The 72,089-nt window shown below is 43.1% G+C and overlaps 2 protein-coding genes across 4 annotated transcripts; both read right to left on the bottom strand.

Moving 5' to 3' along the window:
* Positions 1–21,277: 21,277 nt before the first annotated feature.
* LOC115161038 (neuroligin-4, X-linked-like) lies at positions 21,278–47,093 on the bottom strand. Of its 2 annotated transcripts, XR_003869166.1 has the most exons (10): positions 46,778–47,093; positions 43,555–44,207; positions 42,946–43,098; positions 36,007–36,192; positions 35,586–35,851; positions 28,500–28,661; positions 27,965–28,326; positions 27,695–27,841; positions 24,607–26,149; positions 21,278–21,295 (listed from the first exon to the last, which is right to left on the bottom strand). XR_003869166.1 is itself a non-coding variant. In XM_029711716.1 (9 exons), exons 2-9 carry the CDS (start codon positions 44,039–44,041, stop codon positions 25,330–25,332), a joined length of 2,583 nt encoding a protein of 860 aa, XP_029567576.1. In that variant the 5' UTR covers positions 44,042–44,207; positions 46,778–47,093; the 3' UTR covers positions 23,209–25,329. The 2 variants fall into 2 exon arrangements, 1 of the variants encoding a protein (XP_029567576.1); XM_029711716.1 differs by lacking the exon at positions 21,278–21,295 and having other exon boundaries at positions 23,209–26,149.
* Positions 47,094–56,470: 9,377 nt separating this feature from the next.
* On the bottom strand, positions 56,471–67,686 carry sona (SON DNA and RNA binding protein a). Of its 2 annotated transcripts, none has more exons than XM_029711714.1 (8): positions 67,572–67,686; positions 66,528–66,637; positions 63,439–63,646; positions 62,888–62,964; positions 59,611–62,802; positions 58,119–58,597; positions 57,358–57,465; positions 56,471–57,235 (listed from the first exon to the last, which is right to left on the bottom strand). In XM_029711714.1, exons 2-8 carry the CDS (start codon positions 66,553–66,555, stop codon positions 57,233–57,235), a joined length of 4,095 nt encoding a protein of 1,364 aa, XP_029567574.1. In that variant the 5' UTR covers positions 66,556–66,637; positions 67,572–67,686; the 3' UTR covers positions 56,471–57,232. The 2 variants fall into 2 exon arrangements, with proteins under 2 accessions (XP_029567574.1, XP_029567575.1); XM_029711715.1 differs by having other exon boundaries at positions 59,611–62,799.
* Positions 67,687–72,089: the final 4,403 nt, after the last annotated feature.

Raw genomic sequence — 72,089 nt, 5'->3', positions numbered from 1 at the left:
GAAGGGCCTTTCACTGTAAGCATTTCACTGTTAGTCCACCACACCTGTTGTTTACGAACCATGTGATGAATACAATTTGATTTGATTTGATATAATGTATACTTTATACACACTATATCAGTTCTGTTTCAGACTAGAGAGAGGAGAGGAGAGAGTAAGAGAAGAGGAGAGAGGGGTTGCGAGGGGACTCTACTTCAATCACCTCTAGATCTCTCCTTCTTTCCCTATCTTCTGACACAAGGCTAGCTGTTGATATGTGTATCCAGTTAATGTGGAAGCTTTAAAAATGGTGAGAAAACTACCGAACACTAAATGAAAGGCACAAAAAACAGAGACTGCAATAAAGATCAAGCACAAACGCTATGTGTACACACACACTTCATTTGATTCATTGTAATCTGATTGCAGTTTGCTAGGTCCTTTGTTAGACTTTTTCCTCTTTAATTTGGTCCATTCAAACTAATTACCCTGAACTACCTAAAGTGCAGTTTAGTTTTTGTAACCACTAATAGCATTTTACTTTGGTTACTACCACTAATAGCACATCATGATAGTGCTTTTTTCAACACAGAAGTGATAGGAAATCAGGCCTCAACTGCAGCTGTGTACTGTATGAATTACGTGACTAGAGTCACTTACATTCACAATACAGTTACAACACTCAAACATCAGTTGTAATAGCGTTCAGACAGACATGGCATTGGTTGCAATGGTGACAATAGTTATCTGTGGTATCAGGGGATGTAGACTAGTCTTGAGGATGGTAAAGTCATAAAGGCTTTGGCCTCCTCCCTGGGTTTCTACACTGTGATGGTTGCAGCCTATGAACAACTTCTGTGTGTGTTACTTCTTAATGGTTTTCTAATAGATTTCAGAATTGATTTTCAGATTTTTTTTTACGTGCAGTAAATCAAGTCATTTAATTTACTTTGCCAGTGAAAAGCAGGGAAACAGTGAGTGTGGTTACATGCACACAATAATACAATTATTATGGATAGTCAGATTTATTTAATAGTTTGATTTAAATCTCATCCAAGATGGCGTAGCAGTTCAGATGTCCTGTCGTGTCCCGTGTATATATATATTTACATATTTTTTTCTTCACTTATCTTTTTAAATTTTTTTATTCTAAATATTCAACCTCAAAGGACTCTCCTGCAACCCGCCTCACCAATTTAAAAAAGAAAGTATTATTTACCTCATCTGAATTCCACAACAGAAGCTAGCCAGAGGTTAGCCATTTTCACTGGCTAACGTTGAAGTTCAGCTAGCCACGGTTAGCTGTCCTCAGCTATCCATTAGCTCGAAAAGCTATCGGCAGTTTTTGTACAGCGCGACTCAGACCAGAGCATATCGGACCTATTCTCTCTCCTTTCCCCGATTTCTACCGCAGGCTCTGGACATTTACACCTGGATCTTGCAGCTAACTAGCTGCTACCTGAGTGACTATTGGCAACGTCGGTCACGGAATTAACACACATTATTACGGAGCTAGCCAGCTAGCCAGCTGAAGAGTTCCGTCAGCCACTCCTGGGCTATTCCTGAGCTAGCCAGCTGAAGTGTCTCCTGGGCTACAACTCACCTATCCTGACCCGTTTTACTGCCGATGCGGAGCCCCATCGGGTCTTCACGACTGGACCACCGACGTTATCTGCCCGAGGGAGTTATCCAACTGGCCCCTCCGTCGCGACGTAACCTGATCGCCCATCTGCGGCCGGCTAATCGTTAGCTGTCTTTTCGGCTGCGATCTGAATAGGTCTATCGGACACTTTTCTTGGGCCACTATAACTAACTATTTTGCCAACTTGGACAGGTCCCCCCTTCCACACGGAACCCCACTAACCCACAGACGGAAACGCACGAGGTGGCTAAAAACAGACCTCCCTCCCATCTTCCACCAGCTTGCTACCTATGGCCCGGCTAGCTGTCTGAATCTCACTGCACCCTTTGATCACTCGGCTAAGCATGCCTCTCCTTAATGTCAATATGCATTGTCCATTGCTGTTCTGGTTAGTGTTTATTGGCTTATTTCACTGTAGAGCCTCTAGCCCTGCTCATTATACCTTATCCAACCTCTCAGTTCCTCCACCCACACATGCTATGACATCTTCTGGTTTCAATGATGTTTCTAGAGACAATATCTCTCTCATAATCACTAAATGCCTAGGTTTACCTCCTCTGTACTCACATCCCACCATACCTTTGTCTGTACATTATACCTTGAAGCTATTTTATCGCCCCCAGAAACCTGCTCCTTTTTCTCTCTATTCTGGACGTCACGGACGACCAATTCTTATAGCCTTTAGGTGTACCCTCATACTTATTCTTCTCTGCTCCTCTGGGGATGTAGAGGTGAATCCAGGCCCTGCAGTGCCTGGCTCCACCCCTACTCCCCAGGCGCTCTCTTTTGATGACTTCTGTAACTGTAATAACCTTGGTTTCATGCATGTTAACATTAGAAGCCTCCTCCCTAAGTTTGTTTTATTCACTGCTTTAGCACACTCTGCCAACCCGGATGTCCTAGCTGTGTCTGAATCTTGGCTTAGGAAGTCCACCAAAAACTGTGAAATCTTCATCCCTAACTACAACGTTTTCAGACAAGATAGAACGACCAAAGGGGGCGGTGTTGCAATCTACTGCAGAGATAGCCTGCAGAGTTCTGTCCTGCTATCCAGGTCTGTACCCAAACAATTTGAACTTCTACTTTTAAAAATCCACCTCTCCAAAAACAAGTCTCTCACCGTTGCCGCCTGCTATAGACCCCCCTCGGCCCCTAGCTGTGCTCTGGACACCATATGTGAACTGATTGCCCCCCATCTATCTTCAGAGCTCGTGCTACTAGGTGACCTAAACTGGGACATGCTTAACACCCCAGCCATTCTACAATCCAAGCTTGATGCCCTCAATCTCACACAAATTATTAATGAACCCACCAGGTACAACCCCAAAGCCGCAAACACTGGCACCCTCATAGATATAATCCTAACCAACGTGCCCTCTAAATACACCTCTGCTGTTTTCAACCAAGATCTCAGCGATCACTGCCTCATTGCCTGCAACCGTAATGGGTCAGCAGTCAAACGACCTCCACTCATCACTGAGGATGCCTGGTTATTTTTTTTAAATGCCTTCCTCTCCATCTTAAATAAGCATGCCCCTTTCAAGAAATTTAGAACCAGGAACAGATATAGCCCTTGGTTCTCCCCAGACCTGACTGCCCTTAACCAACACAAAAATATCCTGTGGCGTTCTGCATTAGCATCGAACTGCCCCCGCGATATGCAACTTTTTAGGGAAGTTAGAAACCAATACACACAGGCAGTTAGAAACACCAAGGCTAGCTTTTTCAAACAGAAATTTGCTTCGTGCAACTCCAACTCTAAAAAGTTCTGGGACATTGTAAAGTCCATGGAGAATAAGAACACCTCCTCCCAACTGCCCACTGCACTGAGGATAGGAAACTCTGTCACCACCGATAAGCCCACTATAATTGAGAATTTCAATAAGCATTTTTCTACGGCTGGCCATGCTTTCCACCTAACTACCCCTACTGCATTCAACAGCACTGCACCCCCCACAGCTACTCGCCCAAGCCTCCCCCATTTCTCCTTCTCCCAAATCCATTCAGCTGATGTTCTGAAAGAGCTGCAAAATCTGGACCCCTACAAGTCAGCTGGGCTTGACAATCTGGACCCTTTCTTTCTAAAATTATCTGCCGAAATTATTGCAACCCCTATTACTAGCCTGTTCAACCTCTCTTTTGTGTCGTCTGAGATTCCCATAGAATGGAAAGCAGCTGCTGTCATCCCCCTCTTCAAAGGAGGTGACACTCTTGACCCAAATTGCTACAGACCTATATCCATCCTACCCTGCCTTTCTAAGGTCTTCGAAAGCCAAGTCAACAAACAGATTATCGACTATTTCGAATCCCACCGCACCCTCTCCGCTATGCAATCTGGTTTCAGAGCTGGTCATGGGTGCACCTCAGCCACGCTCAAGGTCCTAAACGACATTGTAACCGCCATCGATAAGAAACAATACTGTGCTGCCGTATTCATTGACCTGGCCAAAGCTTTTGACTCTGTTAATCACCACATCCTCATCGGCAGACTCAGTAGCCTTGGTTTCTCAAACGATTGCGTCGCCTGGTTCACCAACTACTTCTCTGACAGAGTTCAGTGTGTCAAATCGGAGGGCCTACAGTCTGGACCTCTGGCAGTCTCTATGGGGGTACCACAGGGTTCAATTCTTGGGCCAACTCTTTTCTCTGTATACATAAATGATGTCGCTCTTGCTGCTGGTGAATCTCTGATCCACCTCTACGCAGACGACACCATTCTGTATACTTCTGGCCCTTCTTTGGACACTGTGTTAACAACCCTCCAGACGAGCTTCAATGCCATTCAACTCTCCTTCCGTGGTCTCCAACTGCTCCTAAACACAAGTAAAACTAAATGCATGCTCTTCAACCGATCGCTGCCTGCACCTGCCCGCCCGTCCAGCATAACTTCTCTGGACGGTTCTAACTTAGAATTTGTGGACAACTACAAATACCTAGGTGTCTGGTTAGACTGTAAACTCTCCTTCCAGACTCACATCAATCATCTCCAATCCAAAGTGAAATCTAGAATTGGCTTCCTATTTCGCAACAAAGCATCCTTCACTCATGCTGCCAAACATACCCTCGTAAAACTGACCATCCTACCAATCCTCGACTTCGGCGATGTCATTTACAAAATAGCCTCCAATACCCTACTCAACAAGCTGGATGCAGTCTATCACAGTGCCATCTGTTTTGTCACCAAAGCCCCATATACTACCCACCACTGCGACCTGTACGCTCTCGTTGGCTGGCCTTCGCTTCATAATCGTCGCCAAACACATTGGCTCCAGGTCATCTACAAGACCCTGCTAGGTAAAGTCCCCCCTTATCTCCGCTCACTGGTCACCATAGCAGCACCCACCTGTAGCACGCGCTCCAGCAGGTATATCTCTCTGGTCACCCCTAAAGCCAACTCCTCCTTTGGTCGTCTCTCCTTCCAGTTCTCTGCTGCCAATGACTGGAACGAACTACAAAAATCTCTGAAACTGGAAACACTTATCTCCCTCACTAGCTTTAAGCACCAGCTGTCAGAGCAGCTCACAGATCACTGCACCTGTACATAGCCCATCTATAATTTAGCCCAAACTACTACCTCTTCCCCTACTGTATTTATTTATTTTATTTATTTTGCTCCTTTGCACCATATTATTTATATTTTAACTTCGAACTTTCTTCAAACTACAAATCTACCATTCCAGTGTTTTTCTTGCTATACTTTATTTACTTTGCCACCATGGCATTTTTTTGCCTTTACCTCCCTTATCTCACATCATTTGCTCACATTGTATATAGTCTTATTTTTTTCTACTGCATCATTGATTGTATGTTGTTTTACTCCATGTGTAACTCTATGTTGTTGTATGTTGCCGAACTGCTTTGCTTTATCTTGGCCAGGTCGCAATTGTAAATGAGAACTTGTTCTCAACTTGCCTACCTGGTTAAATAAAGGTTAAATAAAAAATCTACATATAAACTAAGCAAAAAAAGAAACGTCCTCTCACTGTCAACTGCGTTTATTTTCAGCAAACTTAACATGTGCAAATATGTGTATGAACATAACAAGATTCAACAACTGAGACATAAACGGAACAAGTTCCACAGACATGTGACTAACAGAAATTGAATAATGTGTCCCTGAACAAGGGGGAGGTCAAAATCAAAAGTAACAGTCAGTATCTGGTGTGGCCACCAGCTGCATTAAGTATTGCAGTGCATCTCCTCCTCATGGACTGCACCAGATTTGCCAGTTCTTGCTATGAGATGTTACCCCACTCTTCCACCAAGGCACCTGCAAGTTCCCGCATTTCTGGGGTGAATGGCCCTGGCCCTCACCCTAGCCCTCACCTACAGGAAGGGTACCACATGAGGGAGGAAGATGTCTTTCCTGTAAGGCACAGCGTTGAGATTGCCTGCAATGACCACAAGCTCAGTCCGATGATGCTATGACACAACGCCCCAGACCATGACTGACCAAATCGATCCCGCTCCAGAGTACAGGCCTCGGTGTAACACTCATTCCTTTCGACGATAAACCCAAATCGGACCATCACCCCTGGTGAGACAAAACCGTGACTCGTCAGTGAAAAGCCCTTTTTGCCAGTCCTGTCTGGTCAGCAACAGTGGGTTTGTGCCCATAGGCGACGTTGTTGCCAGTGATGTCTGGTGAGGACCTGCCTTACAACAGGTCTACAAGCCCTCAGTCCAGCCTCTCTCAGCCTATTGCGGACAGTCTGAGCACTGATGGAGGGATTGTACATTCCTGGTGTAACTCAGGCAGTTGTTGTTGCCATCCTGTACCTGTCCTGCAGGTGTGATGTTCGGATGTACCGATCCTGTGCAGGTGTTGTTACACGTGGTCTGCCACTGCGAGGATGATAAGCTGTCCGTCCTGTCTCCCTGTAGCGCTGTCTTAGGCGTCTCACAGTACGGACATTGCAATTTATTGCCCTGGCAACATCTGCAGTCCTCATGGCTCCTTGCAGCATGCCTAAGGAATGTTCATGCAGATGAGCAGGGACCCTGGGCATCTTTCTTTTGGTGTTTTTCATAGTCAGTAGAAAGGCCTCTTTAGTGTCCTAAGTTTTCATAACTGTGACCTTAATTGCCTACCGTCTGTAAGCTGTTAGTGTCTTAACGACTGTTCCACAGGTGCATGTTCATTAACTGTTTATGGTTCATTGAACAAGCATGGGAAACAGTGTTTAAACCCTTTACAATGAAGATCTGTGAAGTTATTTGGATTTTTACAAATAATCTTTGAAAGACAGGGTCCTGAAAAAGGGACGTTTCTTTTTTTGCTGAGTTTATATATATATAAAACAGGGTACCTGATGGAACTTTGATAAATGTTATTTTTGGGAAGCGTAGTTGATTCTGAGTTGGGGCATATAAAGTTTGTATGTGCAAACTATTTCTAAGATGCATGCTTTCAGTTTTTCTGAACTCACTTCACTTGCACATAAGAGGGAGGTTTGCCACATGCGCAGATCAAATATACCGCTTGAACTCTGATTAAGCTGTTTACATGTCTTAATAATTTGAAAGATTGCTCAGAAAACCGGGTGTTATAATCAGTGTATGCTTACTTGGATTATGACCTTAAACCGATTAAGATAAGAAGAGTAAGGTGTTTACATGACTAATGCCATACTCGGCCTACTCCCATAATCAGTTTAATATTGAACTATTAGTGTGCATGTAAACGTACTCTGTAGAAGCCACTGGAGGGGAAGAGAGGATAATGAATGAGGCCAGAGTTAATAAGAGGCAGAGGGTTATTAGCCTGTTAGTAAGGGGCTCTGCTTAACTGTAATTAAACTTAATCCCAAGATATTGTTATATTACCCTGGGCAGATGTGGCTATAGAAACCATAATGGTATTCTGGACAACCCTGCTGACCACTAACAACTAATGATTCACACAAGGAAGGACTTTCAACCTGGGGAGGTCACACAAGGACAGGACAGGCAGAAAAATGGATGATTGGCTCCATTTGTCCGTCATCCAACATATAAAGCACCTTTCCATGTGTGATGGCTCACACTGAATCTTGACAGCAAAACCTTTCACTGGACAGATGCACAGACACACTCCAGCCTGGACAGACACACAGGCATTCTAGTCTAGAAACATCAGACTGACATCCAACACTGTGTGTGTGTGTGTGTGTGTGTGTGTGTGTGTGTGTATGTGTGTGTGTGTGTGTGTGTGTGTGTGTATGTATGTGTGTGTGTGTGTGTGTGTGTGTGTGTGTGTGTGTGTGTGTGTGTGTGTGTGTGTGTGTGTGTGTGTGTGTGTGTGTGTGTGTGTGTGTGTGTGTGTGTGTGTGTGTGTGTGTGTGTGTGTGTGTGTGTGTGTGTTTGTGAGTAAGTGTAGGACATGTGCTGACATCAGCTTGAGTCATAAACCCTTACAATCGGACTGTTCATGTGGGTTGGATGGACCCTCTCTGTAAGATAGAAAACGAGGAGAGGGACTGTCGGAGAAAGAGAGGAGAGAGCAGAAAGAGAAAGAGAAGAGGGAGAGTCAGAAAGAGAGGAGAGAGCAGAAAGAGAAGAGGGAGCAGAAAGAGAAAGAGAAGAGGGAGAGTCAGAAAGAGAGGAGAGAGCAGAAAGAGAAGAGGGAGCAGAAAGAGAGAGAAGAGGGAGAGTCAGAAAGAGAAGAGGGAGCAGAAAGAGAAGAGGGAGCAGAAAGAGAGAGAAGAGGGAGAGTCAGAAAGAGAAGAGGGAGCAGCAAGAGAAAGAGAAGAGGGAGAGTCAGAAAGAGAGGAGGGAGCAGAAAGAGAAGAGGGAGCAGAAAGAGAGAGAAGAGGGAGAGTCAGAAAGAGAAGAGGGAGCAGCAAGAGAAAGAGAAGAGGGAGAGTCAGAAAGAGAGGAGGGAGCAGAAAGAGAAAGAGAAGAGGGAGAGTCAGAAAAAGAGGAGGGGGCAGAAAGAGAAGTGGGAGAGTCAGAAAGAGAGGAGGGAGCAGAAAGAGAAGAGGGAGTGTCTCAGCAGGTGAAAGCAGGACAGCTGGATGCTTTTGGTAAAAATATAAAGACAAACACACAGCTGTCATATGTCTTTGGAGCAAGAAGAGTGATGCTCTCCTTTCCTGAGTCCTGATCTAGAGGCTGGTTCTGTGTGTCTGTGGGTGTGGGATGATTTAGTGAGCGAAACACTTCACAGTATGTTATCACTGACAGTTCCTCCCCTAACAGCTGTTTAGCAGTTGCAACACACACCATCTGAATGACGCCCCACACCAGAGTTGATCACGTCCCAGGGCACCTAGCCCTAAAACTAACCCTACCCCTACCGCCCCATACAGCTCCTCCAGAGTGGGTTATGTGAGTGTTACACTGCTGAACCGAAGGAAGACAACTAACTGACAGAATTAAACACACACACACACACACACACACACACACACACACACACACACACACACACACACACACACACACACACACACACACACACACACACACACACACACACACACACACACACACACACACACACACGGCTAAGATATCAGAGGTGAAAGTTATAGAGGCTGACCTCAGTAGGTGGAGTTACTCTGTCTTTATACAGGTCATCACCTCTGACCTCTGTAAATACAGTCTCTGTATCACTCTCGATCTCTCTTCCCCTCTGTCTCGCTTCCCCCTCCCCCCACACTTTCCTGTTTCATGTCTACTGATACAGTCGTTTTCCCACTGCTGTAGAGGTCCCCTCTCTTTATTCAGATGGGACAGTGTGTGTGTGTGTCTTGACTTGGACATATGGAGTGTTTGCCATGAGGAGAGTAAAAGCTGAAAATCCAAACTTCCTTCCTGTCTGAATGAGAGTACACACACACACACACACACACACATGCACGCATGCAAACACACACACACACACAGCGAGTGATCAGACATCAGTCAGGACAACACACGCAAATGCACCCACACACACAGACTTCCTGTGAACGGTACACACACTCATCAACCAGAAGACAGGCCATGTGAACGGTACACACGTACACCAGCAGGAACACACACATCAGACAGCCATACAAGGCCCTGTGAACCGAACATAGAGACACAGTCTGTGAAGCTGTAGGTCTTACCATTTTTTATTGTTGATATAAACCCTTCAAGGCTTGTCTAAAATGTGACATGTTTTTGAATAATTATTAAACATTTTAGGCTGAGCTGAAAAGATTGAGAGTACCATAAAATGTTTGATATTGTACTCTTGTGCAGTTGTGCGTTTCTTCACCGTTTCACTGGCTTTATTGCAGTAACATCCTCTTGGGTTTATGAAGCAGGAATGACATCTAGTGGCATTTGTTGATATTAGAAGCACACAGATAGTTGGACAATCACTTGAATGGTTTATTTATTCATTTTGAAACTGAAGTCCAAACCACAGGAGGCTGGTAAGGGGAGGAGAGCTTATAATAATATCTGTAATAAAGTGATATCGTTCCATTCATTTAGTTCCAGCCATTACTATGAGCCCTTCGTCCCCAATGAAGGTGCCAGCAGCCATCTGTGAATCAAAACATATAGCACGTAGAACCTAGTGTCCCTTTATGCAGTGTTAATACAATAATTTTTGGACTATGGAGCTTTTTGTCAGTGTGTGGGGTGTGGATATTGATATGTACAGTTGAGGATGGCATATTAGACCTAAGTTTTCTGTATTTGTGCCTTTCTATTTGGTGGATATGTCTCTAATGGACTAATAAACTACATTATCCAGGCAGATTATCTCTGATAGACGAACTGTTCATAAATGTCATAACTACTGAGTTAGCCCTGATGGACTAGTGACTATGTTATTCACATTGTCTGTAGACCTGATGGACTAATGACTATGTTATTCACATTGTCTGTAGACCTGATGGACTAATGACTATGTTATTCACATTGTCTGTAGCCCTGATGGACTAATGACTATGTTATTCTAATTGTCTGTAGACCTGATGGACTAATGACTATGTTATTCTAATTGTCTGTAGACCTGATGGACTAATGACTATGTTATTCACATTGTCTGTAGCCCTGATGGACTAATGACTATGTTATTCACATTGTCTGTAGCCCTGATGGACTAATGACTATGTTATTCACATTGTCTGTAGACCTGATGGACTAATGACTATGTTATTCACATTGTCTGTAGCCCTGATGGACTAATGACTATGTTATTCACATTGTCTGTAGACCTGATGGACTAATGACTATGTTATTCACATTGTCTGTAGACCTGATGGACTAATGACTATGTTATTCTAATTGTCTGTAGACCTGATGGACTAATGACTGTCATTCTAATTGTCTGTAGACCTGATGGACTAATGACTGTCATTCTAATTGTCTGTAGACCTGATGGACAATTGACTATGTTAATCTAATTGTCTGTAGACCTGATGGACTAATGACTGTCATTCTAATTGTCTGTAGACCTGATGGACTAATGACTATGTTATTCTAATTGTCTGTAGACCTGATGGACTAATGACTATGTTATTCTAATTGTCTGTAGACCTGATGGACTAATGACTATGTTATTCTAATTGTCTGTAGACCTGATGGACTAATGACTGTCATTCTAATTGTCTGTAGACCTGATGGACTAATGACTATGTTATTCACATTGTCTGTAGACCTGATGGACTAATGACTATGTTATTCTAATTGTCTGTAGACCTGATGGACTAATGACTGTCATTCTAATTGTCTGTAGACCTGATGGACTAATGACTATGTTATTCTAATTGTCTGTAGACCTGATGGACTAATGACTATGTTATTCTAATTGTCTGTAGACCTGATGGACTAATGACTATGTTATTCACATTGTCTGTAGACCTGATGGACTAATGACTATGTTATTCTAATTGTCTGTAGACCTGATGGACTAATGACTATGTTATTCTAATTGTCTGTAGACCTGATGGACTAATGACTATGTTATTCACATTGTCTGTAGACCTGATGGACTAATGACTATGTTATTCTAATTGTCTGTAGACCTGATGGACTAATGACTGTCATTCTAATTGTCTGTAGACCTGATGGACTAATGACTATGTTATTCTAATTGTCTGTAGACCTGATGGACTAATGACTGTCATTCTAATTGTCTGTAGACCTGATGGACTAATGACTATGTTATTCTAATTGTCTGTAGACCTGATGGACTAATGACTATGTTATTCACATTGTCTGTAGACCTGATGGACTAATGACTATGTTATTCACATTGTCTGTAGACCTGATGGACTAATGACTATGTTATTCTAATTGTCTATAGACCTGATGGACTAATGACTATGTTATTCACATTGTCTGTAGCCCTGATGGACTAATGACTATGTTATTCACATTGTCTGTAGACCTGATGGACTAATGACTATGTTCTTCACATTGTCTGTAGACCTGATGGACTAATGACTATGTTATTCTAATTGTCTGTAGACCTGATGGACTAATGACTGTCATTCTAATTGTCTGTAGACCTGATGGACTAATGACTGTCATTCTAATTGTCTGTAGACCTGATGGACTAATGACTATGTTATTCTAATTGTCTGTAGACCTGATGGACTAATGACTGTCATTCTAATTGTCTGTAGACCTGATGGACTAATGACTATGTTATTCTAATTGTCTGTAGACCTGATGGACTAATGACTATGTTATTCTAATTGTCTGTAGACCTGATGGACTAATGACTATGTTATTCTAATTGTCTGTAGACCTGATGGACTAATGACTGTCATTCTAATTGTCTGTAGACCTGATGGACTAATGACTATGTTATTCACATTGTCTGTAGACCTGATGGACTAATGACTATGTTATTCTAATTGTCTGTAGACCTGATGGACTAATGACTGTCATTCTAATTGTCTGTAGACCTGATGGACTAATGACTATGTTATTCTAATTGTCTGTAGACCTGATGGACTAATGACTATGTTATTCTAATTGTCTGTAGACCTGATGGACTAATGACTATGTTATTCACATTGTCTGTAGACCTGATGGACTAATGACTATGTTATTCTAATTGTCTGTAGACCTGATGGACTAATGACTGTCATTCTAATTGTCTGTAGACCTGATGGACTAATGACTGTCATTCTAATTGTCTGTAGACCTGATGGACTAATGACTATGTTATTCTAATTGTCTGTAGACCTGATGGACTAATGACTGTCATTCTAATTGTCTGTAGACCTGATGGACTAATGACTATGTTATTCTAATTGTCTGTAGACCTGATGGACTAATGACTATGTTATTCTAATTGTCTGTAGACCTGATGGACTAATGACTGTCATTCTAATTGTCTGTAGACCTGATGGACTAATGACTATGTTATTCACATTGTCTGTAGACCTGATGGACTAATGACTATGTTATTCTAATTGTCTGTAAACCTGATGGACTAATGACTGTCATTCTAATTGTCTGTAGACCTGATGGACTAATGACTATGTCATTCTAATTGTCTGTAAACCTGATGGACTAATGACTGTCATTCTAATTGTCTGTAAACCTGATGGACTAATGACTGTCATTCTAATTGTCTGTAGACCTGATGGACTAATGACTATGTCATTCTAATTGTCTGTAGACCTGATGGACTAATGACTGTCATTCTAATTGTCTATAGACCTGATGGACTAATGACTATGTTATTCACATTGTCTGTAGACCTGATGGACTAATGACTATGTTATTCTAATTGTCTGTAGACCTGATGGACTAATGACTGTCATTCTAATTGTCTGTAGACCTGATGGACTAATGACTATGTTATTCTAATTGTCTGTAGACCTGATGGACTAATGACTGTCATTCTAATTGTCTGTAGACCTGATGGACTAATGACTATGTTATTCTAATTGTCTGTAGACCTGATGGACTAATGACTGTCATGCTAATTGTCTGTAGACCTGATGGACTAATGACTGTCATTCTAATTGTCTGTAGACCTGATGGACTAATGACTATGTTATTCTAATTGTCTGTAGACCTGATGGACTAATGACTATGTTATTCTAATTGTCTGTAGACCTGATGGACTAATGACTATGTTATTCTAATTGTCTGTAGACCTGATGGACTAATGACTGTCATGCTAATTGTCTGTAGACCTGATGGACTAATGACTATGTTATTCACATTGTCTGTAGACCTGATGGACTAATGACTGTCATTCTAATTGTCTGTAGACCTGATGGACTAGTGGATATCTCAATAAAGGGCCTATAAGCCGGATGCACAGCACCAAGAGGTTTGGCGTTATTCTGCAGTTTCATTTCATCTTTAAAGAATATGTTTTGTTCTTGTATCAGCTGCGGCATCAGAACAGAAATAGAACAGAGAGGTGGTTTTAAGGAGAAACATCAAAGCACAGCTCAGTCACTGAGCCTCAGGGAACAATTAATCACAAACTCAAAGTAAGGGAATAAGGATTCTCAAAGGATTTCACATGGAATTACTCCATTACCATTCCATACCTAATGAAAATGTAATCTCAGATATAATAATGTAATTACGAGTTTCACTTCAGTCTCAGGCAACATTCAGCACCTGCACCCAACCTGTATGTATATATACTGTAGTTTGTGTGTGTGTGTGTGTGTGTGTGTGTGTGTGTGTGTGTGTGTGTGTGTGTGTGTGCAGCAGTATCTATCTAGGGTAGAGAAGGGCTCCATGAGAAAATGCATTGTGTTCAGGTCACTTTGTGTAGTTACTGTTGCCAGGAAGGGAGGGATGGTGAGAGCGAGAGAAATAGAAATGGAGAAGTTTTGAGTCTTTTGTGACAACTCCAGCCCTGCTAACAAATTATTATGAGAAAATATTAAAATGTATTAATGGTAGTGCAGTGTAATTGGATAATAAATGTTGATGTCGAACAAATATTTGAACATTTCACACTGTCAATTTTGGGTAATTTCTGCGGCTAGCCCCAGATAGACAGTAACGGATCAGGGTAGGTTAGGCTCCAGTGCTGGATTAGGCAGGGAAATGTGCAATGTGAAAAGACCCCTTTTTCTCATCCCTGTTGTTAGAAAACTCACCTTCAGTGTTTGTCTGGAGGAAAATTATGTTTTTTTTGCAAGGTCACAGCATCATGCTTGGTCACGTTTAAAGGCGGGCACAATCCGAAAATAGTGAGGCAGAGGGGGGGCTTAGTGATGAGTGAGAAAAGAGATATTGGAGGAAGGAGCAAATGTTTAATCACTACATCTCCAGCTTCACATTGTCCTTCAATTCTTCTCCAGAACAGCGCTTTAATTTCCACCACAAAGAGCACTGATGATTTTCTTCTCATAATTCATGAAGCACACAGGACATGTTAAGGAGAGAGGAGAGGAGAGGAGAGGAGAGGAGAGGAGAGGAGAGGAGAGGAGAGGAGAGGAGAGGAGAGGAGCAAAGGGTCTTTAAACATGTAACTTCAATCAATCAAATGTTTTTATTAAGCCCTTTTTACATCAGCAGATGTCACACAGTGCTTATACAGAAACCCAGCCTAAAACCCCTAAGAGCAAGCAATGCAGATGTAGAAGCACGTAGCTAGGAAAAGGAAAAACTGAAAGGCAGGAACCTAGGAAGAAAGCTAGAGAACCAGGCTCTGGGGGGTGGCCAGTCCTCTTCTGGCTGTGCCGGTGGAGATTATAATAGTACATGGCCATTAAGGTTAGATCGTTCTGAAAGATGTTCAAACATTCATAGATGACCAGTGGTTATAGAGGGTGCAACAGGTCAGCATGAGTATCATGAGTAAATGTCAGTTGGCTTTTCATAGCCAAGGATTTTAGAGGTCAAGACAGTAGGTACGGTAAACTGAATACAGTAGATTACTGTAGAATGCACAATAAAATACTGTACATTTGTTTTACAGCACACTAAGATCTTTCTGTAAATTCAACAGTAAAACACTGTATAATGCACAGAAAAATACAGTAAATGGGTTTTACAGTATTAATTATGGTGCATTGTGGGGAAATGTTGTGGCCGGGGAAAGAGAATGGCGAATTAACATATTTTAAGGCGTGTCTTGTAAGAGTCCCATGAGTGAGAATGCTGTACCCCCACAGAATATGGTAATATACTGTATTTTAGGAATTCTACAAACCTTGTCCTGAAACTTTACAGTAACTTACTGGCCAATTGATGCCAGTCATTTATTGTAATTCAGAATACACTACCATACCGCATTTTTGGAGTGCCAAAAACCTTTTGAACGCTACTGAGTGCGTGGTATTATTGTTTCTCACTCATTTATTTTGAGGTGTGTCTTGTAAGAGGCTATACTGTATTTGTTGCACCTGTTAGTGAGAGTGCTTTATCAATTGAAGTGATATGTGGTAGTAGTTCCCTATTAATTCAATGTATTTAGGGGACAGATCAGAGTGGTAGAAAGTCTCAAGCCTTTATTGATTGAGTGGCTTGACATGTCCTTTTGATCTGTTTTGCCCTGTAGTCACTGTCAGTCTGGAAGCCTTTGTTAAGGCCTAAAGTGCAAGTGATATTTCCAACACCAACATCAGTTGGTATAGTGTAATATACACTGCTCAAAAAAATAAAGGGAACACTTAAACAACACAATGTAACTCCAAGTCAATCACACTTCTGTGAAATCAAACTGTCCACTTAGGAAGCAACACTGATTGACAGTAAATTTCACATGCTGTTGTGCAAATGGAATAGACAACAGGTGGAAATTATAGGCAATTAGCAAGACACCCCCAATAAAGGAGTGGTTCGGCAGGTGGTGACCACAGACCATTTCTCAGTTCTTATGCTTCCTGGCTGATGTTTTGGTCAATTTTGAATGCTGGCGGTGCTTTCACTCTGGTGGTAGCATGAGACGGAGTCTACAACCCACACAAGTGGCTCAGATAGTGCAGCTCATCCAGGATGGCACATCAATGCGAGCTGTGGCAAGAAGATTTGCTGTGTCTGTCAGCGTAGTGTCCAGAGCATGGAGGCGCTACCAGGAGACAGGCCAGTACATCAGGAGACGTGGAGGAGGCCGTAGGAGGGCAACAACCCAGCAGCAGGACCGCTACCTCCGCCTTTGTGCAAGGAGGAGCAGGAGGAGCACTGCCAGAGCCCTGCAAAATGACCTCCAGCAGGCCACAAATGTGCATGTGTCTGCTCAAACGGTCAGAAACAGACTCCATGAGGGTGGTATGAGGGCCCGACGTCCACAGGTGGGGCTTGTGCTTACAGCCCAGCACCGTGCAGGACGTTTGGCATTTGCCAGAGAACACCAAGATTGGCAAATTCGCCACTGGCGCCCTGTGCTCTTCACAGATGAAGCAGGTTCACACTGAGCACATGTGACAGACGTGACAGAGTCTGGAGACGCCGTGGAGAACGTTGCCTGCAACATCCTCCAGCATGACCGGTTTGGTGGTGGGTCAGTCATGGTGTGGGGTGGCATTTCTTTGGGTGGCCGCACAGCCCTCCATGTGCTCGCCAGAGGTAGCCTGACTGCCATTAGGTACCGAGATGAGATCCTCAGACCCCTTGTGAGACCATATGCTGGTGCGGTTGGCCCTGGGTTCCTCCTAATGCAAGACAATGCTAGACCTCATGTGGTTGGAGTGTGTCAGCAGTTCCTGCAAGAGGAAGGCATTGATGCTATGGACTGGCCCGCCCGTTCCCCAGACCTGAATCCAATTGAGCACATCTGGGACATCATGTCTCGCTCCATCCACCAATGCCACGTTGCACCACAGACTGTCCAGGAGTTGGCGGATGCTTTAGTCCAGGTCTGGGAGGAGATCCCTCAGGAGACCATCCGCCACCTCATCAGGAGCATGCCCAGGCGTTGTAGGGAGGTCATACAGGCACGTGGAGGCCACACACACTACTGAGCCTCATTTTGACTTGTTTTAAGGACATTACATCAAAGTTGGATCAGCCTGTAGTGTGGTTTTCCACTTTAATTTTGAGTGTGACTCCAAATCCAGACCTCCATGGGTTGATAAATTGGATTTCCATTAATTATTTTTTTGTGATTTTGTTGTCAGCACATTCAACTATGTAAAGAAAAAAGTATTTAATAAGATTATTTCATTCATTCAGATCTAGGATGTGTTATTTTAGTGTTCCTTTAATTTTTTTGAGCAGTATATAATAAAATATTCACTATTAGCAATTGCTGATTTTATTTACAATACAATTCAACAATAAAGTACTGTATTGCTGTTTTGCTGTATATTTACTGCAGCATACTGTAAATTATGATGCATTTTGGAAAAATATTGTGGGAGGAGAAATAATCGTTGGCTCATTAACATATTTTAAGGCGTGCCTTGTAGGTGGCTATATTTGAGTCCTGTGCCAATTGAAGTGATATGGTGTAGTAGTTCTCTAACAATTAAATGTACTGTATATAGGGACCAGATCAGAGTGTATTGGGTTTAAAAAAATGTAATGGTTGAATATTTACCCATTTGATCTGTTTTGCCCTGTAATCAGTTTGGAAGCCTTTGTTAGGCCTCTGGAAATTAAAATGATACAAAACACCTAGTATTCATTAATGTGCTGTAATATGTAAATACCTACAGCCAACCTGCTTGCTTTCTCTAATCCCCTGTAATTACAGTAAAATACTGTACAAAAAAAATCTTACAGTTTAATAATCACTTTTACTGTATCGAGTACAGTTACATGCACACTAATAATACGGTATTAAACTGATTATGGCAGTAGGCCGAGTACGGCAATAGTCATGTAAACACTTTACTCTGTTTATCCTAATCGGCGAAAGGTCATAATCAAAGTAAGCATATGCCGATTAAAACACCTGGTTTTGTAATCAATCTTTCAAATTAATAGGACATGTAAATGGCAATCCAGTGGTGTATTTGATCTGTGCATATGCCAGCACTGGTAGCGCAAGCCTCCATCTTATTTATGCACGAGTGAAGTGAGTTCGGAAAAACAGAGATAGTCAGATATACAGTGCATTTGGAAAGTACTCAGACCCCTTAACTTTTTCCACATTTTGTCACGTTACAGCCTTATTCTAAAATTGCTTAAATCGTTTTTTTCCCTCATCAATCTACACACAATACCCCATAATGACAAAGTAAAAACTGGTTTTCATAAATTTTACCATATAAAAAATATAATAAAAAATGAAATATCACATTTACAGAATATTCAAACCCTTTACTCAGTACTTTGTTGAAGCACCTTTTGGCAGCGATTACAGCCTCTGTCACGACTTCAGCCGAAGTCCTCTCCTTGTTCGGGCGGCGTTCGGCGATCGACGTCACCGGCTTACTAGTTACCACCGATCTATGTTTCCCTGTTAGTTTGGTTTTGTCTTTATTATACACACCTGTTTCATATTCCCTGATTATGTTCATTATTTAACCCTCTGGCTTTCATGTTTGTCTTGTCCGTGATTGTTACCTGTTTTGTAGTTGTTGGAGGATTTTCTCCCAGCCATGTTTTATTGTTGCGGGAGAAGTTGGATTACTGTTTTTGAGTAAAACGTTTTGTTTGCACTCATCCCTGTGTCCTGCGCCTGACTTCGATACTTCTCCTATGAAAAAGCATTACAGCCTCGGGTCTTCTTGGGTATGACGCTACAAGCTTGGCACACCTGTATTTGGGGAGTTTCTCCCATTCTTCTCTGCAGATCCTCTCAAGCTCTGTCAGGTTGGATGGGGAGAGTCGCTGCACAGCTATTTTCAGGTCTCTCCAGAGATGCTTGATCTGGTTCAAGTCCGGGCTCTGGCTGGGCCACTGAAGGACATTGAGAGACTTGTCCTGAAGCCACTCCTGCATTGTCTTGGCTATGTACTTAGGGTCGTTGCCCTGTTGGAAGGTGAACCTTCGTCCCAGTCTGAGGACCTGAGCACTCTGGCGCAGGTTTTCATTAAGGATCACTCTGTACTTTGCTCCGTTCATCTTTCCCTCGATCCTGACTCGTCTCCAAGTCCCTGCCACTGAAAAACATCCCCACAGCATGATACTGCCACCACCATGCTTCACTGTATATATTTATTTTTATTTAACCTTTATTTAACTAGGCAAGTCAGTTAAGAACAAATTCTTATTTACAATGACGGCCTACACCAGCCAAACCCAGACGAGGCTGTGCCAATTGTGCGCCACCCTATGGGACTCCCAATTACGGTCGGTTGTGATACAGCCAAGTTTGGTGCCAAGTTGCCAAGTTTCTTCCAGACATGACGCTTGGCGTTCAGGCCAAAGAGTTACATCTTGGTTTCATCAGACCAGAGAATCTTGTTTCTCGTGGTCTGAGAGTCTTTAGGTGCCTCTTGGCAAACTCCAAGTGGGCTGTCATGTGCCTTTTACTGAGGTGTGGCTTCCATCTGGCCACTCTACCATAAAGGCCTGATTGGCGGAGTGCTGCAGAGATGATAATCCTCCATGAAGGCTTTCCCATCTCCACAGAGGAACTCTGGAGCTCTGTCAGAGTTACCATTGGGATCTTGATCACCTCCCTGACCAAGGCCCTTCTCCTCCGATGGCTCAGTTTGGCCGGGCGGCCAGCTCTAGGAAGAATCTTGGTGCTTCCAAAGTCTTCCACTTTAGAATGCTGGAGGCCACTGTGTTCTTGGGGTGCTTCAATGCTGCAGACATTGTTTTGGTACCCTTTCCCAGATCTGTGCCTCAACACAATCCTGTCTTGGAGCTCTACGGACAATTCCTTCAACCTCATGGCTTGGTTTTTGCTCTGACATGCACTGTCAAATGTGGGGCCATGTATAGACAGTTGTGTGCCTTTCCAAATCATGTCCAATCAATTGAATTTACCATAGGTGGTTCCAATCAAGTTGTCGTAACATCTCAAGGATGATTAATAAAAAACAGGATGCACCTGAGCTCAATGTCGAGTCTCATAGCAAAGGTTATGAATACTTATGTAACTAAGGTATTTCTGTTTTTAATTTTTGATACATTTGCAAAAATGTCAAAAAAACTGTTTTCGCTTTGTCATTATGGGATATTGTGTGTAGATTGATGGAAAACATTTATTTAATCAATTTTATAATAAGGCTGTAACGTAACAAAATGTGAAAAAGTTAAGGGGTTTGAATACTTTCTGAATGCACTGTATATCATAAGGTATCTAAATGTAATTAGTTATTTTGAAGACCAATGTATCCCTAACTACAACAACATTTTGAGTCACGGTTACAGAAACATTTTACTTACTTTGACTGTGATATGTTATTTTTTTTTATTAACCTTGTTTGAATGCACTGACTGTAAGAATGCCAAGCTAAATGACCAAAATGTAAATATTAAAACATGCAAAGAACACTGGGTAATATGTTGCTGCGTGGGTAATTCCAGTAATATACTGTAAATTAGATTACCATAAAATGGATTACTGTAAAATAAATGACAGTAACTTACCGGCCAATTGCTGCCATAAATTACTGTACATTTTACATTACATTTTTTACAGTGCAATATCTCCTCTTTTACACTCAGCTCTCGTTGGTTTTCTCCAGGGCAGAGGGGAGAAATCATGACTGATTCAGTTTGAAGGTTTTTCTCTGAAAACGGCTGGTCTGCTCCTCAGCTACTGTGATCCTTCAAGATCAGCTGAAGGGCATCAGATAACCACACAGCCATTTAGTGGAGAGAGAGAGAGAGAGAGAGAGAGAGAGAGAGAGAGAGAGAGAAAGTGTGTGTGTCCTGAAAAACAGTGGGTTTGTTTATGAACATCAGGATTTTTATTCCAGAAGACAGAATACCTATGAGAGTATAGTATCAGGCCTTCGGAAAGTATTCAGACCCCTTGACTTTTTACAACATTTTTTTTACAACAAATCTTATTCAAACATGGATGAAAAAAGTTTCTCAAACTAGACACACTAATGTACTTGTCCTCTTGCTCAGTTGAGCACCTCCCAATACTCTTTCTATTCTGGCTAAAGCCAGTTTGCGCTGTTCTGTGAAGGGAGTAGTATACAGCATTGTATGAGATCTTCAGTTTCTTGGCAATTTCTCGCATGGAATAGCCTTCATTTCTCAGAACAAGAATAGACTGACAGGTTTCAGAAGAAAGTGCTTTGTTTCTGGCCATTTTGAGCCTGTAATCGAACCCACAAATGCTGATGCTACACATACTCAACTAGTCTAAAGAAGGCCAGTTTTATTGCTTCTTTAAACAGAACAACAGTTTTCAGCTGTGCTAACAGATTTGCAAAAGGGTTTTCTAATGATCAATTAGCCTTTTAAAATGTATAAACTAGGATTAGCTAACACAACATGCCACTGGAACACAGGAGTGATGGTTGGTTCTAAGTAACCCCAAACTTTTGAACGGTAGTGTAAGTAATCAGACCCTTTGCTATGAGAGTTGAAATTGAGCTCAGGTGCATCCTGTTTCCATTGATCATCCTTGAGATGTTTTTATAACTTGACATGATTTGAAAAGGAACACACCTGTCTATATAAAGGTTTCACAATTGTTAGTTCATGTCAGAGCAAAAACCAAGGAATGTCCCGAGAGCTCCGAGACAGGATTGTGTCGAGGTGCAGATCTGGGTAAGGATACCAAAACATTACTGCAGCATTGAAGGTCCCAAAGAACACAGTGGCATCCATCATTCTTAAATGGAAGAAGTTTGGAACCACCAAGACTCTTCCAAGAGCTGGCCACCCGGCCAAACTGAGCAATCGGGAGAGAAGGGCCTTGGTCAGGGAGGTGACCAAGAACCCGATGGTCACTCTGACAGAGCTCTAGAGTTCCTCTGTGGAGATGGGAGAACCTTGCAGAAGGACAACCATCTCTACAGCACTCCACCAATCAGGCATTTATGGTAGAGTGGCCAGATGGAAGCCACGCCTCAGTAAAAGGCACATGATGAAACCAAGATTTAACTCCTTGGCCTGAATGCCTGAACGTCACATCTGGAGGAAACCTGGAACCATCCCAACGTTGAGGCTTGGTGGTGGCAGCACCATGCTGTGGGATGTTTTTCAGCGGCAGGGACTGGGAGACTAGTCAGGATTGAGGCCAAGACGAACGGAGCAAAGTACAGAGATCCTTGATGAAAACCTGCGCCAGAGCACTCAGGACCTCAGACTGGGGTGAACGTTCACCTTCCAACAGGACAATGACCCTAAGCACACAGCCAAGACAATGCAGGAGTGACTTCGAGATAAGTCTCTGAATGTCCTTGAGTGGCCCAGCCAGAGCCGGACTTGAATCTGATCTAACATCTCTGGAGAGACCTGAAAATAGCTGTGCAGCAACGCTTCTTATCCAACCTGACAGAGCTTGAGAGGATCTGCAGAGAAATGGGAGAAACTCCCCATATACAGACTCGATGCTGTAATCGCTAACAAAGGGTGTTTAACAAAGTACTGAGTAAAGGGTCTGAATGCTTATATAAATGTGATATTCCCATTTTTTATTTGTAAGAAATTTGCAAAAATTTCTAAACCTGTTTTTGTTTTTGTCATTATGGGGTTTTGTGTGTAGATTGATGAGGGGGAAAAAAACGATTTTAAACAATTTTAGAATAAGGCTGTAACGAAGCAAAATGTGGAAAAAGTCAAGGGGTCTGAATACTTTCCGAAGGCACTGTATATGAGAAACATATGAATGGTAAAATACTGATACTTTATTTAACAAAATGGAGCAGAAAGTTCATACAGTACATACAGCAAAGACTCCTTCCATCCGTTAAGGCAGAAACTGAAAATATTTTGAAAAAAATAAACCTTTTAATCTAGCCTATGGTAGTATTTCAAATAAGATTCATTGTTTCAGATCCACTATTTCAGCTTTCAGTGTATGATTTCATATTAGTTTTATTTTATGGTTCAAAAAGCTCACAAAAAAATCGGGACGGATTTTAATCGCAACGTTTTAGACTTCAGTATGATTGAATTAGGGTCTCAGGTCAACTGATCAGTTTTGTCTCTTGGAGACATGGTGGAAGCAGGTAGGGTCAGGATCAGGGTTAGAAGACAGGGTTAGAGGTAAGGGGTCAATAAGCGTAAGGACTGAAATAAGAGTTCATAGACAGGTTGAGGTTAGGATGAGGGTCCAAGTTAGGATGCAGGTCAAAGTTAGGATGAGGATAAGGTTAGAGGTCAGGGTCAGAGGTTACAGGTCAGGGGTATGGACAAAAGTAAGGGTCCATGGTTTAGAGATGGGGCCAAGGACAGACCCAGTTCAAGTTCGGGACAGGTCAGTTTCAGATCAGAAAAGAGGTTGGGCATAGATGTGGTCAGGGTTAGTGTTAGGGTCAGGGTTTACATCTTGTTAGATGTGGTCAGGGTTAGTGTTAGGGTCAGGGTTTACATCTTGTTAGACGTGGTCAGGGTTAGTGTTAGGGTCAGGGTTTACATCTTGTTAGATGTGGTCAGGGTTAGTGTTAGGGTCAGGGTTTACATCTTGTTAGATGTGGTCAGGGTTAGTGTTAGGGTCAGGGTTTACATCTTGTTAGATGTGGTCAGGGTTAGTGTTAGGGTCAGGGTTTACATCTTGTTAGATGTGGTCAGGGTTAGTGTTAGGGTCAGGGTTTACATCTTGTTAGATGTGGTCAGGGTTAGTGTTAGGGTCAGGGTTTACATCTTGTTAGATGTGGTCAGGGTTAGTGTTAGGGTCAGGGTTTACATCTTGTTAGATGTGGTCAGGGTTAGTGTTAGGGTCAGGGTTTACATCTTGTTAGATGTGGTCAGGTTTAGTGTTAGGGTCAGGGTTTACATCTTGTTAGATGTGGTCAGGGTTAGTGTTAGGGTCAGGGTTTACATCTTGTTAGATGTGGTCAGGGTTAGTGTTAGGGTCAGGGTTTACATCTTGTTAGATGTGGTCAGGGTTAGTGTTAGGGTCAGGGTTTACATCTTGTTAGATGTGGTCAGGGTTAGTCAAGTGTCAGATTACATATTATCCTGGGGACCTATACATTTATAATCAACTCAAATTAAAAGCTACGGTCGTTAAATAACATATTTGAATGCAATAAAACAGTAAAAGCTTTAAATCTTACCATCTTTTCTCCATTATGTTTACAAGTTATTTACATATTTGAACAGACTGCTGGTTGGTAGATCTTCGGACTGTTGAACTTGTTATTGTTGAACCATTCAGAGGAATTTGTCCCAGGTGCTATGAATACAGTCTGTTTCTGTCCCTGTCCATCTGTTGTTCTCTGTCTGTCTGTCTGTCTGTCTGTCTGTCTGTCTGTCTGTCTGTCTGTCTGTCTGTCTGTCTGTCTGTCTGTCTGTCTGTCTGTCTGTCTGTCTGTCTGTCTGTCTGTCTGTCTGTCTGTCTGTCCTTCAGACCACATCCCTGGCCTGGCTGAGCACAGAGCTGCAGGGAAAGTTGATCCTCTGAAGGATTTCATTGCAATTGAAATATTCTACATTCACATTTCACAGGTTCTTCAAGTTGTTCCCAGAGGGTTCAGTCAGTAGTCTGATCTGGACATCACAGCAGCCCCGCTCCAGGGCAAGTCACATGGCAACTTTGGCCATTTCGGACGCAGCTTATAGAAGCAATGTTTCCATGATGTATGGACCAAATTGGCAGCCATATTGGATGTTCTCATTTATAATGTTCTTTTTACTGATGCACATTATTTCATCTCCCAGAGTTCATCCCTTCTGCTCCCTCATTGTTCTATTCATGCAACACGGCAGACTGGATCGTTCCGCCATCTTAGGTGCTGGAGAAACTATCCTGCTTCGTTCTGCCCCATCTCTGTCTGTGGTTATACGCGTGTGGTAGAATGTGTGTGTGTGTTGGGGTGTGTGTGCGTGTGTGTATGGGGCAGGTGAGTGTTACTGTAAGGACTATAGCCCTGCATGGGCTGCACCCCCACAACAGATCCAGGGGTCATGGGGGTCATGGGGGTGGCAGGGTGAGAGCCAGGGGTCATGGGCAGGGACCTGGGGGTCATCAGAGGCACGTCGTCAGGGGAGCGTCTCAGGGTTAGGGTGTAGTCAGGTGGACAGGTCAGTCGCAGGGTGTCCAGAGTGTTGTAGATGTCCTGTGTGTCCAGTGTGTCTAGAGCCTCCAGTGTGTGGTGTATGTTGTGTGTGTCGTGTATCTCCAGCGTGTTGTGTTGGTGCAGAGCCTCAGCCTCCAGCTGCTTCAGAAGTCCCTCCCCCTGCAGCTGGTGTGTGATGTCAGCGTTCATGATGTCACGGCGTGGAGGTGGGCGTGGCAGCCTCCGGTGTTCCATCTTGCGTTTGTCCTTCTTGTAGAGCAGAGCTGCAAAGGCCAGGATGTTGAGGAAGAGGAGTGAGGCTCCCACTGCAATGGTAACGCTCAGCTCAGTGGAGTAGTCCTCTATAACGGGGTGGGGGACCTGGAGCTCCTCCCCCTGCAGTGCTGGAGCCTGGGGCGTGGCCGGGGGGTTGGGGTGGCGCGTGCTACCCAAGCCCAGGCCTTTAGACAGCCGCTTGGTGTAGGAGTGGGGGGTGGTGTCCTGGGGAGGACTGTGGGTTGCAGAGGACACATACTGCAGCAACTCGTTGATGTTGTGGAGGTGGGGCACCAGCTGTAGCCAGAAAGCTGTCTTGGCGGCCCTGGAGTCAGAATCATCATCCATACAAAGAAAAAATAAATTTCACAAGGAATCGGATAATATACACAATAAGTAAGATAACATCATACATTATAAATTATAGTTATTATACATTAAACAGTCAGAAGGGGAAAGTGGCAAGTGCTGCTAGCATGAAGTGCTAACACTGCAAAGTGGTTCATTATACATAATTTAACAAGATATGGAAGCAGCAAGAAATCTGTTGCTCTTGGAAAGGTAGGCAAAGAAATACCTACCTGTAGTAGTCTGTGATTATCTGATCTACCTGTAGTGGTCTGTGATAATCTGATCTACCTGTAGTGTTCTGTAGTGGTCTGTGATAATCTGATCTACCTGTAGTAGTCTGTGATAATCTGATCTACCTGTAGTGGTCTGTGATAATTTGATCTGTCTGAAGTGGACTGTGATTATCTGATCTACCTGTAGTGTTCTGTAGTGGTCTGTGATAATCTGATCTACCTGTAGTGTTCTGTAGTGGTCTGTGATAATCTGATCTACCTGTAGTAGTCTGTGATAATCTGATCTACCTGTAGTGGTCTGTGATTATCTGATCTACCTGTAGTGGTCTGTGATTATCTGATCTACCTGTAGTGGTCTGTGATTATCTGATCTACCTGTAGTGGTCTGTGACTATGTGATCTGTCTGAAGTGGACTGTGATTATCTGATCTACCTGTAGTGTTCTGTAGTGGTCTTTGATAATCTGATCTACCTGTAGTGGTCTGTGATAATCTGATCTACCTGTAGTGGTCTGTCATTATCTGATCTACCTGTAGTGGTCTGTGACTATGTGATCTGTCTGAAGTGGACTGTGATTATCTGATCTACCTGTAGTGTTCTGTAGTGGACTGTGATTATCTGATCTACCTGTAGTGTTCTGTAGTGGACTGTGATTATCTGATCTACCTGTAATGTTCTGTAGTGGTCTGTGATAATCTGATCTACCTGCAGTGGTCTGTGATAATCTGATCTGTCTGAAGTGGACTGTGATTATCTGATCTACCTGTAGTGTTCTGTAGTGGACTGTGATTATCTGATCTACCTGTAGTGGTCTGTGATCATCTGATCTACCTGTTGTGGTCTGTGATAATCTGATCTACCTGTAGTGGACTGTGATTATCTGATCTACCTGTAGTGTTCTGTAGTGGTCTGTGATAATCTGATCTACCTGTAGTGTTCTGTAATGGACTGTGATAATCTGATCTACCTGTAGTGGTCTGTGATAATCTGATCTATTTGTAGTGGCCTGTGATTATCTGATCTACCTGTAGTGTTCTGTAATGGACTGTGATAATCTGATCTACCTGTAGTGGTCTGTGATAAACTGATCTACCTGTAGTGGTCTGTGATAATCGGAATACCTGTAGTGGTCTGTGATAATCTGATCTATTTGTAGTGGCCTGTGATTATCTGATCTACCTGTAGTGGTCTGTGATAATCTGATCTACCTGTAGTCTTATGTAGTGGCCTGTGATTATCTGATCTACCTGTAGTGTTCTGTAGTGGACTGTGATTATCTGATCTACCTGTAGTGGTCTCTGACGCGTGGCTTCAGGCCGATGTGCAGGTACAGCTGTTCCTTGGGGGTGTACTTGGCCCAGGCCACCTCCTCAAAACGGTTGGGTTTGGTGTGGATGAACTTGGTGTCCTGGGGCACCGGCTGGTTAGGATCTCTGAGACACAGCACAAACACAATCAGAAAACGTGATCTTAAAAGTGAACTGTGGTTACTTTACCATTCATTAGAGGAAAGTAAGATATTTCTCAGCAAAGGAGTTAGATTAGATTTTTCTCACCCTGTCTTGGCGAAGTTCGTCCAGTATGTCATGACCACGGCGCTGAGCATCACATCGTTCTTTGAGAAGTTACAGTTGAAGAGGTCCGTTGGGCCGATCAGTGGCAGACCGAACACATACGGCACCTCATCTCCATGAGCGGAGTCAGCCCAGGCGGGCGATGCGTCACTCTGACAGTGGTGGTAGAAGGAGTAGAAATATGTTGGCGATCCGTACTGGGCGTGGAGGTCTGCTGTGGCCACCGCCGGCGCCACCCACTGGTGATCAGTAAACAGCGCGACTAGCGTCTTCCGCCGGGTTTCAGGGTTCTCCCGGTCGGCCCAGTCCGTGTACATGAACTTGATGCTCTCTCTCAGTGTGTCCTGCCGCAAGGATAAAAACAAGGTAAAAAAAGACCTTGTCAATAAAGCACATGAGAGCATAGACAGATTTCAGTATGCAGAGTGTAGTTCTACTTTTTGCTGAACATATTCTTTGCCCTCCAGCACATTGCGTAGAAACACTGGATGGGCATATACATTTTCCTACAGCCTACCTTCCCCTCTGGGTAGCCGTAGAGACTGTCCACGAAGTCTGACACGGCAAAGTCAAAATCGTCGCTGGAGACACCGTCCTCACTGTCCACCATCCCGTCAACGAACTGAAGCCCCTCCCCCTGGTTCACACCCAGCATGATGTCGTAGTTGAGGAACTCTCCCTATGTGTGACGAACAGGGTTGACAATAACAGTATTATGCATTCTTAACCCTGACTCAGAACCAAATCTTGCTAAATCTAATAAAACATATTTTATTATTAACTTTTATTTAATCAGGGGAGCCCAATTATATTATTATTATTTTTTACTCCATATACAAACGTATACATACGAACATCAACTTACAGACACACAAAAAATGAGCACATATCATCTGCCCGGACCCGCATGCTAACACCTCCATCCCTAGTGCCTGATCACACCTCCATCCCTAGTGCCTGATCACACCTCCATCCCTAGTGCCTGATCACACCTCCATCCCGAGTGCCTGATCACACCTCCATCCCTAGTGCCTGATCACACCTCCATCCCTAGTGCCTGATCACACCTCCATCCCTAGTACCTGATCACACCTCCGTCCCTAGTACCTGATCACACCTCCGTCCCTAGTGCCTGATCACACCTCCATCCCTAGTGCCTGATCACACCTCCATCCCTAGTGCCTGATCACACCTCCATCCCTAGTGCCTGATCACACCTCCATCCCTAGTGCCTGATCACACCTCCATCCCTAGTGCCTGATCACACCTCCATCCCTAGTGCCTGATCACACCTCCATCCCTAGTGCCTGATCACACCTCCATCCCTAGTGCCTGATCACACCTCCATCCCTAGTGCCTGATCACACCTCCATCCTTAGTGCCTGATCACACCTCCATCCCTAGTGCCTGATCACACCTCCATCCCTAGTGCCTGCATTATTGTTTGCTACCTGGCCTGCAATTGTATCGATTTGTTTTTCTCAGTTGCCCATGCTATTTAAATATTTGAATAATAAATCATTGGATTTTTCCATTGTGTTAATGATGGCGGATTGATTTATTTCCAAGTTTTTACAATACGTTTTTTCAAGTGATGAGAAGAGAATCGTCCAGCCCATTGGTATCTTACTACACCCCAATATGCCATGTCTTGAAATATGCAGACAGACGGATTAAAAGTAAGTTTACATTGAAATACTTCTGACAGCAAACTTTATAGCTCCGCCCACAACTTCCGGACTTTATAGCATTCCCAAAAAGCATGGATTATTGAGTCATTATTAGTTTTACACGTAAGACATGAATTTTGTATCTTGTATAAAAAATTATATACAGTAGTTTATACCTCCATCTTGTACCAACATCAGTTCTTTATAAGTCTTGGTTCCAATAGTTTATATATTTTTCTAAAAGACTGTCAGTTGGATATGCCCTCTGCAAGGTTTTGTATATTCCCTATAATTTGAGCATCTGTTTCCGTAACTTTTAAGTTGCATATATTTAAAACTACTGTATCTTCATTGGTCAGTCCAAAATTACTTTTTAATTCTGTCATGGAAATAGATTAATTTTCTGTTACCAAGTCATTTAGGGTTTCTATGCCTTTAGTTTTCCATGTGGACCAATTCATCTGTGAATTCTGAAAAGCTATCCAAGGATTGTTCCATAAGGTTGTGTTTTTAGGGAATAATATTGTTTCTTTTTCTTGGATATTGTTATAGTGTTCTTAACTATGAAGTTGATTCTGGGGATGAGCATCTGCATCTTCAATATGTACCCATTGTTCCTCTTTAGTGCATTTAACCATATGTTGCAAATAAAAGCCCTGGGTAGTGAGTTGATACAATTCCATGTCTGGAAGGTTAAAACCCCCCTCAGACTTAGGAAGATGTTAAACTTTCTTTTTTATTCTATACATTTTATTTGCCCATATAAAGTCTGTTATCTCAGTATACTTTTTTAAAGAATGTCTTCGGTGCGGTACTTGGTATTAAATACAAAAACATTGGCAGCCATGCCATTCTAAAGAGGTTTATTCTACCTGTAAGATTTATGGGAAGACTTTTCCATTTAATTAGACCTGCTTTCATATTGTTGAGTAATGGAATAAAGTTATCTCTATATATTTGTTGTTACTTATTAAGCATCCTTAGAATTTCATATTTTTTGTGGTCCACTTAAAGGATTCCTGTAGATCGTGACTTATTCTTTTACTTTTTCCTAATGCCATTATTTCATTTTTTCCCACATACACTTTTGATCCTGAGATTTTTGAGTATTCATAAAATATTTTTTGCAAAAGGGGGCATTACGTTTTCAATATTGGTCAGGTATATCAGGAGATCATCTGCAAATAAGTTTATTTTTATTCATGTTTACCAATACTGATACCTGTTACGTTTGGGTCCTGTCTAATTCTTTCTGCAAGTAGTTCAATAGCCAGTGCAAACAGGAGTGGGGAGAGGGGACATCCCTGTCTTGTGCCCCTTTCGAAAGCAATTTCAGCAGATAATGTATTATTTGTTTATATTTTGGCTTTAGGACATTCATGCAATATTTTTTATAAATCTATTATTTCAGCTGGAAAGTTGAAAGCTTCCAAAGTTGTGAATAGAAAATATCATTCAAGATGGTCGAAAGCCTTTTCGGCATCAACAGCCATTATTGATAAATGTACATTTTGTTTTTTGGGGTATTGTATTAAACTGAAACATGTTCTTGTATTTGTTTGTGTATATTTTCAATAAACCCTGTTTGATTAATATATACTGTATCAAGTCTGTTAAGACTTTTGCCATTCTATTGCTTATAAGCTTTGTTATTATTTTATTGTCACAATTTATTAAACTTATGGGTCTATAATCAGCAGGGGACTGTCCAGGTTTTCCTGGTTTTAATATAACTGAAATAACCGTTTGATACATGAAACTAGGAAGTATCGAATTGAGTGACATGTGCTTTGTCATTTGTGTGGGGCTATTTTGTCCCAAAACGTTGAATAGAATTCTATGTGAAACCCATCCATTCCTGATGCTTTTCTCCATGTGAATGTTTTAACAGTATCTAATATTTATTCTTGGGTGATCTCTGTTTTTTCAATGGTGTCCTGAGGACATAAAATAAAATATAAAAACAAGTACATTACATTAGAACATCACAGGCATCATTAACAAATTATTAAAGTCAATCAAAACAATTGCACACCTCAGTGAACTCATTCATCATCAGAGTTTTAAACTGCCCTAGTGGCACCAGGGAATCCAGGTGTAATCAATTTTGTAAGTGATTCCAAAAATGTGGAGCATTAAAACAAAAAACAGATTTACCTAGTTCGGTGGAGACCAACCCTGTGAACGGGTTTGGTATCTCATGTTTTTATACTTTAAAAAACGAAGTTAGGTAAGTCAAGAGCTTGCATAGTAGAGATTTGAACACAAAAAGGGAATAATGAAGTGATCTATGAGACTTTAATAAGGGCCAGCCAACCTTTTAATACAGGATGCAGTGATGCGTATTACACCTATCACCTATGATAAAGCGAAGGGTGCTATGGTAGACGGCACCCAAAGGGTTAAGAGTAGTGCCTGCTGCATTCCAATAAATGGTGTCACCTTAGTCAAGCTCTGGCAGGAAAGTTGACTATACAATCTGCCCCTTGTTGTTCAGGGAGAAGATTGATCTATTTCTATAAAAGAAGCCTACTTTAAATGTCAGCTTCTTAACTAGCTCATCCATATGTTTTTTAAATGTCAAATTATTATCAGTCCAAAAGCCCAGATATTTATAGGCGGGAACCTGCTCAATGACCTGTGAATGACCCAAGCCCAGCACAATTAATCCCTACCATTGTGTCGCTGAGTCATCATAATGCTTTAGCAAATGTACATTATACCAGGGGTATTGGTAGACACAATGTAAGTAACCTAATTTTTGTCCCTCTAACTGCCCTGAATGCCTCTGCTGATCCTACAGCTATTGTATGCAGCAATCATGTGTCTATGAACCAGATTTATGCTGTTAGCACTGAGGCGGTGTGCCCTAGTAGGAAGTCCACTGTGTGCAGCTCACCCTGCACTAACTTAATACCATGAGAATATCTACTTCTGCTAAGCTTCCCAGTAAAGCAATGAAAAGAAGCAAGCCTAACAGAAAAGTGCTCAAAATAGCCCATGTTAACATATGTAGCAAGGTTCATGAAATGAATAACTTGTAGTAACAGATTACATTCATTTTCTGACTATCTCTGAAACTCACTTAGACAATACCTTTATTGATTCACTGGTAGCAATACAAGGTTATAACATTTACAGAAAATACAGAAATGCCAGTGGTGGAGGTGTTGCTGTTTATATTCAGAACCACATTCCTGTAAAGATTAGAGAGGATCTCATGTTAAATACTGTTGAAGTACTATGGCTACAGGTTCATCTGCCTCATGTAAAGCCCATTCTTGTGGGAAGCTACTATAAGACCACAAAGTGTTAACAGTCAGTAGTAGCTGGATAGCATGTGTGAAATGCTTGATAATGTATGTGTCAAGTTCATTGTATGAAGGAGCGGACCAAAGCGCAGCGTGAGTTTCGTTCCACATCTTTTATTTTGAATGTGAAACTTTGCAAGAGAACCAATAAACGATAAACAAACAACAAACCGTGACGAACGAGGTGCAACATGTACTAACTCAAAAAGCTTCAAACTGTAACCAGTGCCTGCAACCTGGTTCAGGCTATCAGTCAACCTAACAGGGTAGTTACAAACAGCACAGGAATTAAATTTACAACATGTATTGATCACATATATACTAATGCTGCAGAAATATGCTTGAAAGCAGTATCTAGATCCATTGGATGTAGTGATCACAATATAGTAGCCATATCTAGGAAACCCAAAGTTCCTAAGGCTGGTGTATAGTGTATAAGATGTCATACAATAAGTTTTGTAGTGATTCCTATGTTGTTGATGTAAATAATATTTGTTGGTCTGTAGTGTGTAATGAGGAACAAACAGACATTGCACTTGAAATTGAAATTAAATTGCTTATCCCAGTTACTAATAAGCATGCACCCATTAAGAAAATTACTTTAAAAACGGTTAACTCCCCGTGGATTGATGAGGAATAGAAAAATTGTATGGTTGAGAGGGATGAGGCAAAAGGAATGGCAAATAAGTCTGGCTGCATAACCGATTGGCAAACATACTGCAAATTGAGAAATCATGTGACTAAACTGAATAAAAAGAAGAAGAAACTACACTATGAAAGATAAATGACAAAGAACAATAGTAAAAAGCTTTGGAGCACCTTCAATGAAATGTTGGGAAAAAAAGCAAACTCAGCTCCATCATTCATTGAATCAGATGGCTCATTCATTACAAAACCGACTGATATTGCCAACTATTTAAAAAAAATAATTGGCAAGATTAGCAAACTTAGGCATGACATGCCAGCAACAAATGCTGACACTACACATCCAAGTATATCTGACCAAATTATGAAAGACAAGAATTGTACTTTTGAATTCCGTAAAGTGAGTGTGGAAGAGGTGAAACAATTATTGTTGTCTATCAACAATGACAAGCCACCAGGGTCTGACAACTTGGATGGAAAATTGCTGAGGATAATAGAGGACGATATTGCCACTCCTATTTACCATATCTTCAATTTAAGCCTACTAGTATGTGTGTGCCCTCAGGCCTGGAGGGAAGCAAAAGTAATTCAGCTACCTAAGAATAGTAAAGCCCCCTTTCATGGCTCAAATAGCCAACCAATCAGCCTGTTACCAACCCTTAGTAAAGTTGTAGAAAAAAATAGTGTTTGACCAGATACAATGCTATTTTACAGTAAACAAATTGGCAACAGACTTTCAGCATGCTTATAGGGAAGGACATTCAACAAGCACTGCAGTTACACAAATGACTGATGATTGGCTCAGAGAAATTGATGATAAAAAGACTGTGGGAGCTGTTTTGTTTGACTGTTAGTCGGCTTTTGACATTATCAATCAGTCTGCTACTGGAAAAACTTTATGTGTTATGGCTTTACATCCCCTGCTATATTGTGGATATAGAGTTACCTGTCTAACAGAACACAGAGGGAGTTCTTTAATGGAAGCTTCTCCAACATAATAAAGGTAGAATCAGGAATTCCCCGGGGCAACTGTCTAGGCCCCTTACTTTTTCAGTCTTTACTAACGACATGCCACTGGCTTTGAGTAAAGCCAGTATGTCTATGTATGCGGATGACTCAACACTATACACGTCAGCTACTACAGCAACTGAAATGACTGCAACACTTAACAAAGAGCTTTCAGAATGGGTGGCAAGGAATAAGTTAGTCCTAAATATTTCTAAAACTAAAAGCATTGTATTTGGGAAAAATCATTCACTAAACCCTAAATCTCAACTAAATCTTGACATGCCACCAGAGGTCTCTTCAAGTCCAGAACATACTATTGGAGGTGCACAGTACTACATAGATCCATGACTACATGGAACTCTATTCCACATCAGGAAATTGATTAAAGCAGTAGAATCAGATTTAAAAACAGATAAAAACACACCTTATGGAACAGCGGGGACTGTGAAGCAACACAAACATAGGCATAGACATATACATACACACATATGATAACATACGCACTATACACACACACGTATTTTGTGTTGTAGATATGTGGTAGTGGAGTATGGGCCTGAGGGCCCACACTTAGTGTGTTGTGAATTCTGTAATGAATGTATTGTAATGTTTTAAAAATTGTAAAACTGCCTTCATTTTGCCAGACCCCAGGAAGAGTAGCTGCTGCCTAGGCTTTAAATCAACCTCAGTAGGACACCTTTAGTAATATCAAGGAAACTTGACCTGACACCATCAGAAAGCACACATTGTGTCCTATCTGACAGATAGTTCCTAAACCACTTGCAAGACGCCTTGGATAGGTCTATAAATATGGCAGCACAGTGATTCCTATGATCTAAGCAATTTAATATATAATTTAAGACAAGCGCAGCTGTTGAAATGGTGCTAAGGCCAGGTCTAACATTTTAAGAATAACTTGTAATACATGTATAATCTATATAAAACATAGAGTGTTCTATATTTTCTCACCTGCTCCATGAGTATCTGGGGGTCATCAGGGATGACATCACCGTCGATGACAGGTCCGAAGGCGGTGTGGTATTTAGCTGGAGTGATATTCTGTTCTACCAGCTCCTGGTAGGTCTTCCCCTGCAGGCAGACGATCAGCTCTGATGAGTCCTCCAGGCTGCAGCCCACCTTGTCCCCCAGCAGCCTTGCATACTTCCCTGGCTGGTAGTTGACCGCCCAGCTGGACAGGGCTGTCCCACTCTGGATGATCGCCTTCTGGAACAGATCTGATACACAGCATGCTGACAGAGGTTAGAGGTCAGAGGTTATGGGTCAAGAATTGGAGGTGACTCTTTGAGAAGTGTGACCAGGCTGACAATTAGAAGTTAAAGGTCAAGGGTAAGGGTTCAGAGGTTGGGTTCAGGGGTTAAAGGTTACTTACCCTCAGAGTAGTGGGACAGAGTTAGCAGGCTGACACAGGAGGCTCCAGCCCCGGAGCCAAACACGGTGACTCTGTCTGGGTCTCCGCTGAATGCAGCAATGTTCTCCTTCACCCAGCGCAGAGCCTGGATCTGGTCCAACAGACCATAGTTGCCTTTAGCTGCCTGGTCACCCGTACTGAGGAAACCTGAGGGAATAACACATATAAAATACACAACAATATATAGAAAGAAAGTCTAGTAGATATTAGAGTAAAAAAATATATATAACACAACAAACAGAAATACAGTGCATTCGGAAAGTATTCAAACCCCTTGACGTTTTCCACATTTTGTTACGTTACAGCCTTATTTTTTAAATTGATTAAATTATTGTTTTTCCTAATCAATCTACACACAATACCCCATAATGACAAAGCAAAAACAGTTTTTTTGAAATTTTAGCAAATTAAAAATTGAAATATGACATTTACATAAGTATTCAGACCCTTTACTCAAAACTTTGTTGAAGCACCTTTGGCAGCGATTACAGCTTTGGGTCTTCCTGGGTATAATGCTACAAGCTTGGCAGACCTTTGGGGAGTTTCTCCCATTCTTCTCTGCAGATCCTCTCAAGCTCTGTCAGGTTGAATGGGGAGCATCACTGCACAGCTATTTTCAGGTCTCTCCAGAGCAGAGGTCGACCAATTAATCGGAATGGGTGGTTAATTAGGGCCGATTTCAAGTTTTCATAACAATCGGTAATTGCCATTTTTGGACACCGATTATGGCCGATTACATTGCACTCCACGAGGAGACTGCGTGGCAGGCTGACTACCTGTTAGGCGAGTGCAGCAAAGAGCCAAGGTAAGTTCCTAGCTAGCATTAAACTTATCTTATAAAAAACAATCAATCTTAACATAATCACTAGTTAACTACACATGGTTGATGATATTACTAGTTTGTCCTGCGTTGCATATAATCGATGCGGTGCCTGTTAATTTATCATTGAATCACAGCCTACTTCACCAAACGGGTGATGATATAACAAGCGCATTCGTGAAAAAAGCACTGTCGTTGCACCAATGTACCTAACCATAAACATCAATGCCTTTATTTAAAATCAATACACAAGTATATATTTTTAAACCTGCATATTTAGTTAATATTGACTGCTAACATTAATTTATTTTAACTAGGGAAATTGTCACTTCTCTTGCATTTTGTGCAAGCAGAGTCAGGGTATATGCAGCAGTTTGGGCGGCCTGGCTCGTTGCGAACTGTGTGAAGACCATTTCTTCCCAACAAAGACCGTAATTAATTTGCCAGAATTGTAAATAATTATGACATAACATTGAAGGTTGTGCAATGTAACAGCAATATTTAGACTTAGGGATGCCACCCGTTAGATAAAATATGGAACGGTTCCTTATTTCACTGAAAGAATAAACGTTTTGTTTTCAAAATGATAGTATCCGGATTTGACCAAATTAATGACCTAAGGCTCATATTTCTGTGTGTTATTATATTATAATTAAGTCTATGATTTGATAGAGCAGTCTGACTGAGCGGTGGTAGGCAGCAGCAGGCTCGTAAGCATTCATTCAAACAGCACTTTCCTGCATTTGCCAGCAGCTCTTCGCTGTGCTTCAAGCATTGCGCTGTTTATGACTTCAAGCCTATCAACTCAGGAGATTAGGCTGGCAATACTATAGTGCCTATAAGAACATCCAATAGTCAAAGGTATATGAAATACAAAGGGTATCGAGAGAAATAGTCCTATAATTCCTATAATAACTACAACCTAAAACTTCTTACCTGGGAATATTGAAGACTCATGTTAAAAGGAACCACCAGCTTTCATATGTTTTCTTGTTCTGAGCAAGGAACTTAAACCTTAGCTTTATTACATGGCACATATTGCACTTTTACGGTCTTCTCCAACACTTTGTTTTTGCATTATTTAAACCAAATTGAACATGTTTGTCACGCCCTGACCAGGTGAACTCTGCTATTTTGGTCAGGGTGTGGCATTTCTATGGTTTATTTTCTATGTTTTGGTTATAGCCTTTGTGTTTTATTTCTATGTTGGGCTCGGGGGTGATTTCCCAATCAGACAGCTGTCGCTTGTGAAGTCTGATTGGGAATCACATTTAAGTTCCTTTTCCCCCACGATGTTTGTGGGTTGTTGCCTCTTTTGTTTGAGCAAGTTAACGTTTCGTCTATTCTTTGTCTGTTTTGGTAACGTGTTTATTTGTGTCTAAATAAACATGTGTTCGCTCCCAGCTGCGCTTTGGTCCGCTTCCTTATCACCCGACGACGAACGTTACAATGTTTCATTATTTATTTGAGACTAAATTGATTGTTAATGATGTATTATATTAAGTTAAAATAAAAGTGTTCATTCAGTATTGTTGTAATTGTCATCATTACAAATATATATATATATAAAAATCAGCCGATTAATCGTTATCGGCTTTTTATGGTCCTCCAATAATTGGTATTGGTATCAGCGTTGAAAAATCCTAATTGGTAGTCCTCTACTCCAGAGATGTTAGATCAGGTTCAAGTCCGGGCTCTGGCTGGACCACTCAATGACATTCAGAGACTTGTCCCCAAGCCACACCTGCGTTGTCTTGGCTGTGTGATTAGGGTCATTGTCCTCCTGTTGGAAAGTGAACCTTCGCACATGCTGCCACCACCATGCTTCACTGTAGGGATAGTATTGGCCAGGTGATGAGCGGTGCCAGGTTTCCTCCAGACGTGACACTTGGCATTCAGGCCAAAAAAGTTCAACCTTGGTTTCATCAGACCAGAGAATCTTGTTTCTCGTGATCTGAGATTCCTTTCGGTGCTACTTGGCAAACTCCAAGTGGGCTGTCATGTGCCTTTTACTGAGGAGTGGCTTCCATCTGGCCACTCTACCATAAAGGCCTGATTGTGGAGTGCTGCAGAGATGGTTGTCCTTCTGGAAGGTTCTCCCATCTCCACAGAGGAACTCTGGAACGCTGTCAGAGTGACCATCGGGTTCTTGGTCACCTCCCTGACCAAGGCCCTTCTCCCCCGATTGGCCGGGCGGATAGCTCTAGGAAGAGTCATGGTGGTTCCATACTTCTTCCACTCAATATGTTGGAGGTAACTGTGTTCTTAGGGACCTTCAATGCTGCAGACATTTTTGGTACCCTTCCCCAGATCTGTGCCTTGACACAATTCTGTCTCCGAGCTTTACGGACAATTCCTTCGACCTCATGGCTTGGTTTTTGCTCTGACATGCACTGTCAACTGTGGGACCTGATATAGACAGGTGTGTGCCTTTCCAAATCATGTCCAATCAATTGAATTTACCACAGGTGGTTCCAATCAAGTTGTAGAAACATCTCAAGGATGATCAATGGAAACAGGATGCACCTGAGGACAATTTCGAGTCTCATAGCAAAGGGTCTGATTACTCATGTAAATAAGGTATTTCTCTTCCGTTGTTTTTATTAATTTACATACATTTCTAAAAACCTGTTTTCGCTTTGCCATTATGGGGTATTATGTGTAGATTGATGAGGGAAACATTTTATTTAAACCAACTTAGAATAAAGCTGTAATGTAACAAAATGTTGAAAAAGTGAAGGGGTCTGAATACTTTCCGAATGCACTGTATCGTATTTAAAAAATACTTTTCATCAAAGACATGAACAGCAGGATGTAAATATGGACTTAGAACTAAAGGCCGATCTCCACTTCAAACTGGGGTTGATTCCTTACAATTATGGGACTAGTAGGCTCACTGGGGATTGGTTAATACGGCAGATACTTAAAAATGCCTCATTAATGATTTTAATAAATCAATAATAACAAGTATTACAGTATGCCGTTATAACCTAAACCTAATCCAGTAAGTGGCTAAAGTTGCGCACTAACCCTTATACTGTAGAACAAATTAATTGTCTAAACACAGATTGACAGACATGTTTTACAGTGTAGCCAAACCCTGAGGACCCTGGGTAATGTGGTGACATGACTCAGTGACTGATGATGTCATGTGACCGTTGCTCACCACCCTCAGTCAGACCTGGGGTAGACCTGGGACAGCAGAACATCAATGTGTCACTGAACACATGCACACGCAAAATGAGTGTGTCACTAATTCACATGCCACACTAGGGACATGAGTGTGTCACTAACACACTCTCCCCCTCTCTTACCCTCTCTCTCATTCCCTCCCCCTCTCTTACCCTCTCTCTCATTCCCCACCCTCTCTTACCCTCTCTCTCATTCCCTCCCCCTCTCTCTCATTCCCCACCCTCTCTTACCCTCTCTCATTCCCCACCCTCTCTTACCCTCTCTCTCATTCCCCACCCTCTCTTACCCTCTCTCTCATTCCCCACCCTCTCTTACCCTCTCTCTCATTCCCCACCCTCTCTTACCCTCTCTCTCATTCCCTCCCCCTCTCTCTCATTCCCTCCCCCTCTCTTACCCTCTCTCTCATTCCCCACCCTCTCTTACCCTCTCTCTCATTCCCTCCCCCTCTCTTACCCTCTCTCTCATTCCCTCCCCCTCTCTTACCCTCTCTCTCATTCCCCACCCTCTCTTACCCTCTCTCCTCATTCCCCACCCTCTCTTACCCTCTCTCTCATTCCCTCCCCCTCTCTTACCCTCTCTCTCATTCCCTCCCCCTCTCTTACCCTCTCTCTTATTCCCACCCCCTCTCTTACCCTTTCTCTTATTCCCTCCCCTCTCTTACCCTCTCTCTCATTCCCTCCCCCTCTCTTACCCTCTCTCTCATTCCCCACCCTCTCTTACCCTCTCTCTCATTCCCTCCCCCTCTCTTACCCTCTCACTCATTCCCTCCCCCTCTCTTACCCTCTCTCTCATTCCCTCCCCCTCTCTTACCCTCTCTCTCATTCCCCACCCTCTCTTACCCTCTCTCTCATTCCCCACCCTCTCTTACCCTCTCTCTCATTCCCTCCCCCCTCTCTTACCCTCTCTCATTCCCTCCCCCTCTCTTACCCTCTCTCTCATTCCCCACCCTCTCTTACCCTCTCTCTCATTCCCTCCCCCTCTCTTACCCTCTCTCTCATTCCCTCCCCCTCTCTTACCCTCTCTCTCATTCCCTCCCCCTCTCTTACCCTCTCTCTCATTCCCTCCCCCTCTCTTACCCTCTCTCTCATTCCCCACCCTCTCTTACCCTCTCTCTCATTCCCTCCCCCTCTCTTACCCTCTCTCTCATTCCCCACCCTCTCTTACCCTCTCTCTCATTCCCTCCCCCTCTCTTACCCCTCTCTCTCATTCCCTCCCCCTCTCTTACCCTCTCTCTCATTCCCCACCCTCTCTTACCCTCTCTCTCATTCCCTCCCCCTCTCTTACCCTCTCTCTTATTCCCCACCCCTCTCTTACCCTTTCTCTTATTCCCACACCCTCTCTTACCCCTCTCTCTCATTCCCTCCCCCTCTCTTACCCTCTCTCTCATTCCCCACCCTCTCTTACCCTCTCTCTCATTCCCTCCCCCTCTCTTACCCTCTCTCTCATTCCCTCCCCCTTTCTTACCCTCTCTCTTATTCCCACCCCCTCTCTTACCCTTTCTCTTATTCCCTCCCCCTCTCTTACCCTCTCTCTCACTCCCTCCCCCTCTCTTACCCTTTCTCTTATTCCCCACCCTCTCTTACCCTCTCTCTCATTCCCTCCCCCTCTCTTACCCTCTCTCTCATTCCCCACCCTCTCTTACCCTCTCTCTCATTCCCCACCCTCTCTTACCCTCTCTCTCATTCCCTTCCCCCTCTCTTACCCTCTCTCTCATTCCCTCCCCCTCTCTTACCCTCTCTCTTATTCCCACCCCCTCTCTTACCCTTTCTCTTATTCCCTCCCCCTCTCTTACCCTCTCTCTCACTCCCTCCCCCTCTCTTACCCTTTCTCTTATTCCCTCCCCCTCTCTTACCCTCTCTCTCACTCCCTCCCCCTCTCTTACCCTTTCTCTTATTCCCACCCCTTCCTTGCCTCACACCCTGCTTCTCTTATCTCAATTCAATTTAATTCAAAGCGCTTTATTGGTATGGGAAACATATATTTACAATGCTAAAGCAAATTGAATAGATTTTTTAAAAGTGAAATAAATGATCAAAAACAAACAGTAAACATTACATTAACAAACGTTTCAAAGGAATAGACATTTCAAATGTCATATTACGGCTATGTACAGTGTTGTAACGATGCGCAAATAGTTAAAGTACAAAAGGGAAAATAAATCAACATAAATATGGGTTGTATTTATAATAGTGTTTGTTCTTCACTGGTTGCCCTTTTCTTGTGGTAACAGGTCACAAATCTTGCTGCTGTGATGTCACACTGTGGTATTTCACCCAATAGATATGAGTTTTTTTTATCAAAATTTGATTTGTTTTCGAATTCTTTGTGGTTCTGTGTAATCTGAGGGAAATATGTGTCTCTAATATGGTCATACATTTGGCAAGAGGTTAGGAAGTGCACCTCAGTTTCCACCTCATTTTGTGGGCAGTGTGCACATAGCCTGTCTTCTCTTGAGAGCCAGGTCTGCCTACGGCGACCTCTGTCAATAGCAAGGCTATGCTCACTGAATCTTAACATCGTCAAAACCTTCCTTCATTTTGGGTCAGTCACAGTGGTCAGGTATTCTGCCACTGTGTACTCTTTATTTAGGGTCAAATAGCATTCCAGTTTGCTCTGTTTTTTGGTTAATTCTTTCCGATGTGTCTAGTCTCTCTCTCTCCTCCTTCTCTCATAAAGCTTAATTTAACCCTACCTACTGTGAGCCATAAACACAAAGCTGATGGCTCTCCTCTAACCAGGCGTACACACAGATGAATCTAGCTTCTCAGTGGCAACACAGACCGATGACATTTCAACCAGTGAGAGAGTAAGCCAGAAAGGTGATTAGGAGGAATCTCACGATGATGATGGTAAAGATGAAAACAACGCTGATGAAGAAGTTGACTAACCCAGTACTCCCAGCCTGTAGTTGATTGTGATGACAATGACGTTTCCATAGCTAGCGAGGACACTGCCGTCCATCATGTTGCCGCTCCCTTCAGAATAAGAACCTCCATGGACATACACCATCACTGGCCGCAGACCGCCCTCATCATGGATGTCTGGAATCACACACACACAAGCCAGAGTTTCAGAGCGTTCAACAGCTCTTGCAGTATGCAAAGAAACATATGTGGGTGCATGCATAAATATGTAGAGATGGATGCATCCACCCGCCAACCCCTCTTTACGCTACTGCTACTCTCTGTTTATCATATATGCATAGTCACTTTAACCATATCTACATGTACATACTACCTCAATCAGTCTGACTAACCGGTGTCTGTATGTAGCCTCGCTACTTTTATAGCCTTGCTACTGTATATAGCCTCGCTACTGTTATTTTTCACTGTCTTTTTACTGTTGTTTTTATTTCTTTACTTACCTATTGTTCACCTAATACTTTTTTTGCACTACTGGTTAGAGCCTGTAAGTAAGCATTTCACTGTTGTATTCGGCGCACGTGACAAATTAACTTTGATTTGATTGTGTGTGTGTGTACTGTACATACTACATACCTTCCTCAGTAGGGACGTATATATTGAGGTAGAGGCAGTCTTCACTCTGCTGTGCCAGGTATGCGCTGGCTATGTCCAGGTTGGCAGAGTACCAGAGAGGTAACATCTCTGTCAGCAGGCTGTGTTCCTCTACAGGCTGGGGGCAGACAGGGGAGAACTGGGTGGCATTCCTCACCCCCGGCCAGGACAGGGGGGGCTCGGGGGGCTGGAAGCGTCTCTCCCCGGTGGGGGGGCGGGCGTAGGGGACCCCCAGGTACTGGACCACAGGGCCCAGCAGGTCAGAAGGCAGGGGGGTCAACAGACCCCTCAGTCTGCCCTGGGATGTGGTGATGACTGACTGGCTAGCAGCAGGGGGGAGGGACAGGACAAGGGAGAGGAGAGGGGGGAGGATGCCCCTCAGTCTGGACAGGGACAGGAGCATGGAGAGGACACACAGTGGAGAGGAGGGCAGAGAGGGGATAGGGTTGGGGGTAGATGGGGGAGACATGTGGGAGTGTTGGCGTTCGGTTTAGATCAGGACTCCGTCTGAGAGTCTAACACACGCTCACACAGCCCTGTTCAGTTTGTTGTGTGTGTGTCTCAGAATATGTCTCTCTCCTCCCTGGGTCAGCCAGTCACCTCCCGGTTCTCTTCGTACAGTCACACTGTTCTGCCTGGAGGGAGGGAGAGAGACAGAGACAGACAGAGAAAAAGAGACAGAGCTTGAATTATATATACATACCGCATCTACAATGGTTCTCCTCCAAGCGTGCGGTCTGAACTGGGAAAATTCCCTCTTCTACTGCCAGTTGAAAAAAAATCATGCAAGTTTTGACACAGCCTAGTCTGAAAGAGTACAATACCACAAATACAGGCGGACTTAAAGTATAGACATGAAGACCCCATTAAAACAACATGACTGGCCAGAGAGAACAGGCTGCAACCTCTCAGGGTATAGAGTGGTAGAAACTGAGAGACATTTTCTCCTCTCATGCTCCAACTAAAGAGAAACTGAGAGCAATCTTGGTATAATTTTACATTGCAGCCAGTGGCAACCTGTCATTTTGAGCCCCACTTGTTTTTTGTTGCCTGTTTTGCATATCATTTTGGCAAACAATGTAAAAAAAAAAAATGTATTGAGTTAATAAAGCCGTATACAAACATGCAAGTGCTTCAGCCTAGCTCAGTGCTTTCTGTGGTGTAGGGGCAGCTAGCAGAAAATACAGAGCATAGGGGTTGGTCATCTTCTATAGTTGTGCCGTGATTGGCTCAGTGTTCTGTCACTCATGGGACACTACATCACCTCTAAATCTACAGGGAGAGCTAGAAATTTCAAGCCCCCTTGGGTGCTGCCATAGATTTACATTTGAAGTGCACATCCAAGAAGGCTCAAGGTTATTGGCCACAGATAAAATGACGTCAAATCACATTATATCTACCGTAGCTTTGATTGAACTGATCATGTCAACATAATACTTTCAAAATCTTAGCTAGCAGGCTGGACAAGCAGTCATCATCATGACAAAATTTGCCCACAAGAAGGACCGCCGCACCACCTTCCTGTTCAAGTGAGCACAGCACAACAGTGATTCCAAAAATGTATTGTATGTTGCTGCATAAATAATGTAATATGCCAGGGAGATATGTATACTGTAATACTAAGTGTATGTTGTGTAGTAAGCTGTTAGTAGCCCATGTGTCACACCCTAATAATGTGGTCCCTTTCCCCCTCAGAACTTAGCCTACTGTTCTGACTTAGTGGTGCACATGTAGCCTATATCCTGTTTTAGAGAAATGTCATCATTGAATATTGAAACCGCTTTCATTGTCCCTTTATTTATTCTAAGGTTCTGACTTGGTGTACTGGGAGAATACGTTAAGAACGGCCCATGATCTGAATTCTGTCGCTGTACATTTCAAAAGTGCTGAACAAATAGTTGTATTGACTACGTCCGTCTTAGCTCGTCATAGTTTGTACATCTCAATTGTCAGTAGAAACCACATTTGTTTAAGCAAGTCAACCATATCAGCTAAGTTTTTTAAAAAGGCAGTAAATGAGGCTGAATGAACTGTTTCGCTGACAGACAAGGCTCCACTGATAGCCAGGTGTAGCAGTCGTAAGGATTCACTCCATGGTGCTGAAAAGAAAGCTCTGCTGTTGGGACAGCTTTATGTAGGCCCTAACAGTTTGTGGGCACCGTTTGTCACCGTTATAGTGCAATTAATGTACTGTTTAGTGTTGTGTTGTGTAGTGGCTTTGCTGGCATGCATCTAAAAAAAAATGTGGGGAGTTAGCCCCACCAAGACTTACATGCTTAAATCGCCACTGATTACAGCACAGGATAAAATGGTAATAGCATTGCAATATGATGGTAACAAGTTATAGTTACTCACCATTAGGGCATTATTTTGCCCAGTTACCACTTAACTTCAGTGTAATGATCTATATTATTATTTCAGTGGAATAATAATTTGTGCCTACATTCAAAATCGACATGCCAACAGTCTTGGAGCTGGCAGCACAATATGTGCTAGTTATTGCAATTGTCATTAATGTAATTTCCTTATTGTAATTTTTGTTAAATATCAGTCCTTGGTTTCTAAATCTCAGAACCCCCCTGGCCTTTCGAAGAAATTAGTATGAATGTTTATAACGTCCGCACAAGTAGTTGTTGTTTCTATAGCATTGATATTGTATTGGTCGTTCGAATTCGTGCCAGTAAAGGTAATTTGAATTGAATCGATTTTAGAGAAAGAGATGGAGAGAGCGCGCACGCGCGCGCGAGAGAAATTAATATGTAACATTTAAATGTTATCTCTTGGCTGTGACTGGTACTGCAGCTGCATCATCAGGTATCCTATATCTGGCCCTGTATCAGCTGCATATGGCTGGATATTTTAATCAGAGACCATTCCTCTCCATTCGCTGCAGTGACACCCCCCAGGTGCTACAGGGGCCATGACACCGGCTGTGTTGCTTAAATCATGACGTTTAGACTCAGGACATGTCTAAAGAAAATCAACCTGTTATCCATCTGAAATCCAGCTATATATCTATTATATACCACCAATAGTGAAATACATTTTATAGCGGGGTTTTAGTTACAACAATTTGACTGTGAAGCGCAACATCAGATGAATAGTAATGAGCGTACTGTAGCCTACAGGACCCCCCCCCCCTACACACACACACACACACACACACACACACACACAGTAGAACATGGTGATAAATGAGACTCACCGACACACACGTCATTGCTCCATTGGTCTGTTCACGCAGCTGCTGCAGTAAAAATGTCAGCTGACAGAGCGTTTCATCCCTCACTGCGAAGAAAGCTGGAAAGAAGAGGGGGAGAGAGGACAGGGGAGCAGCGGTGAGAGAAATCCTGGGACCGTGTGTCGATGACTGCAGAGCCTCGTGCACCAGCGACGTGCCTGGGGTAAATTCCACCGATGCCGTGAGCTCCCGGGAATAGCCTAAGTATTTGTGGTCTGAACCCCGCAACAACTGAATACCGTACAGGACGTGATTATCGTTAACAGAAGAAAAAACTACGACGTCCACATCTTTCTCGCTCTCTTTCTCCCTCTCCCTCTGTCTCTCTCCAGATGCTATTGGACAGTGTTGAATGGAGCCTGCAGCCAATAGATTCATGCACCCTCATCAGCTGGGACAGACACACACACACACACACACCACAGGACAGGCTATCAGTAATCACAACAACACAGCCCATCTTAGCTTCTGAATCCATGTTGGGAGAACTGTGTCTCAGACAAGATGGAACATAAATTGAATGGGATATCTTCAAAATACTAGGCTTTGCCAAAACCACACATTGTATCATTGCAGCACCAAGGTAAAATGCATACAATCACACACACACAGCTTCGTGACAAACAACCTTCAATCAAACAATCAAACTAAGTCACAAGATGACATCACATTAGTGTGTTTTTCTGTCTCCAATAACTACCCTATGTCTGTATTCTTTCCTGGGGCCATTCCGGTGGACAGTGTGTGTGTGTGTATGAGTGAGAGAGACATGACATGACTCACCCAGTCACCTCAATCCCTAACCCTTAATGTCAGCTCAGTGATTCATTTCCCCTCCCATGATGCTACTCTAACCCTAACCCACGATGCCACACAACAAAGCTGATTCTCCCTACATAGACGATCTGGTTCTATAAACAAATTATACACTGCACAAATCTGACTTTGCGGCCCCCAAGAGCTAGAACGCTGGTAGGAGCAGTAGGCCTCAGTATGGATGGGATCCTGAAGACGTAGAGGTGTAAATGGTAACAGCTATACTAGAAATACTGTTGTGTGTGTGTCATTCTTTCAGTGTGTTTGGGAACATTCCCCATGTCAGACACATTTAGTTTCCTCTACACGTTCTCTCCATCCTCTCAGAAACCTGTGTTCCTGCCATCCTCGCTTCACCTTCTCAGCAAACATAGAAAAAAATTAACCAAAAACAGGGTATGCAAACATAAGCCCAAAACAGTACAGTGCATGAGGGTACTTTTATAAACACACAAATCCCTAAAAAGGGTGCCTAGGAGGACAGAGTGCAGTCCTTGTCATTCAGTAGCCTGATATGTCTTCCAATATAAAGCCTGCCTCAGGTGTCTGCTGTGAGGCAATGTGAGGACTAGCTCCCTGCTGTGGCCTTTTAGGAACGCTCATCTCATCTGCAGGTTTCACACACACACACACACACACACACACACACACACACACACACACACACACACGCGCACACAGAGGGCCGAGCACGCCCCCATCCACATCGACGGGCCTGTAGTGGAGCGGGTTGAGAGCTTCAAGTTCCTCGCTGTCCACATCACTAAGGAATTAACATGTTCCACACACACCAACACAGTTGAGAAGAAGCCGGCACAACAACGCTCCCGAGTGGCGTGGCGGTATAAGGCACTGTATCTCAGTGCTAGAGGCATCACTACAGACCTGGTTTGATTCCAGGCTGTATCACAAACGGCCGTGATTGGGAGTCCCATAGCACGGCATACATTTGGCCCAGAGTTGTCCGGGTTAGGGCTTGGCCTGGGTAGGCAGTCATTGTAAATAAGAATTTGTTCTTAACCGACTTGCCTAGTTAAATAAAGGTTCAATAGAAATAAAAAACGCCTCTTCCCCCTCAGGAAGGTCCTCAGATCCTCCAAAAGTTATACAGCTGCAGCACTGAGAGCATCTTGACTGACTGCATCACCGCTTGGTATGGCAACTGCTTGGCATCCAACCGCAAGGCGCTACAGAGGGTAGTGCGTACTGCCCAGTACATCACTGGGGCCAAGCTTCCTGCCGTCCAGGACCTCCATACCAGGCGGTGTCAGAGGAAGGCCCAAAACATTTTCAGAAATTCCAGCCACCAAAGTCCTAGACAGTTCTCTCTGATACGGCACGGCAAAGCAGTATCGATGCTCCAAGTCTGGAACCAACGGGACCTTATACAACTTCTACCCCCAAGCCATAAATCTACTAAATAGTTAACCAAATAGCTACCCAGACTATCTGCATTGACCCTTTTTGCACTAACTCTTGAATCATCACATACGCTGCTGCTACGGTTTATTATCTATCCTGTTGCCTAGTCACTTTATCCCTAACTACAGTTGAAGTCGGAAGTTTACATACACTTAGGTTGGAGTCATTAAAACTTGTTTTTCAACCACTCCACAAATTTCTTGTTAACAAACAATAGTTTTGGCAAGTCGGTTAGGACATCTACTTTGTGCATGACACAAGTAATTTTTCCAACAATTGTTTACAGACAGATTATTTCACTTAGAATTCCCTGTATAACAATTCCAGTGGGTCAGAAGTTTACATACACTAAGTTGACCGTGCCTTTAAGCAGCTTGGAAAATTCCAGAAAATTACGTCATGGCTTTAGAAGCTTCTGATAGGCTAATTGACATAATTTGAGTCAATTGGAGGTGTACCTGTGGATGTATTTCAAGGCCTACCTTCAAACTTAGTGCCTCTTTCCTTGACATCATGGGAAAATCAAAAGAAATCAGCCAAGAACTCAGGAAAAAAATTGTAGACCTCCACAAGTCTGGTTCATCCTTAGGAGCAATTTACAAACGGCTGAAGGTTCCACATTCATCTGTACAAACAATAGTACGCAAGTATAAACACCCTGGAACCACGCAGCCGTCATACCGCTCAGGAAGGAGACGCGTTCTGTCTCCTAGAGATGAACGTACTTTGGTAAGAGAAGTGCAAATCAATCCCAGAACAGCAGCAAAGGACGTGGTGAAGATACTGGAGGAAACAAGTACAAAAGTATCTATATCCACAGTAAAAGGAGTCCTATATTGACATAACCTGAAAGGCCGCTCAGCAAGGAAGAAGCCACTGCTCCAAAACCGCCATAACAAAGCCAGACTACGGTTTGCAACTGCACATGGGGACAAAGATCGTACTTTTTGGAGAAATGTCCTCTGGTCTGATGAAACAAAAATAGAACTGTTTGGCCATAATGACCATTGATTTGTTTGGAGGAAAAAGGGGGAGGCTTGCAAGCCGAAGAACACCATTCCAACCGTAAAGCACAGGGGTGGCAGCATCATGTTGTGGGGGTGCTTTGCTACAGGAGGGACTGGTGCGCTTCACAAAATAGATGGCGTCATGAGGAAGGAAGATTATGTGGATATATTGAAGCAACATCTCAAGACATCAGTCAAGAAGTTAAAGCTTGGTTGCAAATGGGTCTTCCAAATGGACAATGACCCCAAGCATACTTCCAAAGTTGTGGCAAAATGGCTTAAGGACAACAAAGTCAAGGTATTGGAGTGGCCATCCCAAAGCCCTGACCTCAATCCTATAGAAAATTGTGGGCAGAATTGAAAAAGTGTGTGCAGGAGGAATGGGCCAAAATTCACCCAACTTATTGTGGGAAGCTTGTGGAAGGCTACCCAAAACGTTTGACCCAACTTAAACAATTTAAAGGCAATGCTACCAAATACTAAGACAGGGAATTTTTACCAGGATTAAATGTCAGGAATTGTGAAAACTGAGTTTAAATGTATTTGGCTAAGGTGTATGTAAACTTCTGACTTCAACTGTATATGTACAGTACCAGTCAAAAGTTTGGACAAACCTACTCATTCAAGGGTTTTTCTTTAGTTTTACTATTTTCTACATTGTTGAATAAATATATGAAATAACACATGGAATCATGTGGTAACCAAAAAAGTGTTAAACAAATCAAAATATATTTTAGATTTTAGATTCTTCAAAGTAGCCACCCTTTGCCTTGATGATAGCTTTCACACTCTTGGCGTTCTCTCAAAATGATTACTGAGGTAGTCACCTGGAATGCATTTCAATTAACAGGTGTACCTTGTTAAAAGTTCATTTGTGCATTTTCTTTCCTTCTTAATGCGTTTGAGCCAATCAGTTGTGTTGTGACAAGGTAGGGGTGGTATACAGAAGATAGCCCTATTTAGTAAAAGACCAAGTCCATATTATGGCAAGAACAGCTCAAATATGCAAAGAGAAACGACAGTCCATCATTACTTTAAGACATGAAGGACAGTCAATCTGGAAAATTTTAAAAAGGTTGAAAGTTTCTTCAAGTGCAGTCGCAAAAACCATCAAGCGCTATGATGAAACTGGCTCTCATGAGGACCGCCACAGGAAAGGAAGACCCAGAGTTACCTCTGCTGCAGAGGATAAGTTCATTAGAGTTAACTGCACCTCAGATTGCAGCCCAAATAAATGCTTCACAGTGTTCAAGTAACAGACACATCACAACATCAACTGTTCAGAGGAGCCTGCGTGAATCAGGCCTTAATTTTTTTATTTTTTTTATTATTCATGGTCAAATTGCTGCAAAGAAACCACTACTAAATGACACCAATAAGAAGAAGAGACCTGCTTGGTCCAAGAAATACGAGCAATGGATATTAGATCGGTGGAAATCTGCCCTTTTGTCTGATGAGTCCAAATTTCAGATTTTTGGTTTCAACTGCAGTGTCTTTGTGAGAGTAGGTGGACGGATGATCTCCACATATGTGGTTCCCACCGTGAACCATGGCGGTGGTGGTATGATGGTGCTTTGCTCGTGACACTGTCAGTGATTCATTTAGAATTTAAAGCACACTTAACCAGCATGGCTACCATAGCATTCTGCAGCGATAAGCCATCCCATCTGGTTTGCGCTTAGAGGGACTATCTTTGTTTTTCAACAGGACAATGACCCAACACACCTCCAGGCTGTGTAAGGGCTATTTGACCAAGAAGGAGAGTGATGTAGTGCTGCATCAGATGACCTGGCCTCCACAATCACCCAACCTCAATCCAATTGAGATTTGGGATGAGTTGGACCGCAGAGTGAAGGAAAAGCAGCCAACAATTGCTCAGCAATTGCTCAGCATAGCATTCCAGTAGAAGCTGGTTGAGAGAATGCCAAGAGTGTGCAAAGCTGTCATCAACGCAAAGGGTGGCTACTTTGAAGAATCAAAAATCAATTTAGATTTGTTTAACACTTTTTTGGTTACTACATGATTCCATATGTGTTATTTCATAGTTTTGAAGTCTTCACTTCTATTGTACAATGTAGAAAATAGTACAAATAAAGAAAAACCCTTGGATGAGTAGGTGTGTCCAAACTTTTGACTGGTACTGTACATATCTACCTCAATTACCTCGTACCTCTGCATATCAAGTCGGTACTGGTACCTTGTGTATATAGCCAAGGTGTTGTTAACAATTGTGTATTTCTTCCTTGTGTTATTATTTTACTCTCTGCATTGTAGGCAAGAGCCGGAAGTAAGCATTTCATTGTTCATCTACACCTGTTGTTTTCGAAGCATGTGACAAATAACATTTTACTTGATGACACACAGGGAGTGGAGCGATGCTGCACTCTGCTGGATCATAAACGTAGAGGCAGTTGATATGTGTTATATGAAAATTCAAATCTATGAAACTTTTTAACCAACATTTCAACAGACGCAACAATGTATGCAACATAATAAACTCAAAACTTGATTCAGTAAAGAATAAATACACTTGTGACTTGTTTAATAAGGACATTCATTTTCTGATGCAAAATGTTCTGCTATGCTGTGCCCTACTGAACACACTCTGTATTGGTTTTACAGTGCATTCGGAAAGTATATTGAGACCCCTTGACTTTTTCCACATTTTGTTAGGTTACAGCCTTATTCTAAAATTGATTAAAAAAATTATAATAATTGTCATCAATCTACACACAATACCCTATATTGACAAAGGAAAACCAGATTTTTAGATATTTTCCAAATGTATAAAAATTAAAAACTCATATCACATTTACATAAGTATTCATACCCTTTACTCAGTATTTTGTTAAAGCACCTTTAGCAGCGATTACAGCCTCGAGTCTTCTTGGGTATGATGCTACAAGCTTGGCAGACCTGTATTTGGGGAGTTTCTCCCATTCTCTCAAGCTCTGTCAGGTTGTGTGGGGAGCATCGCTGCACAGCTATTTTCAGGTCTCTCCAGAGATGTTTGATTGGGTTCAATACCAGGCTCTGGCTGGACCGCTCAAGGACATTCAGACTTGTTCCGAAGCCACTCATTTGTTCTCTTGACTGTGTGCTTAGGGTCGTTGTCCTGTTGGAAGGTGAACCATCGCCCCAGTCCGAAGTCCTGAACGCTCTGGAGCATGTTTTCATCAAGGATCTCTCTGTACTTTGCTCCGTTCATCGTTCCCTCGATCCTGACAAGTCTCCCAGTCCCTGCCGCTGAAAAACATCCCCACAGCATGATGCTGCCACCACCATGCTTCACCGTAGGGATGGTGCCAGGTTTCCTCCAGACGTGATGCTTGGCATTCAGGCCAAAGAGTTTAATCTTGGTTTCATCAGACCAGAGAATCTTGTTTCTCATGGTCTGAGAGTCCTTTTGGTGTAGGGAAGTAGGGGTTAGTAAGCATGACTCCCAGCTGACCTTGATGCAGTGAGCTCTTTCTATGGTTGGCCAGCACTGCAGAAGGTGGGGCCAGTGGGCCTTCTTCGGATAATAGTTGATCAGCTCCAATGTTGGAACAAGTTCCGCCTCCATCACACCTTCCACCATCTCTATGGCAACAACAAACAATGTCTCCCTCCACACACTTTGACATCCTATAAAAGACAAACATACAAACGCACGCACATCAATAGAGTTATTTGAGAATATTTAAGACATTTTACTGGCTAACTCTTTGAACTGCTTTAAGACATCCTACCTGCAAGTCCTGGGCGGGTCTTGTGAAGCTCTTCAGCTGCAGCCATTGGTAGAGTTTCTCTGTCTCATGGGGAGGATTGAGCCAGTCAGAGAATTGTATCTCTACCAGTGGAGGCTGCTGAGAAGAGGACGGCTCATGAATGGCTGGAACGGAGTAAATGGAATGGCATCAATCACATGAAAGCCATGTGTTTAATGTATTTGATACCATTCCACTAATTCCGCTCCAGCCTTTACCTCGAGCCTGTCCTCCCCGGTTAAGGGGGTGATCTTCACTGACAAGTCACATGCTCATGATATCCAATCAACCCTCTCACCGGAACACTCACCAATACCATGCTGGGAGTCAGGACCTACACACACAATCATCAGACCCCTCACAGGCACACACACAATATTAACACACACGATATTAACACACACAATCATCAGACCCCTCACAGGCACACACACAATATTAACACACACGATATTAACACACAGACGCACAATATTAACACACACACACACACACACACACACACAATATCAACACACACGATATTAACACACACAATCATCAGACCCCTCACAGGCACACACACAATATTAACACACAATATTAACACACACGCACAATATTAACACACACAATATTAACACACACACACACACAATATTAACACACACAATCATCAGACCCCTCACAGGCACACGCACGATATTAACACACACAATATTAACACACACAATATTAACACACACAATATTAACAAACACAATATTAACACACACAATCATCAGACCCCTCACAGGCACACACACAATATTAACACACAATATTAACACACACGCACAATATTAACACACACACAATATTAACAAACACAATATTAACACACACAATCATCAGACCCCTCACAGGCACACACACAATATTAACACACACAATATTAACACACACAATCATCAGACCCCTCACAGGCACACGCACGATATTAACACACACAATATTAACACACACAATCATCAGACCCCTCACAGGCACACACACAATATTAACACACACGCACAATATTAACACACACAATATTAACACACACACACACACAATATTAACACACACAATATTAACATACACGATATTAACACACACAATCATCAGACCCCTCACAGGCGCACACACACAATATTAACACACACAAGCACAGTGGCCCCATTTAGACACCACAGAAAGGCTGGTCCTGAACACACACACACAGACAGAGATGGGATCCCATAATTCTGTAGATTGACATACTGAAGGCTACTGTGTGAAAGATATCAAAGTCGTTGTGTTATCTTGATGTTCTCGTTGTTGACTCCAGCGTGGGAAATGGCCTGGAAGCATCCCTCTATCTTGCTGACCTCAGCAGTCAGATCTCTAACCACCTTCAGAACCTCAACACGCCTGTCCACTGTTCGGTACCACCAAGTCCACCTAACACACACACAATAAGCACAATTACACAATCATCACAACACACACACACACTATGTAGCAGCATATGATCCTCACTTGATTCAAGAGGTAGTGGTCCAGCCCATCCTCAGAAAAGTCTGTCATTTTCACTATGTAACTGAGAACAATTCAGCTCTGATTTCTCCACCAGAATTTAGCGGACTGACTGGGGCTGACTAATGAGTGTGTGTGACCCGTTTTCCTGGGACTATGGTCCGGCTGTCGAAAGTGTTCCACCATCATTTTTTTTATACTAAAGAGCTTCCATGAGCCTTTGGGCCACCATGGTGACAACGACTTGATCGTAGCTGGGGTGTATTCATTTTTTTTCTGTTTTGCAACAGAAACCGTTTTTTTCCCAAACTGAAAACAAGTTTCTATTGGACAAATTCAGGTAGGTCCCTCAACATTTTATTTGTTTGCTCCATTTGTTTCCGTTCTTGGTTCCTAGAATAAACGGTTAATGGTTATCGTTGCAACAGAGTTTGAATAATGAATACACCCCTGGCCCTGCTCTGAACGTGCGGTCTGAAAAGCCCAAATAAGGGCCAGTAAAACAATGAACTGTGGATCTTTAGAACCCAAGAAGGACCTCCAGTGCCTCAGGACCCATTAGCACTAGATCCCTGGCTGAGGTCAATAGGGTTGTCCATTGGAATAGGAAAGAGGTTAAACTTACTTACACGGCTCAGAGTTAGTCATATAGCTGTGAGGTCAGAAATAACAAACCTGAGCTACGTTCAATACGTTTTTAAGTTCGGAATGTTCAATTGAATGGAAATGCTGCTGTACTGAACAACCAGATGAAAAACAGGGATACTGTTAAATACGTCACTCATTAGTTCAAGCCACACCTCACCACACTCATCAAACGGGAGCAAACGTACCTCAAAGTCTGTTCAAGAACATTTTGGTGTAAAGTATCGTTCAATAGAAACGGTTTCAAAACGTAGCAAGTGTTCAAGCAAACTAAAAAACTTGTGTTCTAGGTCTGAATCAGTCTCTGATTAGAATCAAAGAATATATAGTACATCGGCGGTAATTAATCCAAACAATTAAAACAAGTTTCTATTGGAGAAACGTTTTGCAACAGAATCGGCATAATGAATACACCCCTGCAGTACTGATCACAAGGTAAAGATTTAGAAAAAAAAGTGGACTTTAACAGTTAGGCTCCTACATAAAGAACATTAAACAACAGGTCATTTACTGGTTTCCTTTAATAATCAACATATTATGTACAAAGCCAGCCAAATAATATTCTACTACTGATCAAGGAAATCCTAAAATGTATTTGTCATTAAAATAGCTAAAGATTACATCAGTTAATATATAGAGAAGAAGTGACAAAACATTTAGAGTGGATCCTACAAAGACCTGATAAGTTTGTCTTCTCAATGGAGAGACCTGGTCGGTCTGCCCGTCACTAAAGACACACCTGACCATCATATTACTGATGTGTGTATTTGTGTGCCCGTGCGTGCTGAGGGCAGACCGAGCAGTTCACTTAATTACAGGTTAAAATGTCACTAAAGGAACCATGAGGTGGAAATATTATTACTGAACACAATAAAAAAGAAACAGAAGTTTAACATTAGAAAGGGTTGACAAAACATTGAAAATATGTTCCTATATCATTTTGCTTCAGTCATTGTCCAGAGAGCTCTGTCTGAGCAACGTGTAGAAGCTAGGGATAACCACACTGTACACACTGCAATCCGTCCAATGACACACAAGAACACTCAGGCCAGTCTGTCCAATGGGACACAGGATCACTGACGTTTCAAACACTTCCCCAGACAGCTAGAATACTGATAGGAGGGGCTGGGGAGGGAATGATTATCCAGAGAACAAGGGCTGGCAGTATCTGATGAGGTTCCTGCTCTATAACCACAACAACCTTGACTTCTGTCCACCTGGTGATGGTATCCATGGGGAGTACCTCTGATGCGCCCCAAAGAAAGTTACTGCGGAATAGAGAGAAAAATTAAAGTTACTAAATCACTCTACTACTCATCATTCATCTAATATGCATGAATGTTTGAATGTATGGTGGGTGAATGCTAGAATGAAGCTTGGGAGTTCTTACACTTAAGAAGCTTTTGCCACAGGGCTTCCTGTCCTCATCCTCGTCATCAGACACGTGCGGCTTCGCTATGGCCATCTCCTCTTTACTTGCCGCTATCATCTTACATTTCTACACACACAGAATGATATTAGAAACGTAAACAAATCATTGTGAACCCAGTCAGAATAATACAAGAGAACACCCCAAACAACACAGTTGTCCTCACATTTGAGTCTTGTCGTGCTTGTAACCTCAAGACACTACATAAAACATCTGGAACCGGGTGACTTGTCAGTAAGATGCAGGTTCATTCTCTTCATGTTTGTAACCTTTAAGGATATTTTGTGATTTTGGCAATGAAGCCCTTTATCTACTTCCTCGGAGTCAGGTCTCTGCATCCAGTATGAAGGAAGTTAGAGGTAGTTTTGTTAACCAATGCTAACTAGCATTAGCGCAATGGACTGGAAGACTATGGCATCTACTAGCATGCTAGCAGTTACCATAGACTTCCAGGCATGACGGTAACACTAGTTAGCAATTGTACAGTTAGCAAATTCTTTCAAACTGCATGCAGAGACATAAAAATGGTATCCACAAGATCATGACTCTGGGGAAGCAGATACAAGGCTTAATTGCCAAAATCATTACATAAAACAATACAAATGGGAGTCTGAGCTAAAGTTTGAAACTTGCTGTAATACATCATGGGGGGGGTCTACATCCTCAATTGATAAAGTAAATCTTTGTTATTACATACAGTACAGGTCTCTTGTAAGTCTTACCTCAGTGAGCTCCTTGATGCTGTAGATGTTGGCCTGCTGAGTCACCTTCCTCTTCACCTCCTCTATGTGGTCCAGGTTGAGGGGGGGAAGGGTTGTTTGGGGAGCCTGGCTAGGAGGGGGCTTGTTGGTGATGGTGGGGAGGGGAGCCATCTGGGGCATGTTTGACATCTGGGCCATGTTGGTGAGGGCTGCAGTCATGGTGGCAGCTTTCATACTGGCCATGGCAGCACTCATGGCCATATTGGACATGTTCATGTTGGGCATGTTCATGTTGGGCATGTTCATGTTGGGAATTCCCATGCCGGGCATGTTGAGAGGCAAGGGCAGGGGAAGAGGCAGATTCAGAGGGGTTGGGGCTGGGTTGGGCAGGGGAAGCTGGAGGATGGCCTTGGGTCTCAGACTCTCTGGAATGGGCACACCTGCTTTAGCACACATGGCTGCTGCATTGGCCTTCGCTATCTCCAGGAGCTGGTCTTTGTCTGTGAAGAGAGAAAGGGGAGAGGAAAGGGGAGAACAGACATCTGTCAACAGTGGAATTTTAGACTACATTATCACACCTAATCTGTTCTAAGGTGCCTAGAACAGCCACCATTAAACTGAGGGTACTTAACTATGACAATACATTGGATTGGTGTATGTAAATACGGAGTGGCTGCGGATCCAAGTTCTCTGGTACCCTCTTTCCGACAGCTAAAGGTCCTAAGCTTCTGCACATGTGTGGGATTCTCTACTTTACACCCAGTCTCTGCTGTACTCGTTCAGCTGTCCATAGAACAGGCTACTCTGGCGAATGGTGCTTGTTTAATAAAGTTCGATCAAATCTGAAACAATGTCTGCTAGATAGCATGATAGTATTCTATATAACAGAACCAAATATAATAGCATAGTATTACGTTACTGTAAGACAAAAAACACCCTAAAATATCATAAGAAACTAGGTGATGATTGTGAGAATGCTCACATTCAAGTCTAAGTTTTACTGATGAAACGTCCATGCAGCATCAATTAGTTTCATGGGGATATGCATTTAGATCTTCTTGAGCTAGCAACAGTGTCGTTCGAAGTAACCTAGTGTTGTTTTGAATTATGTACAATAAGCGAATTTTATTGCAAATTTTGTTAAACTGTAGCATACCTGTGTTTTGTTTCAATCAAAGCACATTTTGCTTAGTGGTGCACGCATGGTGAGTTTTGGCTGCATGAGAGAAGTGCGACCATTCGCACAACCGTCCAAATATCTCGTTAAGAAATTAGGTGGTTATTTTTGTCTTACAGTAACGTTATACTATGCTATTATATTCGGTAAAACACTATCATTATGTGATCTTGCAGACATTGATTCAGCTTTCGCCAGAGTAGCCTGTACTCTGGGCAGCTGAACAAGTAGAGCACAGATTGTGTGTAAAATAGAGAATCCTGCACATGCGCAGAAGCTTCGTAGCTTTAGCTGTTGGGAAGAGGGTTCCAAAGAACTCCATACTTGTAGTCTTACCCAGCTCAGTGAGACGAGGAGGGGTCTTGCTGGCACTGCGGCGGGTTCGAGATGTGGACCGGCGCTTGCGGAGGATGAGGATGGGTGAATGGCTTGGTTCCCGTTTCCATCGGTCGCGGCGGTCAAACGAGCGATTTCGCATGATGGGTCGGCGCCGTCGCGACCCGGACCTTCTCCTCCGGCCTGGAGAACGAGACTTGAGGCGTTTGCTCCTGTCTGTGGATTTGGACCTCTTCCTTCTGGCCGGGGAGCGGGACTTTGAGTGCTTGGCCCTGGACTTGGAACGCGATTTCCTGCGCCGTGCTGGTGACTTAGAGCGTGATCTCCTGCGCCGGACAGGACTTCTGGACTTGGACCTCTTCTTCCGTCTGGCAGGCGGGGAGACAGACTTCCTTTTCCTGGATGGGGACTTGGAACACCTCCTTCTGGAGGCAGATTTGGACTGAGAGGGAGAGGTAGACTTGGACCGGGAGCACCTCCGTGAGGGAGAGGTGGACGTCTTTCTGTCGGCAGGTGAGTTGGACTTCCTGGCAGGAGATGCTGATTTTGAGGACTGACGTTGTTTCGAGGATGATGCCTTCTTGATGGAGGATTTAGAAGATGATGCCCTGTAGCGACGATCAGCACAAACGGTCTCTGGTGAAACAGACCTGGAGATAGCATGCTCATCTGGCTCTTCTTCAGAGGAGCTTGTTGGGCTTCTTGCTCCCTTTGGCTCTTCTGCTGCGGAGTCGTGGTCTTCAGATGGAATCTCAGAGCTGCTCTCGTCAGCCTGCCCAGCCACTGGCTTGCCCTGTATGATAGAACTGGAGGCTGCAGCCCAAGGGAAGGGCTTCCAGGGCCCTGCTGCAGCTGCTGCTACTGCCTCCCCAACAGGCTTGTTAGGTGCTTCATCATTCACAGTCTTGTCTGCAGTATGTTTGACCGATTTCAGGTCTTTGGCAGTAGATCTGGATCTTGAGCGTTCTGGGGATACGCTCTCAGATTGTCTGTGGCTTAAGACAGACCTGGATTTCGATATGTCTCTTTTGGGCGATTTTGACAGTGAACACTTGTTTCTTTTCAGGGATTTGGATTTAGGAGTACGAGACCTGTTACATGGCGATGGTGATCTTGATGGTTTACTGCGTCTTGGGGATCTGGACTTTGTCCTGCTCCGCTTTGGTGATCTAGAAAGTATTTTCTGTACTGGTGAACTGGATTTCCTGCAGCTCCTGGAGCGGGACTTGGTGTTCTTGCCGGTTGGGGATTTGGACAGTGAGCCTTTCCTGTTCCTCTTCAGGATCACGACAGAGCGGGAGCGAGTACGCTTGCCTCTCCTGACCGGAGACCGGGACCGTCGTGTCCTGGGGGGGGACCTCTTCCTGTGAGACGGGGAGCTGCTCTTGGAGCGCCGGCCTCTTCTCCGGGACCGGGAATGACGGAGCCGTCTAGATTTGGAGCGTGAACGGCGAGTCAGCCTCACAGGCGAGCGGGACCTTGAGGGTCTACCACGACGAGGGGGAGGGGTCCTGATCCTCGACCTCCTGACACGACCACGAGGCCTGGATTCAGACCGCCGCCCTCGTCTTGGAGACGGAGACAGTTTGCGGCCCCTCCTAGGGGACAAAGGAGAAGACTTGCGTCCCCACCTGGGGGACAAAGGAGACGACTTGCGTCCCCTCCTGGGTGATAAAGGAGACGACTTGCGTCCTCTCCTGGGGGACAGAGAAGGGGACTTGCGCCTTCTCCTGGGGGACAGAGAAGGGGACTTGCGTCTTCTCCTGGGGGACAGAGAAGGGGACTTGCGTCCTCTCCTGGGGGACAGAGAAGGGGACTTGCGTCCTCTCCTGGGGGACAGAGAAGGGGACTTGCGTCCTCTCCTGGGGGACAGAGAAGGGGACTTGCGTCCTCTCCTGGGGGACAGAGAAGGGGACTTGCGTCCTCTCCTGGGGGACAGAGAAGGGGACTTGCGTCCTCTCCTGGGGGACAGAGAAGGGGACTTGCGTCCTCTCCTGGGGGACAGAGAAGGGGACTTGCGTCCTCTCCTGGGGGACAGAGAAGGGGACTTGCGTCCTCTCCTGGGGGACAGAGAAGGGGACTTGCGTCCTCTCCTGGGGGACAGAGAAGGGGACTTGCGTCCTCTCCTGGGGGACAGAGAAGGGGACTTGCGTCCTCTCCTGGGGGACAGAGAAGGGGACTTGCGTCCTCTCCTGGGGGACAGAGAAGGGGACTTGCGTCCTCTCCTGGGGGACAGAGAAGGGGACTTGCGTCCTCTCCTGGGGGACAGAGAAGGTGACTTGCGTCCTCTCCTGGGGGACAGAGAAGGGGACTTACGTCCTCTCCTGGGGGACTTGCGTCCTCTCCTGGGGGACAAAGGTGACTTGCTTCCTCTTCTAGGGGACAGAGGAGACTTGTGTCCTCTCTTAGGAGTCAGAGAATGGGACTTAAGTCCTCTCCTAGGGGACATAGAAAGGGACTTACATCCTGTCCTTTTAAGGGACTTAGACTGCTTCCTCTTGGGAGTCATGCTCTTTGAGAAGGATCGAGACCTGCCTCTGCTAGACACAGGCAGACCAGACAATCGCTTGGGGCTTTGTGAACGACTGCGGCTTGATCTGGACCGCTTGGAGCTTGTCGAATGACTATGACTCGATCTGGCTCTTTTAGTGTCCGTCAGTGACTGTGACCTTGACCGTGAGGGAGCATGGTTATTCACCTTTGACCTCTGCCCTGCGTTTGTCTCCTCTCTCTGGCCGCCTTGCTTGGGGATGATGTCTGGAAGCTCCTGGGTGTGACTGAAGCGCCTGTCGCTCCGTGAATCTTCTGCCTTTATGACGGAGACTGTCTGTTCCTCCCTGTTAGCAGGGGGCGCCTTCTCTTCTGTCTTTCCTCGTGCATCCGCAGAGTGCTCATCCGAGGTTTGACACATTTTCAGAGATCCCTCTTTTTGGCCGAGAGTTAGGCGCAGGGAGGACACCCTTTCCTCTTGTTTGGCTTTAGACAGGATGGGAACTGCTTGCACAACCGTGCCAGCTGGCTTCTCCTCAGACTCAGAATCTGTCCCTGACATAGATTCGCTCTCTGATGGGGAGTGTAAAGGCGAGTTCTTCTCCTGCTTCTCTTCCCCCTTTCTCCTCCTCTTTTTCTTCTTTTTTCCAACATGTCTTTTGTGTTTTCTGGCTTTAGCATCACATACCTCAGGTTTATCTGCTTGGACCGGTACACAGGCATTAGCAACAAATAACTTTAGCATCTATTCATTTCCTACACCCGAACACCGAGCCACACTCCTTACCTGTGATCAAGCCCTTTGTTGCCTCATCTTTTGTATCTGCTCCTGCATCAGAAGCCACTAGGCCAGCACTCCTCAAGCTAAAAACAACAAATAAAACATTTATTATAACAGCAAATATTCACAATCGTCCCAATAGTATGAAGACAAACAAGAGCCTGTTGGCTGATTAGTGCAACATTTCTGCTGCTTTGTCTCCTATATTCCAGTCAGGAAACCATCTACAGGTGACCAGGCAACACCCTGTTCTGTCTAGCACAGGTCTGGGTGTAATGGCAGAGTCTAGCAGTGAGTGCATTCAATTATTTGGCCCATGTTGCTCTGGTGGGAGGAGTATGCGCCGGGTGAAAAGTAATTGCATTCGTTTTGGAACTGCGCTGCCTCCCAGGCGTGAGCCAGGTGCCCTGCTCTGGCTGACGGCGAAGTCTTCTCAAAACAAAAGTGGCATAGGTTAAGCACGTGCACAGCAGTTAAGCTTAATCTAACTTCCTCATTGTTGTGGTTCTAACGGGAGTCGTCAAACAATGTTCTGGTTCTAATGGGAAGAGCCTCACCCTGCTCTGGTTCTGACTGGTGGCTTCTCTACGTCGGACTCTGGGACCGACTCTGAGCTGGTCTCCCGCTCTCCCTTGCCGCGTTTCTTCTTCTTCTTCTTGCCCTTGTGTTTTTTGTGCTTCTTGTTCTTTTTGTGCGGCATCTCACTTCCTTCTTTTGCAGACGTTTCCTCTAGAGTGTGTTCACTCTCTGCTGCCTCGTCCCCACCTGCACAGATTAACCAATCATATTCCTTATTTACAGATTAGCCAACCACATTCTTTAGTCACAGATTAACCAATCGCATTTCTTTGTCTGGATAAATTACAAGTATGGTGAATTTCATCAGCAACATGGGACATACATTCCTAACGAAAGGTGGCCAGGAAGAGAATTGGCAACCTCTGGTGTGTGTGTCGTTGGCATTTCATGATCTAGCCAATCCAGCTCGAACCTCCAGCGGCATAGCTATAGCTATCTTGAGGTCGAGACGATAGTCTACTGAAAGCACGGCAAAGAAATGTTCACCAAACATTTACTTGCGGCAGTGTTTCCTCTAGGTTCACTTAAGTGTTGCACTGCTCCACGGCAGAATAATTTCCACCACACCAAAATAAACTTTCTAACAAATATAGTTTCAATAAAGTTCTGTAAAGCACATTCACTTTTCTTGGTAAAAAGATAATCTGTCTGGGTTCAACACAGTTCTGAAGGTTATTCAGCTCTGTGAGCTGTGGCAGGCAGCCTGCAACTCAAGAAACACCAGTGCCAGTGACAAGTGCACAAGTGACCCATGCTCGATACAGACACACTCTATGGCTCGAAACACAATTCACTGGAATCACTTCAGAATGCACCTGTGCGAGAAATGGCACGCCAGGGACCAGTACGCGAGTGACCAGTGCGCAATACAGAAGCTCTGCGGCGTGAAACAATTCACTTGAATCCCCTCAGAGTGATCCTGCATGAGAAACTGCAAGAAAGGTAAGTTAGGTTGTTTGACTAACATTAGCAAGCCAACTAGTTAACTACATAAGCTAGATATAACCTAAAAACGAACATCATTTAGCTCTATAATATTGCTGCCACAATTGTAATGGCAATTAGCTATCAAATATTCACAAGTATGTTGATGATAGAAACATGATTAACTAACGTTACTAGTCTAGCAAGTTAGCTAGTTTGTTTGGAACTGTATAAAGTGCAAGCAAGATAGCTACATTTATCTGTCTTCAATTTAATTTTTTTCTCAAGTGAGTGAAATATTTCCAGCCGCAGCAGCAAAAGAGAAAGGGGGAGCAGGGACAAGAGTGTCAGGTAACGTTAACTTACCAAGCTAACGCTCAAAATTCTAAAAGATGTGCAACATAATAGTGAAGACATCAAAACTATGAACACATATGGAATCATGTAGTAACCACAAAAGTGTTAAACAAATCAAAATATATTTTAGATTCTTCAAAGTAGCCACCCTTTGCCTTGATGACAGCTTTGCACACTCTTGGCATTCTCTCAACCAGATTCATGAGGTAGTCACCTGGAATGCATTTCAATGAACAGGTGTGCCTTGTTAAAAGTTAACGTGTGCAATTTCTTTCCTTCTTAATGCATTTGAGCCAATCAGTTGTGTTGTGACAAGGTATGGGTGGTATACAGAAGATAGCCCTATTTGGTAAAATACCAAGTCCTTATTATGGCAAGAACAGCTCAAATAAGCAAAGATAAAAAGCAATCCATCATTACTTTAAGAGATGAAGGTTAGTCAAAAATGTCAGGAACTTTGAAAGTTTCTTCAAGTGCAGTCGCAAAAACCATTAAGCTCTATTATGAAACTGGCTCTCATGAGGACCGTTAGTCTTAATTTGAGATTTTTGTTAAAACCGCTGTGTCTTTGTGAGACTAAATGGATTATCTCTTTATGTGTAGTTACACTGTGAAGCATGGAGGTGGTGGTGTGATGGTGCTTTGCTGGTGACAGTGTGATTTATTTCGAATTCAAGGTACATTTAACCAGCATGGCTACCACAGCATTCTACAGCGATTCACCATCCCATCTGCTTTGTGCTTAGTGGGACTATCATTTGTGTTTCAACAGGACAATGACCCAACACACCTCCAGACTGTGTAAGGGCTATTTTTCCAAAAAAGAGTGATGGAGTGCTGCATGAGATGACCTGGCCTTCACAATCACCTGACCTCAACCCAATTGAGATGGTTGGGTTGAACTGGACCGCAGGGTGAAGAAAAAGCAGACAACAAGTGCTCAGCATATGTGGGAAATCCTTCAAGAATATTGGAAAATAATTCCTCATTAAGCTGGTTGAGAGAATGCCAAGAGTGTGCAAAGCTGTCATCAAGGCAAAGGGTGGCTACGAACTTTGAAGAATCTCAAATATAAAATACATTTAGATTTGTTTAACACTTTTTTGGTTACTACATGATTCCATATGTGTTATTTCATAGTTTTGATGTCTTCACTATTATTTTACAATGTAGGAAATAGTCAAATAAAGAAAAACCCTAGAATGAGTAGGTGCGTCCAAACTTTTGACTGGTACTGTATATACTGCACATTTACACATGCAGCCCAAAGCGGGAGGTTTAAAAAAGACTTACTAGCCGCCAAAGTTTCGGAGTATGTCTGGGCATGGGTTTCCAGTTGCTGGTGAAACTCTGATAACCAGAGAATATTCAGAAAGATATTAAATCCACCTTTTGTGCTGAGTGAGGAGATCCCTCGTCATCTTAGCTGCCAGACATATTACATTTCCCAACATCTAAGCTGGAACTAGTTATTTCTAAAAGACGTGGCCACGTGTATAAATAGGTGACAGCACAGCACAACCCAATCAAAGATCTACGTCACACACGAGAAGCCTTTCTCACTTGGTACAAAATGTTGATTTAATATACTTCTGAATATTTCCTAATTATTGGAGTTCCACCAGCAACTAGAAACAGGTGTTTATAAGACACCGGTGCTTTCCAAATGAGAATTTAAGAAGCATTGCCAAGTAAGTGAATTTCCCGTATTTAGGTATAACCCTCTATGTGAGGATAACCATCCATCGCATTACAGGCATATTTCTATAGTAAATCTTTAACACACCTTGCCGAGTGTCCATCGCACACTCCATTTTATCAGCTCTGTGTGGGGGTGAGTGATGGCCTGAAAACCTCTGGCCCCTAGCACTGTTCTCCTGGCCCTCGTCTCTCACTCTATAAGGAAAAACAGTACAGTTACTCCAGGGCACTCAACAGGGATGTGTTGATTAGTTGGATTCCGTTGCTAAATCTTCCATCTGTTGCAAAACCGTTTATAGGCCTACTCTGAACTGAAACCTTTTGCAACGAAAATGAGTGTTTCTATTGGACAAATTCAGGTAGGTCCTTCCCCTTTTCTTTTGTGTGGTTCCTACTTTAGAATAAACGGTTTCCATTGCAAAACGTTTTGCAACTGAATCTGACTAATGAATACATCCCTGGCTGTTTCAGAATGTCAAGACAATACAAATGAATTACATTACTACCGTTAAACAAACAGCCATGAATGTCCTCTTGGTTACACTGAGTCTGGGCACACAACAAAAAGAAACACACTGCAGCAGTATTACATAACCAATGACCCACTTACATGCAACCTTTTTGTAATCGTCCATCTCAACTGGAAATAACGCTTGCTAGGTAACGTTAGATAAAAACAACTGTGCTGAACACTGGCTAAGAGTTAGAAAGGTACTTTGCTGGGCAACTACATAGCAACTAAAGTAGCTAAGTAAAGTAACGTTACCCCGCTAGCACTAACGTTAGCTAGTTGGCGTATAGTTAGCTAGCGTAGCACGCTAATGCTAGCTAGTTATCAACGAGAGGATTGTGTCGTTTTTAAACCCACCCAATGGTCCAAAAAAGTTAGCAGTCTTAAGCGTGGCAACTTTTAATACTTGAACTTTAAAATGACTAATGTAGCTAGCTAGTTAGCCACTACGGGTTATCTAACAAAGACACGCCGTATCAGCACCCGCGGCCTCATTCATTCGACTAGCTTGCTAGCAGTTGGTAGATTACTTGACTCGTCGCACAAAACCAACAATATGTATGCAGACAACCGATGCTTGCGTATTAAGACATTTGTACACTGTTTTTTTTTATTTACCTATGTCTCCAATTCCTTGAATTTAAATAGTTAGGAAATCCAGCAACGCCTGTTTAATGGTAGTCGCCATCTTCACAGGACGCCATGATAGTTTGGGGAGACCCAGTAATCCCAGAATGCTGTCCTGGGCGGCAAATTCCGAGAGGAATCTCCATGGCAACTCAGAGATGAAGGCTCTTCTTTAAAAATCAACAAATAATCAAAGAAATCATACATTCTATTATTAATTCGACCAATATATTCTATATATTTCTATGACAGAGGCATATGGCACAGGGGCCATATAAATAGACACTTTAGCTGAGACAGGTTGTAAGGTTTTTTTCTCTACAACCCAATATGTAGGCCTATTCTATACAATAGCCTATATACAGTGTATTTATTGCATTGGGGCATGGGGCAGAGTAAAAAGCCATGCAGCAGACCGTGTGACACAATGTCCCTCAAAAAACAAAACATATTTGGTTAGCAGAGACTTCAATTAATAATTACCACCCCAGTTTAGCTAAGACTAAACCAAGTTTCCATCCTACATTATATGTGAGTAAAGTAGGCCTAAAATAGGCCTCATGGAAACAGCACATTTGCCAGTAAACTTTCCAAATGTTGACAAAACAAAATACTCTAGATAAGGTGGGTTCTTCTTGTGTAGGTAAAATAATTTATACAAGAACAAATGTTGATATATGTTGTGTGGTCCTCCCACTTGACTCTGTCAAGCATGGAGTTTATTAGGCTACATATGAAATATGTTATGATGAACTTCATGGTGGTGAAATTGCACGCTGTTTAGCTTGATGCTCCTTTCCAAGAAAATTGAGGGTCTTATTCTGGTGACATGATGTCGATGCTTGACTGTCGTTACACAAATAAAAATAATCTCTCTCTTTTGTCCATAATAATCTTATCATGTATACTATTGGCTATATATGCAGTGTAGCCTATCTGCGAGCTGTTGGCTAGTGCAGCGCCAATACCGGTGGGCACATTCACTAGCCTATATAAGGCAACATTTTTTGAGACAAACCATCAGTGGAGTTGAAAATGAGATGGAAACCCAATTAACTAGTATTTTTATATTCGGTAGGCTACTTAGGAATGTAACCACAGCATGCGCTGACCAACTGGCAAGTGTCTTCACTGACATTTTCAACCTGTCCCTAACTGAGTCTGTAATACCAACATGTTTCAAGCAGACCACCATCGCCCCTGTGCCCAAGACTAAGGTAACCTGCCTAAGGTAACCTGCCTAAATGACTACCGACCCGTAGCACTCACGTCTGTAGCCATGAAGTGCTTTGAAAGGCTGATCATGGCTCACATCAACACCATTATCCCAGAAACCCTAGACCCACTCAAATTTTCACACTGCCCCAACAGATCCACAGATGATGCAATCTCTATTCCACTCAACACTGCCATTTCCCACCTGGAAAAAAGGAACACCTATGTGAGAATGCTATTCATTGACTACAGCTCAGCGTTCAACACCATAGTGCCCTCAAAGCTCATCACTAAGCTAAGGACCCTGGGACTAAACACCTTCCTCTGCAACTAGATCCTGGACTTCCTGACGGGTCGCCCCCAGGTGGTAAGGGTAGGTAACAACACATCCGCCACGCTGATCCTCAACACGGGGGCCCCTCAGGGGTGCGTGCACAGTCCCCTTCGGTACTCCCTGTTCACTCATAACTGCATGGCCAGGCACAACTCCAACACCATCATCAAGTTTGCAGATGACACAGTGGTAGGCCTGATCACCAACAACGATGAGACAACCTATAGGGAGGAGGTCAGAGACCTGGCCGTGTGGTGCCAGGACAACAACCTCTCCCTCAACGTGATCAAGACAAAGGAGATGATTGTGGACTACAGGAAAAGGAGGACCGAGCACGGCACCATTCTCATCGACGGAGCTGCAGTGGAGCAGGTTGAGAGCTTCAAGTTCCTTGGGGTCCATATCACCAACAAACTATCATGGTCCAAACACACTAAGACAGTGTAGGCACGACAAAGCCTATTCACCCCCAGGAGACTGAATAGATTTGGAATGGGTCCTAAGATCCTCAAAAGGTTCTACTGCTGCACCATCGAGAGCATCCTGACTGGTTGCATCACTGCCTGGTATGGCAACTGCTCGGCCTCCGACTGCAAGGCACTACAGAGGGTAGTGCGTACGGCCCAGTACATCACTGGGGCCAAGCTTCCTGCCATCCAGGACCTCTATACCAGGCGGTGTCAGAGGAAGGCCCTAAAAATTGTCAAAGACTCTAGCCACCCTAGTCATGGACTCTTCTCTCTGCTACCGCACGGCAAGCGGTACTGGAGCGCCAAGTCTAGGTCCAAAAGGCTTCTTAACAGCTTCTACCTCCAAGCCATAAGACTCCTGAACAGCAAATCAAAGGGCTACCCAGACCTCTCTTTTACACTGCTGCTACTCTCTGTTTATTATCTATGCATAGTCACTTTAACTCTACCTACATGTGAATATGACCTCAATTACCTCGACTAACTGGTGCCCCCGCACATTGACTCTGTACCGGTACCCCCTGGATATAGCCTCGCTATTATTATTTTACTGCTGCTGTTTAATTATTTGTTACTTTTATTTTTTATTTATCTATTTTTTACTTAACACTTTTTTCTTAAAACTTCGCAAAGCATTGTTGGTTAAGGGCTTGTAAAGCATTTCACTGTAAGGTCTACACCTGTTGTATTCGGCGCATGTGACAAATAACATTTGATATGCACTACGGAATTACGCACAGCCAATTTTATCCGCAACAAGTTAATTTGATGGAAACACATCACTAGCTGGGTTTCCATCCAATTGTCTACAGATTTTCATGCAAATATTCTAAAATCTGTATTTTCACACCAGTGGTGTGTTTCCACCAAATGGACACAAAATGTAACCTACTTTTCCGCTTAAGTTTTCATGTAGCCTACCGAATAAAAATCAAAAGTTCAATGTGTTTCCATCACCTTTTCAACTCTATTGATAGTTCTGTCATAAAAACTGTGTAATTGTGTCAAATAGCAAATGTGCCTACTCTGGTCCTGGCACGTGCGCTCTAGCCAGCAACTCGCAGATACAGTGCGGTTAGGCTAGTCTACATAATGAGATTTTTATGGATATAGGCCTAAAAACGAGAATATTTGTATTTGTCAAACGGCAGTCAAGGATCAATCATCGTGTCACCAGAAACAAAATACCCTTTTCAAACATCTTTCTCATAAATACAGGTATTTTATCAACCAGCACATTTGAGTTCAGCCATAATATTTGTTGTAATATTTGTTCTATCTTTTCAGGGGGATGAAATTGACATTGTAGCCAGCTCTGCAATGCTTGTTTGAAAAGGAGAGATACTTTGAAAAAGTATCATTTTCAATAAATCAAAAATGAGACATGGCAATCTGCACAAAGGCAAAAAGGACATTTTTAAACAATGGGTGAGCTTTTCTTAGTAATCTACTTGAGAACCATTTAGGGTACAAGTAAAACTTTTGAATAAGTGAAGCTTTTAGAGAGAGGTTTAGTGCTTTTATATTTAATAATCTCAACCCACCCAATTCATATTCATTATATACAGTAGATAGGCACGCTTTATTTTGTCTGGTTTAGCATCCCAAATAAAGCAAAATATTTTTTGCTCATATGATTTGAAAAACGATTCATCAGGAGTAGGCAGCGCCATAAGTAAGTGAGTAAACTGAGATATGACTAAGGAGTTAATCAGGGAAATGTTTCCATAAATAGACAAGTATTTACCTCTCCATGGTTGCAGGATCTTGTAAACATTTTACACGTTTTCTATTGAAATTCATTGTGGAGAGCTCATTAATATATTTTGTGATATGAATACCAAGTATGTCTACTTCACCGTCAGCCCATTTTATAGGTAAACTGCAGGGTAATATAAAAAGTTTTATTTTTTAAAGATTCAATACATAATATTGTTCACTTATCATATTTAGGTTTTAGTCCAGAGAGTTCAGAAAAGTAATCTAGATCTTCAATGAGACATTGCAGGGATCTAGCTTGTAGACTTAATATAAAACTTGAGTCATCGGCATACATGGACACCTTTGGGGCAATGGAGGGGGCGGAGTAAAAAGCCGCAGCAGGCCTTGCCACACAGTCCCCCTAAAAAAAAAACATATGTCTTTGTAAAAAAAAAATACACACGTATATAATTTTAAAAACATATTTGGTTAGAACTAGAGACCGTACTGAATAATTTCCACCCCACTTTAGCTAAGACAGGTGTTTCCTCTACAGTCCAATATTATCAACATACCAGTCTCAACATTGTATCTTTCATTATTGGTCTTAAAAAAGTGGCCATTGATTAAAATGCAATATCAATATTGCAATGTAATGAAATGCTAGATTTTATTTTGAAGGTTTCCTCATTACCATACGAAAGTGATGTTCTCGTTTGTGCATAATTTTCAAATTTCATTATTTTTTTCAATGGGATAATAATACTGCAGCTGCTATAGCCTAATTTA

The sequence above is a fragment of the Salmo trutta genome, chromosome 24 (genome assembly GCF_901001165.1).
Source record: "Salmo trutta chromosome 24, fSalTru1.1, whole genome shotgun sequence".
NCBI classification, from domain to species: Eukaryota; Metazoa; Chordata; class Actinopteri; order Salmoniformes; family Salmonidae; genus Salmo; species Salmo trutta.
This window is presented reverse-complemented; position numbering and strand designations above follow the sequence as displayed.

Bases quoted from the DNA above. Each gene is read 5' to 3' on its own strand.
- sona (XM_029711714.1), bottom strand. From the start codon at position 66,555: ATGGAGTGTGCGATGGACACTCGGCAAG. The intron at 62,965-63,438 runs GTGAGGCTCTTC...TGTTGTTTTTAG, and splicing joins CCAGTCAGAACCAGAGCAGG to CTTGAGGAGTGCTGGCCTAG. The intron at 58,598-59,610 runs GTAAGACTACAA...CTCTCTTCACAG, and splicing joins TCCTCGTCTCACTGAGCTGG to ACAAAGACCAGCTCCTGGAG.
- LOC115161038 (XM_029711716.1), bottom strand. From the start codon at position 44,041: ATGTCTCCCCCATCTACCCCCAACCCTATCCCCTCTCTGCCCTCCTCT. The intron at 36,193-42,945 runs GTTAGTCAACTT...TTATTCCCTCAG, and splicing joins CTACAGGCTGGGAGTACTGG to GTTTCCTCAGTACGGGTGAC. The intron at 27,842-27,964 runs GTGAGAAAAATC...GCTGTGTCTCAG, and splicing joins ACGAACTTCGCCAAGACAGG to AGATCCTAACCAGCCGGTGC.